At 38.6% G+C, this 72089-nt stretch overlaps 2 protein-coding genes across 2 annotated transcripts in view; both read left to right on the top strand.

Moving 5' to 3' along the window:
• Positions 1 to 4521, top strand: part of LOC136836428 (uncharacterized) — a 68964-nt gene extending 64443 nt beyond the window's left edge. Inside the window, exons 2-4 of the mRNA XM_067100657.1 lie at positions 1104 to 1294; positions 1677 to 1858; positions 2389 to 4521. Coding sequence (XP_066956758.1) covers positions 1104 to 1294; positions 1677 to 1858; positions 2389 to 3568 — 1553 coding nt within the window. The 3' untranslated portion in view covers positions 3569 to 4521. The remainder of the gene's footprint in view (positions 1 to 1103; positions 1295 to 1676; positions 1859 to 2388) is intronic.
• A 25271-nt stretch (positions 4522 to 29792) lies between these two features.
• LOC136836195 (protein GVQW3-like) lies at positions 29793 to 30260 on the top strand. Its single transcript, XM_067100196.1, has one exon. It carries the CDS (start codon positions 29793 to 29795, stop codon positions 30258 to 30260), a length of 468 nt encoding a protein of 155 aa, XP_066956297.1.
• Positions 30261 to 72089: the final 41829 nt, after the last annotated feature.

Raw genomic sequence — 72089 nt, 5'->3', positions numbered from 1 at the left:
AGGATCCCAGCATACTTCTCTATCTTGCCCTACTGGAATGAAAACGCTCTTACTTAGGTTAACAGAATGGTAAAGGAAGCTACCCAACAGAGCCCACATTCCTTATCATTAAAATCTTCTTTCTTTATCATTTCATTAGAGAAGCAGAGGACACTACCCCCAAAAAACCCTCACCACTAGATGAAGCTAACCCAATAAATCCCGTTTCCTCGTAGTCCCAGAAAATGGCAGGGAAAGGCAGCCCAAAAAATCACCTTTTCCGTATAACTCTAGAGAGTGGCAGAAGAAATCACTAAATACTCTCGCCTTTTTGTTTCAAAAAGCAGAAGCAGCTACACCAATAAAAACCACCGGTCCACTTCATCCTGGAGGGTGGCATAAGAAATGACTCCAGCAAAATCCCCTTTCCTTGTCATTCTGGAGAGCTCTGGGGGAAGCAACTTGGATAAAACACACTTTCTCAATAGCTCCAGTAACTGGAGCAGAAAGCTATCACAGTTCAACTAGCTTTTCTTGATTTAGAAAGCCACAGAGCAAATTACATCGAGAAATTCCCCCCTTTTGTTCATAATCTAGAGGGATAAATGAAGCCTTCCTAATGTAACTCCATTACCTTATTGTTCCTATTAATGGCAGGTGATACTAACCCGATGAAATTTCCTTTCCTTGTCATTCTGGAGAGCAGCAGCAGTGGAAGAATGCTAATATAATCCAATTCCTTTATCATTCCAGTAAAACCACAGTTTCTTTTCATTCTATTGATAGGCAGTAGAAGCTAATCCCTCTTTTCCTTTTCCTTCCAAAAACTTATGGAGAAAGCTACCCCAGTAAAACCCACTTATGTTATAATTCCTTAGTGAAGGAGGCTGGTACCCCAGTAAACCCAGCTTTCCTTGCTCTTCTAAAGAACAGAAGGATAAACACCAACAAAACCCCTTTCCATTAATATTCTAGAATGGCAGAGGAAGCTTTTCTAATGTATCCCCCTTTCCTGATGTTCCAGAGTATCAGATAAAACTACCCCAATAAAATCCCTTTCTTTGCCATTCCACAGAAGGGTAGAGAAAGCCTCTCAATAAAAACCCAATGTCTTGTCATTCCAGAGAGTGGTGGAGGACTCCTGAGGGGTCCACGCAGAGTCATACGCCTGTGCATGTTTGGACTTATTCTCCCGACTCTTCTCATCATAATCCCGTTATATGTAAGACTAGTTCTCTACCCGCCTGGGCACTATCCCATGATGCCAACGGATCAACGAATTCTGTCCAACCATGTCTCAAGTGTTTGGTGTAAGGTAGGTCTTTATGTAGTTCATGCGGGAGGTCACAATAAAGTCTGGAATTTGGAATGTATTAGAATTGTCTACTTCTTAATATTATTCTTCGGATAATTTTATTATAATGTTAAGAAACACTGTAATTACCAGTTTTTGGGCTTAATGATATGTTGCAAAACTCAAGATTAGAAATGATTAGCTTCTAGAATAACATTCATGTGTTAAAGCCTACATACTTAATGCTTTTTAGGAATATTATTTCTTCGCAACAGTTTATAATGTTGAACCTATAAATCAGACATGGTCGTTAAATGTGAGCGTATTCAAGACATTAATTACATAAAGATCCTATACCCTGATATCAAAAGTGATCAAACTGATTATTCATGCACTATTCCAGGCTCAATACGCGCAAATGAATGGCAGCTTCACTACATACCGATCGGCTGACATCCCAGCCCTGAAGGATGAACGTAGGAGACATGTCATGTTGCATAACACAATCCTGAAGGACGACATAAAGGAATATTGGGGGTTCCACTTACTTAAAGGATCCAGAGTGACAATATCCACTTGTTCCAGGTAAGGTCAAATGCAAATGTCAACAGATAAAATGACCTACTGCAGAATCTTGTCATCTTGATCTAACTTTAGAATTCCACTGTCAAACTCATAATAAAAAGCATTTAGTCACAACCAACATTCCACTTGTTATAAATTTTACCATCAACAGAATAAAATTTGTTCCTATGAAGACCTCATTTCTTGATCACTGATAATATTTAAACATTTGGATAAACAAGTAACCTTGCTGAATTAATCAATGACTTTAAACGTATCAAAATAAGACAGTAATTATTATTTATAGAAATTTAGATTTTAAAGCTACTATACAGTATTTATACATTTTGCTGAAATCTGCAAGCGATCATCAAGTTTCACGCTACTGTTAGCAAGTAACTTCTAAAGCTGATACATTGTAAAACATTGATTATTACACAACTAGAGCTATTTTTTTTTATTGTGCCACTGTATATGACAGACCTTTAATATTTCTGAACTTTCTCAGTATAGTGTTATAGAACTCTTGAATTTTTCTTTGCTGTCCACAGTCGAGTTGGGGCCCAGCTGATGATCTTACGAGGCACAGAAAACCTGAAGCGGTGCGCCTGGATTGGGGAGGGAGATTCTATGGAGGAGGACGAGAGGGCTGAATCAGCTCTTGTCCCCGATGTTGACAAATCAGAGGCCCTGATGGAGGTTGTGACCTCAGCTCATGCTCCAGATACCCTCAAGAAGAAACACACTGACGACAAAGACAAGATACAGCAGATACTGGAGGTTGCAGATGAAATTCAAAGCAAAAACATTTCAGACTTGATCTCATTAGAGGACGAGTCTGAGGAAAGGCGTCAAAATCTGCAAGATCTTTTGCAGAAGGCGATGCAGATGAGCAAAAGCAAGAAGGAAATATTAAGAATTTTACATTCGGTAGGGAGAGGGGGCCGGAAACCCCTCCCGAAAAATATCAAGCAGATGATGGGCATCACTTCAGACGAAATGAACGCCAGCGAGGAGGCCACTGTTCAGCAGCCGAAAAGGAGAAGAGGGAAAAATGGCAAAAATGCTGAAAAGAAATCACCGTCGGGAGCTGCCGAGTCGAGACTAACGAGATCCATCAGTGAAGATGTCGATGAAAATGAAGATGGCGCCTTTGAAAGGTTTGACGACGGTGAGGATGACGATCACCGAAAGAACATCGTGCGGCACGTCTTCTACCCCGAAGGGTTGAAGTTCGAGAGAGGGAAGTTCAATCAAACCAACTACGGGGACAAATCCGACGAGGAGGATCAGTCGTCCTACTCGAGCAGTGAGGAAGCCCTTGCGAAGTGCGCAGGCGTCATCTTGACCTTGCCTTTGGTTTCGTACAGAAGTTGCAGCTACCGCTCGACGGAAATTAACAAGATCACTTACGATATTCCGATCACGGGTACTTACTATTTCGTCTACTCCAGTGAAAACGAAATTGATATGAACACCATCTACCTAAATATGACTTTTGAGAAGGTAGTCTATGATACTGAAGGATCTCAAGTTATTTGTTCGAACTCGACGAACTGTTCCGTTCCCTTGACCTTCTGGTCGCACGAGGAGATCGTGGTTGAGGTGCCACAGCAAGACGCCTGGAACAACAGTTATTTTCTAGACACATTCTGTGAGCCACGCGTCGCTGTCTACCTGACTTTCTTGCTTCTGGTTCCGGTTCTGATCCTCTTCTGTGCTTTCCAGTAGTTATAAGAGTTTCTAGCTTTTGTTCGTGTTTTCTTTAAGGTTTCCAGTGATTGGAACCGTTTTTAAATAGCGTACATATTTACAATTTTCAATATCTAAAAATGTTTTGAGTTCTAGTTCTGAATTTTCTGTGATTGATTTCCAGCGACAGAAATCGTCTCTGCTTATCTTGAAACATCTCTTTTAAGCCTTTCAATTATTGGAAACATTAATTTTTTCTTTATAGGTGTATTGTGCTTCCTAATATATGGAAGCGTTTCTGACATTTCCACTGGGACTGTCACTATGCTTCTTTGTGAGCTTCTCAGTGAATGGAAGCCTTGTCATTTTCCGTGCTGACTCTTAATTGAAGAAGTTACTAGGATTTCCATTAAACTTCCTAAGTATTTTACAATCACTGGATGAGAAACTGTAAAAGACCCGTAACGACAATCAAAATGTTTAATTTCCTTTGGCTACAGGAGTTCGCAAAATATTTGTAGACATGTGCCTTAGAACCCTCGACCGAGCCAGTAAACAAAGCAAGAGGGATGATGAAACGAGGATCAGCTCTGGCTGCTTGTTTGCAGAGGACGGCAGAACCTCTTGTGATGTCTCAGAGATAACAAAACTCGACCAGAGACTGAGTAGTTAGTGCCAGAGCATTTGCTTGCATAAGGCAACACTTAATTGAGGTTAATCGTTCTTCGTTTCCTAACGTGGTCTCACTGACATTGAAGGCAGCCAGTAATTCATATTTTTAAGACTCATCCATATTGAGAGTAAGTAAGTGTGCGTGTTTGTTAAGAAGTTATATTTTTATATATATCTTATAGATATTATGTATAAATGTATATGTGGTAATAGTTATCGTGTCAAAGCTAAGATAATCAAACAGAAATTACATGTACCTCTCCCGTACCTATTCCTTTGTGATGACGAAACTATTAGTAATAAAATCCATTAAAACTAAAGTGCGATTTTCTTTACGACGAACCAATGGCCAGGTTAATTGTGAATTGCAATGTTTATAGTCCAAGGTAAAAACTCAGCTTGGCAGGATTACTAACTTGATGCTCATGAACTTAAGAAACAGTGTTGCTTATTCAAGGAGATGGGCACCTTTGATTTACGTCTTTTTTAGAGGATTCAAGCTAAATTAACTAGAGTACACAACAAGAATCTAACTTAAAGGTCACGGAAGCTATTTACTGTCTATAGGTGTAGAGGATATTTTGATCACCTTGGAAACGACGAGGATTTTTAGGACATAAAATTTCGTGATCCAAATTCACTTGCTGTCTTGTCCACCATATATCTACACACACACACACACACATATATATACTGTGTATATATATATATATATATATATATATATATATATATATATATATATATATATATATATATATATATATATATATATATATATATACACACACATATATATGACTATTTATCACATCACCGTGATTCATATACAATCAGAAAGCTGCAAACGTCCTTTAATATCCAATTTGCTCTACCTCGGAAATAATATAATTTCATATATCTTACCGAAGGGGAATTTTTTAGTTGACAATAAGTCCACCGTCCCGTGGGGTCGAACCAGCGACGGACGAGGACTCAGGACTACAGGGACGCACTAACCCATTCGGCCACAAGAGAGGTTATAAGTGAATATCGCCTCCCATCAACTCACCCGTCGAACTCGGGTGTTTTGCATTCGGTAACATATATGAAAATATATGAAAATATATTATTTCCGAGGTAGAGCAAATTGGATATTAAAGGACGTTTGTAGCTTTCTGATTGTATATGAACCACAGTGATGTGATAAATAGTCATAATATGGCTACGTGCGACAAACGCACTACACGGTCAACATGGCAGAGGTGGGTGGATATCGTCTCCAAATGCAAAACACCTGAGTTCGACGGGTGAGTTGATGGGAGGCGATATTCACTTGTACCCTCTCTTGTGGCCGAATGGGTTAGTGCGTCCCTGTAGTCCTGAGTCCTCGTCTGTCGCTGGTTCGACCCCACGGGACGGTGGACTTATTATCAACTAAAAAATTCCCCTTCGGTAACATATATGAAAATATATTATTTCCGAGGTAGAGCAAATTGGATATTAAAGGACGTTTGTAGCTTTCTGATTGTATATGAATCACGGTGATGTGATAAATATTCATAATATGGCTACGTGCGACAAACGCACTACACAGTTAACATGGCAGAGGTGGGTGGATATCGTCTCCAAATGCAAAACACCTGAGTTCGACGGGTGAGTTGATGGGAGGCGATATTCACTTATATCCTCTCTTGTGGCTGAATGGGTTAGTGCGTCCCTGTAGTCCTGAGTCCTCGTCCGTCGCTGGTTCGACCCCACGGGACGGTGGACTTATTATCAACTAAAAAATTCCCCTTCGGTAACATATATGAAAATATATTATTTCCGAGGTAGAGCGAGTGGATATTAAAGGACGTTTGTAGCTTTCTGATTGTATATGAATCACGGTGATGTGATAAATAGTCATAATATGGCTACGTGCGACAAACGCACTACATGGTCAACATGGCAGAGGTGGTGGATATCGTCTCCAAATGCAAAACACCTGAGTTCGACGGGTGAGTTGATGGGAGGCGATATTCACTTATAACCTCTCTTGTGGCCGAATGGGTTAGTGCGTCCCTGTAGTCCTGAGTCCTCATCCGTCGCTGGTTTGACCCCACGGGACGGTGGACTTATTATCAACTAAAAATTCCCCTTCAGTAACATATATGAAAATATATTATTTCCGTTTTAGAGCGAATTGGATATTAAAGGACGTTTGTAGCTTTCTGATTGTATATGAATCACGGTGATGTGATAAATAGTCATAATATGGCTACGTCGACAAACGCACTACACGGTCAACATGGCAGAGGTGGAGTGGATATCGTCTCCAAATGCAAAACACCTGAGTTCGACGGGTGAGTTGATGGGAGGCGATATTCACTTATAACCTCTCTTGTGGCCGAATGGGTTAGTGCGTCCCTGTAGTCCTGAGTCCTCGTCCGTCGCTGGTTCGACCCCATGGGACGGTGGACTTATTATCAACTAAAAAATTCCCCTTCGGTAACATATATGAAAATATATTATTTCCGAGGTAGAGAGAATTGGATATTAAAGGACGTTTGTAGAACACATATATATGTATATATACATAATATACATATTTGTATAATATATATATGTGCGTGTGTGTGTGTATGTATAGATAGATAAATAGATAGATTATATCTCTACATTTTAAAAAAATCATTATTCTCCTAAGAATAGATAGAGATACGCCACATTATACTGCTCCTCAGTGTATAGGGTCATCCTTCGTCCTGTTATAATATAAACACACATGCACACAAATATATTATATATATATATATATATATATATATATATATATATATATATATATATATATATATATATATATATATATATGTATATATATATGCATGTGTGTGTTTATATTATAACAGGACGAAGAATGACCCTATACACAGAGGCGCAGTATAATGTGGCGTTCTCTATTTATTCTTAGGAGAATAATGATTCTTTTTAAATGTAGAGATATACTCTATCTATTTATCTGTCAATACATACATACATATATGTATATAATATATATATATATATATATATATATATATATATATATATATATATATATATATATATATATATATATATATATATATATATATATATATATATATATATATATATATATACTCTGTATATATATGCATCTTTTCCCGCTTCTATGTGGGGTCGATGTTCCTGACAGCTTTCCTCCACTTAGCTCGGTCGTACACATCGTCCTCTAACAATTATTTGTCTCAGGTCTTCTCTAACTACTGTACATCCATCCACCTTCGCTTCGGTTTTCCTCTTGTTCTCCCACCAGGCACCCCCATCTTCATCACTCTCCTCCCTACACTTGTCTCATCCCTTCTCATCACATGGCCATACCACTGCAGTCTTCTTTCCTAGGCCTTCTTTGATAGTTCTACGACTTCAGTGGTTTCTCTTATTCTTTCATTTTTGATCCTGTCCATTTCTGTTACTCCACACATCCACCTAAGCATTTTCATTTCTACTGCATCCAATTTCTTCTCTTGCACTCTCTTTACCGGCCAAGTTTCTGCTCCATACATCAAAGCTGGTTTCACTATTGTCTTATACACTCTTCCTTTAACCTTTATGTTGATTCTGCGGTCGCACAAGACGCCTGACACCTTTCTCCAATTTTTCCATCCAGCCTGCCCTGCACTCTGTGCTATCTCTACATCCAAATTTCCATCATCAGCCACTGTTGAACCAAGATACCTAAATTTTTCTACTCGGTTCAACCTTGTCCCTTCCATACTAATCTCTAAGTCTTGATCTTCATTAAAACTTAGGTAGTCAGTCTTCTTCCTACTAATCTTTAATTCTCTGTTTTCCAGTACCTTCCTCCATTGCTCTAGTTTTGACTCCACTACCCCTCTGTTGGTGCTGCATAATACGATGTCATCAGCAAAAACGCACACCAGAGGGATTGCTCTCTTATTCCTTGAGATAGCACATCCATTGTCAGGTCAAAAAGATATGGACTTAGAGCAGATCCCTGACGTAAACCAACTCTTACTTGTATCCATTCAGTTAACCCAACATTGCTTCTAACTTGCGTTTTTGCTCCTTCATATATATCTTGGACCAACCTCACACTTCTCCGGTGTTCCCTTTACTCACATACATCTCCAAACCTCTTGGCGTGGGACTCTATCATTTGGCTTTTCCAGGTCTATGTGTATTATGTTCAGTCCTCTCCGCTTTTCCCGGTGTTTTTCCATCATCTATCGGAGGACAAACACTGCATCTGTCGCTCCTCTTCCTGGCATGAAACCAAACTCTTCTTCACCTACAGATGTTTCTTTTCTAATTCTTTGGTCCACTATTCTTTCCCAGATTTTCATGGTGTGAGACATTAATTAACTTTGTTCCTCTGTAGTTTGCAAAATCCTGGATGTCACCCTTCTCTTTATAGATAGGCACAATGAAGCTTTCCCTCCATTCTTTTGGTATCTTTTCCTGACTGTATATTTTCTTTGCTAGGTCCCACAACATGTCTATTCCTTCTTCTCCCAGGCTCTTCCACACCTCTGCAGGAATTCCATCTGGTCCTATTGCTTTACCATTGCTTTACTTCGTTCCTCTTAATAGTATGTGTCATACCAAGGTTCTGGAATCCATCTTCAAAGAATTTTCTAGGATTATATATATATATATATATATATATATATATATATATATATATATATATATATATATATATTGCATATATATATATGCATATGCATATATACACAAATATACTGTTTGCATATTTACAAACAAATTTATTTATTGCCTTATTGAAAAACTGAAAATCTATAAATCTATACCTCACAAATTGTACATTACCTTTCAGTTAAAGATATTCTGGTCAGTATTGCTGTAAAGTCTTATGATATACTTGTATTCTCAACTGTAGGTTTCACTTCCAAGCACCTGCAAACGATGATGAAAAGAAGCCTCTGAATCAGAGGCTTCTTTTCATCATAGTTTCTGTGATACAATTAAAGCTACAAATTATTTCATTAAATGTTTAACTAACCATAATATTTTCTCTTAAGAGGTGTCACTGGAATAGCTCTGCGTATAATATCTCAACCTCCAGTTTGAACATCATAGCCTTTATTTGCTTAACATGGTATGTTTTCATATGTACATGTTTTTAGTGTTTAATAAAATCATAAAAATCTAACAACTTTTACAGATATTTTCCTGGATTGTTTTTAACCAAACATCATCTCCAAGGAATTTGCGTTGTTAATTTTACCTAGCTCATCTATTCAGGAGTATATGGGCTAATGTATGTCTTCATATCAATCCATCAGAGTTTTTAAGATGTAACCCTGGGGAAAGGTTTTTAGGGCCTGATATACTCTCTCCAAGGGAAGCCTGAGCAGTGACAATGTTAACTGATATACTCTTTCCAAGGCAAGCCTGAGCTGTGACAAAATCAGCTGATGTACTCTCCCTAAGGCAAGCTTAGGCAGTGACAGTGTTAACTGATATACTCTCTCCAAGGTAATCATAGGCAGTAACAATGTTAAAATGATACACTCTCTCCAAGGCAAGCCTGAGCACTGACAATGTTAATTGGTATACTCTCTTCAAGGCAAGCCTAGGCAGTGACAGTGTTAATTGGTATACTCTCTCCAAAGCAAGCCTAGACAGTAACAAGGTTAACTAATATTCTTTCTCCAAGGCAAGCCTAGACAGTGACAAGGTTAACTGATATTCTCTCTCCAAGGCAAACTCAGGCAGTGACAAAGTTAACTGATATTCTCTCTCCAAGGCAAGCCTAAGCAGTGACAGGGTTAACTGATATACTTTCTCCAAAGCAAGCCTAGGGAGTGACAAGGTTAACTGATATTCTCTCTCCAAGGCAAGCCTAGGCAGTGTCAATGTTAACTGATATTCTCTCTTGGAGAGAGAAGAGAGAGAATATCAATTGACATTGTCACAATGTATACTGATATTCTCTCTCTAAGGCAAGCCTAGGGAGTGACAAGTTTAACTGATATTCTCTCTCCAAGGCAAACCTAGGCAGTGACAATGTTAAATGATATACTCTCTCCAAGGCAAGCTTAAGCTGTGATAATGTAACTGATATACTCTCTCCCAGGCAAGCCTGAGCAGTACAATGTTAATCGATATACTCTCTCCAAGGCAAGCCTAAACCGTGTCAATGTAAATTGATATGCTCTCTCTATTGCAAGCCTAAGCAGTGACAATGTTAATTAATACACTCTCTCCAAGGCAAGCCTAGGCACGGTGGCGTCGCTATGGGGGCCAGGGGGCGCATGAACCCCCACAGTCAGATGCTTGGCCCCCCCACTGGCACCCACAGTTGAAATTCCCTTTGTAGCTAACTTTAACCCTTACAGTATTAAATCCATTTGCATATAGTAAGAGTTGAAAATTACTTCGAAAATGGAGCCCTACATAGTGGAGCAGGATAATGGGAAAAAAGTGCAAGTGGTGATACAAGCAACAGATTTGGCATGAGAACTCTTGTTATCCCCATAAATCAAAATCAACCTCCGGCCACTTTTCCAAAATGGCGGCAAATTTGCTGTATTTTTCAAATATTTTCATTTCATAAGCCTATAAAAGTTGCATACTGTCCATATAATGATTGAGAATTTGTATTTTGGCATTCTTACTGTCATGAAGAGATAAAGTGAACCCATCTTTCCAATATGGCCACCATATGAACAACATACTCCCAAAATGGCCGCCAAAGATAAAAAAGTATGTATCTCCTGAGAGAAACCAATATGTTTTGTGTATCAATTAGTTTTAGCAAGTGCAGGTGCAGAGAGCTGTGCAGCTAAGTCCAGATTTGTAGCACTTGAACCTGCCATGGCATTCCTTTTTGCAGCCACACTTTGGTGTCCTGCACTTCCACTGGATGAAGGGAGGGGATTCTCATGTTTAAAGTGAGCAGGAGGTACATTTGTGTAATATTCAGGAAGAGAAGGTACTTTTTTTTACTTTGTTCCACTTTGGATGATTTGGGCCAAGTTTCTGTCCTCACCCTTTTCATCAGTGCTCGGATGCTGAAACAAAGATATGCCTGTCCCATGGAAGGATGTTCGTGCAGTTGTGGCACTTGGATTATGGTCCAGATTGTCAACAGCACAAGTTATAAAGGGCCCTTTTCTTAGTGTAGTGGGACAAACTACTTCTTCCTCCACAGCCCTTGTTACAACTGCTTCTCCTAACCCTTTAGTCAGTTCCAGAACTCTATCATAGCTGATGCTGATTCCATGGTGATGGAATGTATCAATTAATTGACACTTCTTGGTTTTTGCAAAGACCAGGAGACCAATTTATATTGGAAACGGAGGTTCTCTTGATTTTGAATGTCTGGGGAATGTTGAAGATCCTGGATTCTTTCGACAGTTGAAGTGCAAAAGTTGTGCTAAAGCTAGATCAGTAGATGATGTTCCATATTTAAGTTGGGATTTTATATCGCCACCGTTTTGTAGCACACTTACAAATTCCAACAAACTTGGTGGCACAGATTCTCTTCTAGTGTCTGCTGTTAAGGTTCCATCAAATTCTATCTCATGTTCAAGCATCTGTTCCCTCAATATCCTAGCTGCTTTGGCCTCGATTAGTGCATCATTGTAGTCACATGCTGTGGCTAGGGCTTCTCCCATTTCCCTTTCGTAGGCAAACCAAATTTCTCTTCCCTTTTTAAAGTCTTCCAGTTCTGGGATGCAGGCAAGTATCTGTTCTTTCAACCGTGTTCAGTGCACAAAGGAAGCATCAACATTTAGCTGTTCCAGTCTTTGTTTGTACAAATCATAAAGTTCTACCATTGTAAAATAGCAGCTCCCATCTGTAGTCAACTGCTTGTCTCTTATGTACATCTCAAGCTCAGCAAAAGCATGGGCACATGCCTCTTGTCTGTACTGCACATAATCATCTCCAATTTTCTGGGAATTTAGCCAGGTCCTTTCCCTGTTGTACACACCTGTCAGACAAGATGGGTGATGTATATGGTCCTGAGAAACAATATCTCCAGCACTAAGCTTGGCCAGAAGTTCTCATCTAGTAAGTTGGTGGCACATCGTTGCAGCTTTTCATGTAAAGGCAATGTCATGGCCAATCGTAAATCTTTGATTGGTGCTGGCTGGTCACAAATAAAGCATATTCCTCCTTTCTCAGTCTTAGATTCCTCTGCATCCTCTTCATCTGCCTTCTGGCTACTACGTGTGAACTTTGCTGATGGGGTATCGTCTTCTTCTTTTGTCTTACACAATGACTTCCTTTTCCTTTCTAGTTTTGTTGTTTTGAACGTCAGCATACATGACTCATGATATGTTGCTTCATTATTTTCAAAGGTCTGCAGAATTCCCATCACCTTCATCAAGCCTTTTAGGATGAAATGGTATAGGCATTGCATTTAACTTATAGAATTCAGGAATGTTTGTAGCAAGGGTAACATAGCCAGCACCAGATGCATCAACTAGTCTTTCACGTGTGTCTTCTTGGCACAAGCAACAAAGCTTCCAGTTAGTTGTACTATCTCCCTTCAGGAAAGATGTTGACTTCCAAGATTGTCCTGCCATTGCCTTTGTTCTATAGGTTGAGGGTTTATCCTTTTACCACCTATATAACATATATGCACTTTCAGGTATAGGATACAACTAGGCTCAGATATGTCATAATCCCATCCCTAGCCCGATCATTTATCCAATGCTATTTAATTCCCGTGTGATCTGTACACCATCTAGAAGACTAAAGCCCCATCTTCCTAGGCTCGGCTCTCCTGCGCTGGCACATCCTGTCAATTCAGGTGCAGCTGTTTAACTTTGAAGTGGGCCTAGCTAAACAGCATTTGGGAAACTAATAACAAATCTCTGCCATTAGCTAGCACTGAACCCCATGCTGAGTTTCACAGCTACAGTGTCAACCAGTGTGCCCTGGTAGTACACTGACACTACACTGTTACACTTTTACATTAAGCTTATTACCCTTTTTTTCTAAATGAGGATGAAAATTAAATAACTGGGGATTGATTGGTTTCTAATCTACAAAAAATTAACTGATCAGGCTGAAGTTACCCCAAATCCATGTATTTCCCGACCTTTAGCCTCATATATGAGCTTAAGTACCAATTTTTGGTATTTTGGCAGACATTTTTGATATAGTGACAGCCATCTTGGATATTTCTATGCAGAGAAATGATGTATCTACATATATAAAGGCTTGTTTTTAATATTTTAATATAAATTGGGAGTGACTTAGGGATTTGAATGTGATTAATCAATTAAATACCCATATTCAAATATCCACAGGACGCCATTTTGAAAACCTGTCGGCCATCTTGGAAAATGGCAAAATTTTGTGTGGCCGGAGGTTGATAATGAGACCAAGGGACAAGAAGAATAGTTGAGCCAAATTTCATGCTTGTATCACCATTTGCACTTTTCCCCTATTTTTTTGTAGTTATCCGCCCACTATATAATTTCAAATACTAACTACTAATACTATTACTGTACGTTCTTTCATTCCCATGGATATATGCATTCGAGAATAGTAAACTTTACTTATTACAGAACTGGAACATCAGTCTTGTGTAATTTTCTTTTGCCCCAAAAAATATCTTGGCCCCACCTAGGCACCCCCACTGATGGAATGCCAGCTATGCCACTGCCTAAGCAGTGACAAATTAACTGATATATTCTCCAAGGCAAGCCTAAGCTGTGACATTGTTAACTGATATACTTTCTCAAAGGCAAGCCTGAACAGTGACAATGTTAACTAATACACCCTCTCCTAGGCAAGCCTAAGCAGTGACAATGTTAACTGATATACTCTCAATGCAAGATTAAGTTGTGACAATGTTAAATGATATACCCTCTCTGAGGTAAGCCTAAGCCATGACAATGTTAACTGATATACTCAGTCCAAGGCAAGTCTAGGCAGTGACAATGTTAGCTTATCTACTCTCTCTAAGGCAAGCCTAAGCAGTGACAATATCAACTGATATACTCTCTCCAAGGAAAGCTTGGGCAGTGACAATGTTAACTAACATAATGTTTAAATTGCAAGCCTAAGAAGTGACAATGTTAACTGACATACTTTCTCTCTAATGCAAGCCTAAGCAGTGACAATGTAAACTGATAAACTCTCTCTAAGGCAAGCCTAAGCAGTGACAATGTTAAATGATACTCTCTCTCCAAGAGAACCTGAGCAATGACAGCGTTAACTGATATACTCTCTCCAAGGCAAGCCTTAGCACTGACAATGTTAACTGATATTCTCTCTCTAAGGCAAGCCTGAGCAGTGACAATGTTAACTGATACACTCTCTCCAAGGCAAGCCTGAGTACTGACAATATTAACTGATATACTCTCTCCAAGGCAAGCCTGAGCAGTGACAATGTTAACTAATACTCTCTGCAAGGCAAGCCTAAGCTGTGACAATGTTACCTGTATATTTTTCCAAAGCAATGCTAAGCCGTGACAATGTTAACTGATATGATCTCTCCAAGGCAAGCCTAAGCAGTGACAATGTTAATCGATATATTCTCTCCAAAGTAAGTGTAAGCCGTGGCAATTTTAACTGATACACTCTCTCCAAGGGAATCCTAAGCAGTGACAATTTTAACTGAAACATTCTCTCAAAGGCGATCCTAAGCAGTGGCAATGTTAATTGTTGTACTTTCTCCAAGGCAAGCCAAAGTAATGACAATGTTAATGCTTTGTGGCACGAAAATTAATTAGAAATATGATGGAAGGACAAAATGCTTATTGTATCAGATTTCAGGTAGACGAAAATGTCAGGCATGCTGACTTTTTCCATGAATCGCTGCAGGGTTCGTTATGTTTACCTGTGACCTTGCAAGCACAACAAAAGGAGAGATCCTTTTCCTTCTTAGCCAACAGAAGTACTCCAGGCACCGTTTGCAGGCCTTTGAAAAGTCTGGTGCCTTTCATGTATTGACAAGGTATCAACAGGTGTTCCGTAATACTTATCAGGCAAACACATTGATTATCTTCTTCCAAGGCATGAATGCCATTAGCTTAGGCGACTTATAAGTGCATAAAAATCTTATACAATTAAAAGCTCAGCAACTTATCAGGATCTTGACTTTTTTGCAGCCCCAAAAAGTTACCTCGCTTCATTTCTATCAAGTTTGTCGTAAAATCTATTGTTTAATTTAGTTCCTTCATTATTCGTCTCCGTTGGCTCACCAGGTCCAACACCTTATCATAACTTAATGCCTATCACTGTTCAAGGGCCCGTGCTGGCATTAGGCTGACTTAACGTAAATCAACTCCTATCGTCTTCATTACTAATAGAAACACTAGAGCTTGTTACAAGAAACACCAGGTACTTTGGGAACGCTACTTTCTATCGGTCCTGTCTCCTGTTTCAAGATCTTCAACACTCTCAGGCTAAGAAACGATGAGATTAGAAGGGCTAAATCACTTAGGTCAGATCATTACGTAACAAGACATCAATATTTCTACGAGGCAGTTCTTCACTTAATAGTGCAACCTCAGTTTCATCATATAGTGGCTGTCTGCGCCAATCCTTATTGCTAGTAAAACTAATATCCAAATAATAACAACATATGTGTTTTTTGGTTTAGCAACAGACTTATTTCCAGGTAATCACTGTCTGTAAGGAACTCACTGTCAGCGTTTGATTATATTAACGATCTCCGTGTATGTACAGTGTATAAGAAAATCCAAAATGAAGTGCTTGCTTGATGTTGGTCAGATTAATTTTCAAAGGGTCGAGATTTTCTTACCTAAGCAGCTGCTGATGCAGCAGTGTCACTGCCGTACTGCAATGAGGCTGGGACTCTGAGAGAATTTATAAACAAGCAATACTGGACATGACTTCAATTATAGGAGGAGGGTATCTTACCTCCACGCATTAAAGGTAGTGTATGAGCCAGGATAGAATGAATTCTCCGTAAATATGCGATAATGCAATTATTATCCTATTACACGTCTACATGACTCCTCAAAGACTATTGGATTTTTATAGTCCTTTAAATGTGGGCATAATCTTTTTATGCGAACCGAGTACTAACTCGAGCATGTGAGATTGCTTTCTTTAGAACCCCGTGATCACGCCCCTTAGTCATTTGTGCAGCAATAAATGTTGCCTTATTCCTTGATGCATTACGAATTAGATAACAGCATTTAACTACTGGTTAGCTGAATGTAATGGCGGTGTTTTCAAATGGTAAGAAAAACCTAGGACAAGACTAGCGTTCTTGCTTTCACTGGGTCGAATCGTTGGGGACAGACGTCTCATCCCCTTCCTTTTCCTCCCGCCTTGATGCATCTCATCCTTTTTCTTCAGTCATCATTATTTATACTTTTAATTCGAACTATACTAATAAAAGATAAAAAAAAAAATTCGAACCATAAACGCACTTTTAATACTTTAAGATCCTCACCACTTTTAGTCTTGAATGGCTGAAACGGCAGAACAATATTTTCCTTCATTTTTTAGCCAAAAGGATAAAATCTTGGATCTTTCCTATCGACGATTATTGCACATCGACACAAGATACATTCATGGCTCCCTTAGAACGAAGCACAAGCATCTTTGTAGCCTCTTGGAATGATGGTAAATACTGTCCAAGGGCGTTTAATGATGAGTTCAATTATGCATGAACGGTAGCTATAGCAAAACAGAAAGGATGATGGAATTTCAGTGGAATCATTTAATTTGTTCTTAGTTTCAGCTTTCTAAATGCATAAAAAATGCAATTATTTTCCATGGTATCAGTTCAGTCAAACGACCAAAATCTACAAAAAACCATTACTTCTACTGTATAAACACTTCGGTACAGAGAGAGAGAGAGAGAGAGAGAGAGAGAGAGAGAGAGAGAGAGAGAGAGAGAGAGAGAGAGAGAGAGAGAGAGAGTGAGCGTCACTGGGTTTTCTTTTCTTTCTGCTTAATTCTAATTTCATGAGTTACACACTCTTACATATCTACTGATGTCTTACCCTATAACTCATCATTCAAATGCTTCCATTCAAGAAACCAAACACCTGCAGCAGATGCACAAAATACAAACAATAAACAATGAATCAGAGCTTTTTTTAAGTCAATTAAGAGTGAAGACTAAACTTTCCTCTGCTCCTTCTTATTCACAGGCAATAAATTGAGGGAAATGCATAAATAAACAAGCCAAGCACTGAAGTTCTGACTGCTTCTGAAGACTCAAAATAGCCTCCCGTAAAAATTCAAACGAGACAAGCAAAACTCATGCGTGACTTCTAAGAATGATGGGGGACAAACAAGCTTCTGAAAAAAAAAATAAATTTACGGTCAAATAAACCTTCTGAATGCACCTTCTGACCGTGTTTGTGTGTATGTATGTATGTATGTATGTATGTATGCGTGTGCTTTCAGTTCAATAGTTCAGCAGTTAGAATGTTTCCTTTAACAGCGACCGGGACCAGGTTCAGCCCCAACACAGAAAACAACAAAAGTTACGAGAAACGACGAGAGCCTAAACAGGACTTGAAAAGTTCATATCGACCATTTAGCAGGTCATACTTTGCAAGATCTGGGTAACCATTCCGGCTGCTAATAACACACCATAATTCAAGTTTTATTCTTGATAAACAACACTCCATTAACAAAAACAATATAATTTTCAAGCTTTCTGTTATAATCAAAATGCTACAAGAGGTAATACTAGAAGAAGCGAAACCTTACAAGAAAAATGCTCAAATCGAAGTAATGAGGAAGCTGAAAGCATTCTAAGAATAGTCTCAAATTTGTCTCTACAAAAAAATAACTTACTCCGACAACAAAATGCGATGTAGTCGGGAAAAATATGCTTCGGTTACAAATCACAGATAAAGTCAAGATTATTTCAGTTGTCCGCACAATCAAAATGTGACCAAACTCTCCGGAATAACCCTTAAAACAGAGATACTACAATACTGTATAAAGTTAAATAAACTCTTTGTCGTCTCTAAGACTCTTGGAAGATGAAGCCTAACTGTCGTGTATCAGGAAATTCTACGATTACCATAAATGATGAAGAAACTCCTTCCGACGATCGGAACAAGTACAAGAGAACAGATACCAACAGCAATTACAGCAGCAACCTGTCCTGAAACGGTCGGACAGGTTACTGTTCTTCCTCTAGACTTGGCAAGTGGAAGATAATTATATGGAAATCCATTGTCGAGCAACTAATTAACCTGAAATATTCGCCCAAAGTCAGTAGGCTAATTAAAACGAACATAACAAGAAAGATTATAGGTGCTTGCACAGATGGAGAGACATGCAATAAAGAGAGAGAGAAATTTCAAGGACATGAAAACAGCACACTCCAAAAACGAAGGCAATAACCACCAGCAAGTGTTTAGGATGATAGAAAATGGGAGACCTATGTTTCAGCTATCGGACAACCGGCTGACTTATAAGAGACGAGCCCTTCCGTATTTAGACATGATTAATTCAGCAGATTATCATCATTCATCTCACCCGGAAATACTATGAGGTCAGGTAACCATAAATAACTCGACTCTCTAGGAAATCAACATTACTTCAAAATCAGCCGTAACTCGTTTAATCACGATAATAGCTCAAGCAAGCATGCTAACACACATTTATTATATATATGTATATATAATATAGGTTATGTCTGTTTATTTATTTATATATACATATATAAATATATATATATATATATATGTGTCTATGTATTCACACACACACACACACATATATATATATATATATATATATATATATATATATATATATATATATATATATATATATATATATATATATATATATATATATATATATATATATATATATATATATATATATATATATATACTGTTATGTTAAACAAATTCAATATGGGAGTATTTGTAACATACCAATGCTTGCCGTATTCACAGATCTCGCAGGTGGAGGATGTGTCTCAAGTGTCTATTCAGCACCTAGCATTCAGTGACTTCTGAGATTTAGCTGTGTCGGTCTTTCTGAAGGCGCTTGGAAACCATGGAGATTCCGTCCACATGAGATCGCAAATAAATTCAACAATTGATCTATCGATGACCTGAACATGTTTCGAAGGGGGCTCAGATACAGTCATGTGTCAAAGATGGAAATTTCCATCATTATAGCATGGAACGTTTTGGTCTGGTTATAATCGGATTCAAGGGTGTGTAAAACAGAAATATATGTCCATACGTTTGTTGCAAAATCACTAAGTGAGAAGGGGCTTGTGATAGCTTACTTACTCCTTGGTGTTAACCCAAACTAAGATGACATGTTGGACATAGATTCCCATTCACTTAAAAGTAAGTAGAGACTTAGAAAAATTACTAACCTTTTTATGTAACTGTTTATTTATCTCATGTGTTTTGGTGTATTTGTTATGTCTTCTAAAAGACGTACTTGCCTATTTTTATTCATCTGAGGTCTCTGCTGGTACACCTGCTTGGCTGAGGAAGAAAACTTTAGTCCCTCTTTCTAACATAACTCAAAAAAAACTAAGGCCACTGAATTAAATTCCGAGTTACAAAAATAGACTTTATTCGAAAATCTAATAAGGCACTAACTGGTTAAAGGAATGCATCATATACTCTGGTTCTAAAATCAAAAATAAAAGTCAACCCAGAGCCAAACATAGAAAATGGGATTTCAAATACAGAGCGGGGACTAAACAAAAATTGTAAGACCAAATCCCCCAACACCACATTACCACTAAACAAGTCATATAAACTAATACCAGTCAAGACACAGTTAAAACAGTCTTTTTGGTCAGTTCAGCAACATGACCACCACTTCTCATTAAATGCTCACTAACCCAGAGCAGTGAGTCCATTGACATGAGTTCACAGATGTGTCACTGTGAAAGAAGAAACAACTCACATAAATAAACAGAAAAGTTAATCGAAATGACATGAGTAAACTGGCAAAAAAAGAATCACATGAAAAATAAACGAGCACAAAAAAACATGGAATCAGATAGCAAAAGGAAACACAATTTCACTCGCACCTGTAAAGATACAGTGTACAAAAATAATAACTAGTTTTGTTGAGTTCGGTACTCACTTTCAGCAAACAGGAGAATCCATTTCCAAAAAGGTAGGTTTCACAGCTCAATCGAGTGCTAACAAAGATTGTGCCAGTGTGAACAATTTTACACCATTTTCTTTCCAGCAAAACACTGTGACCAACTAATGATCGCTCGTTTCCGAGTCGCGCCCATAAAATGTGATCCTAACCAGATTAGAATGTCTCATCACCTGACAACTGGAACTTTCCTATCACACAAAGAAATACTGTCTCTATGCCCTGATCACGTCTTGTGATACTGTTCATACAAGGTGAACGTCCATGAGATGATGCATCTGAATTATGGTATGCGAATCCGCTTAGTCTCCAGGCGAACAAACAGCTGATACAATCACAAAAGCCATTTGCTAAGTACACATCAGATGCATTAGTAAGACTGCTGAATAAACTATTCAAAACAACGTTCACATTCCTATCTATATCCGTAATAGGAGCTTGGCCCACCTACTATCTGGGCAACCCCGCCAAGGCACAATTAAACATAAAATAAGTTCACTCTGCCACAGAATGTGTCATCGACACATTCACACTCGGGCCAGCACATAAACCAGTAGCCATATACAACCATGAAGGCTGCTTTTTCCGGCAGCCACACAATTTCTGCATTTAAAATCAACATCCACCATCATCACAGCTGTAAATAAAGACCTGGCAACACATACCAACACTGATATATGCTCCAGGAATAGTTCAGCATAGATCGTACCTCCTCTCATATTGTGTCCTTGATGATGGTGTAATTTTCAGTACGGCCCACAAAAGAACAGGCCTGTGCTGATTATGCACATACTACAAAAAGGTCCTCAGCGATGAACTGACACCCCCTTGCACATGATGATGACTGGCGAAACCATGCCCATCACCACCCATAAAGGCTGTGGACCCGTCCAAAAGTTGAAGGCGTGAAGGTGTATGGAGGTAACTCAGTCTGCATTCTTTCTCAGCTGCTGAAGACGTTTTCTTGTGACACCCCCATGTAGAGTGTTGGAAGTGGTACATCTAGGTGGTTCGTCAGTCATGTCATGGGTCAATTATAACCAGTTATTAACCCTAGAAATATTTTCAATAAAATGAACGCATTGTCATTGCAAAATATACCTGTCATGGACTTGCAAACAATTGTCTCCAGATCCAACAGCTACCGATTGAAAATTGTCCATCTAACACAAAACTGTACATGCTAGAAAACTAAATGCTTTACGCAACTACGAAACAAACCACTACCTAAAAAAAAACTGAATTCACCAAATCGACTCTAGCATTTCAACAGAAAAACAGATTCAAAACACACTCATGAGATATAATCTTATACAACACCAGGAAAATTAATCACCAATTTAACCTGTAAAACTGTAGTGCATATTATAAAAAAAAAAAAAAAAAATCCCCTGTAAGTCATAACAAAGACCCCCAACGGGTGATCCTAAATATATTATAAACCTTCCTCAAAACTTCAAAAATTCCCATAGAACTCTACGGTACTTCTACGTCACTTTTAACAGCATTGCCTCAATCCCAAAAATAACACAGAAAACCCCAAAGTCACGTGGAAGACCCAAACGATAAACAGCTTCATTATTAACAAAAATAAAAAGACAAAATTACGCTTAATCACCGCATTTGCACAGGAACAAAAAAAAACATAAACAGCTGCTGAACTCAGTTTGAACATAAAGCTGAGGAAAAAGAGAGGAATGAAAAACAAACCCCCAAAGAACAAGCAAACAAGCTCCCATCTACAATTTAAGTTGTTCTCTTGATGATCTATATGTGTTAACTTAGTCAACTCAGTTCTTTCATCAAGAACAACAAAACTATTTCCCCTTTTTACTTCAACCACCCGAAATGGGCCTTCGAACTTATGCCCCAATTTGTAATTTAATTGATTCCTGATATTAATTTTCAAGAATACGTTTCCTCAACTGCAACTTGAATGGTGTCTGATTTTGCATTACTTCTCTCAAACTTTTCTTGAGTCTTCGCCTCGAGATTACTACTAAGACGTGCATGGCCCTCTTTAGCCATAGCTACTAACGACTTGACTGTATCATCACAACGAGAAGATATGGACAACAAATCATATGCACCCTGAGCTGGATAACCAAATAATGCCTCATTGGGTAAAACACCAGTCGTGTCACTAACCATCGTATTTATGCTATGTCAAATGACATCTACTGTAAGTACCCATCCCAGTTCTTATCATTGCCACCTTCCTATTGACTCGTTCACACGGTCCATTAGCTTTTGGCCTATACGGAATAATATTTACTTTCTGGATCCTCTTAACTTCCACAAGACACTCTAATGTCTTATTCACAAATTCTCTCCCATTATCTGTAATAAGCACCTCAGGAACCCTGTAATAGAAAATATACCCACTGAAAAACGCTATAGCCACTTCCTCTGCCATCTTATTCTTTAATGGAAAAGTTTCTACGAACCTGGTAAATTTATCTACAATCATTAACAAATGTCTGTGGCCATAACTAAACTCACAGAAATTCGATAAGATATCCATATGCACCCTCTGAAAAGGCCTACTAGGCATAGGAAGAGAACCCAGTTTACAAGAATTAGCCTGACCTTCGCTGGCTTGCATGCATTACAAACTGAACATCCCTTCACAAAGGTCTCCACTGATGAGAACATGTTTTTCCAAAATAACTTACCCCGTATGTTCTGATACGTCTTCTCAATCCCCAAATGTGGACTACCAAATTTACAATGAACAATTTCCAGAACTACAGGAATTAACTCCTTAGACACCATGACCTGTGTCATATACCCTTTATCTTCACTACTACTCAACTTATATATAATTTTCCTAACTGATAAATTACCCTCTAACTCCAGACCCTCAAAAGGCAACTTATAATCCTTTCTTACTAATTCACCCCTAAGAAATGCCTTTACATCTGCTAACACTTCATCCTCATCTTGTTTAGACTCTACTAAGCTAATATCCGAGTATTCACCAGTTACAGTATACACATGGTGACCCTTCATGTCAACAAAATTCCTACTAAGAGCATCTGCTACCACATTATGTTTGCCTTCAATATACTTCAACTTAGAGTTAAAACTTCTAATTGTCAAAAACCACCTAGCTCTCTTAGGGGAAAGATCAGGTTTATTAAAAGGATCCAACAATGGCTTGTGATCTGTAAAAACTTGCACTTTATTCCCCATTGACAACATCTTAAAATGAACCAAACTAAACACTACAGCAAAGGCCTCCCTGTCAATAGTGACCATCAACCTTTCATTACTCTCCCATGTCTTCAACTTTCAGCTATAGAAAACAATTGGGTGCAATTTACCCTCAGATTTCTGCATAAGGTAGGCACTTATTCCCTCCTGACTGGCATCTGTCACTAACGTGAATGGCAAATCGAAGTTTGGAAACTTCAAAACTGGAGGACTCATTAATGCATGTTTGACTTTCTGAAGGGCTATCTGCTGTGACTTGCTCCATGAAAATTGTACATCATCCCTTAAAACGTCTGTCAAGGGTGCTGACAATGTAGAAAATATTTTCACAAACCTCCTAAAAAACACCGCCATCCCCATAAGTGACCTAACCTGTTTCTTGGTTTTGGGGACAGGAAAATCTACGATGGCCCTAACTTTGTCATCGTTTACTCGAACACCCTCCTTAGAGATGACATGACCTAAATAGTTAATCTGCTTCTTCAAGGAATCACATTTGGCTAGTTTAACTTTCAAAATCGCTAACCTAAGTCTCCCAAGAACCTCCCTAAGCACCTCTAAATGTTCTTCTATACAGTCTGCAGAAATCAAGATATCATCCATATAAATGAAGACATTCTTCCCTAACATTCCATGTAAGACAGTATTCACTAACCTTGTAAAAGTCATAGGACTACCTGACAACCCAAAAGGCATTTGTGCAAACTCAAAATGTCCTTCTGGGATGAAAAAGCAGATAATTTCCGACTCTCCTCGCTAAAAGGGACTTGCAAAAACCCTTGCATAAGATCAGTTGATGAGTAAATGTTTTTACCCCCAATATCCACAAACAAATTTGGCAGGCACATTACTGTATACCTATCAGGAATGGTCTTCTCATTTAACTTATGGAAATCCACGCATACGTGGATTGAGCCATCCTTCTTAGGCACTGACGACGATATAAAATTAAAAGGTGAGGAACCAGGCCTAATTATATCTTCCTCTTCCCACTTATTAACCTCTTGCTCAACCTGCTCTCCAATCTTAAATCGTATCCTATATGACGGGACATAAATAGATACTGTAGCATCCTCCAAATGTACCTTGTGTTCTAACACATTAGTTAATCCTAACGTATCTCCTTCAAGTGCGACTATATCTGCAAAGTCAGCCAGATTATCACCTAACCCCTCTGTATATTCTTTACAATCAGCATCACCTAAATGGCCCCTAAAAATCTTTCTCCTAACTTGCATTTCTGCCTCAGAAAACTCATTTTGCTCACCTACGATAGCCACTGAATTAATAACATCACCCCAATCTTTGAGATCAACAACGTAATGTATTCCTTTGATACATCCTAACTGAATCATTATAGTTCAACAATTCCACCCATGTGAATCCTTTATTAGACAGCTTATTTATGGAAACAGTACTCATGACACCTTTAAGCTTCTCGCTACCTTCAACTACACATACCTGTTGAGACATTTTTATGTCTTTCACCTGAACTTTCACCAAACCAGCCATACCTGGTTCTAATATCACCTCATCTAATAAAACACCATTATAGACCTTCTTCCCCTCAACAATAGGCTCAATATCACCCTGTAAATGGTTATCTACAACAGGTTACATATTATCATCACTGACAGAAGTAATCCCTTCCATTTCATCAATGCCCACATAGGGGACAAAAACTCCTGGTACCCCAAATGTTATACCTCCTCCACCTACACCTGGGTGTATAGAAATGTTCATCCTTCAACTTGCTGGATGACCCAGTAAAATTCTGTTCACCAAAGCAACGCCCTTTATCACCAAAACTGGTTCCTTAATTAACTGGTTACCTAGGGAGAAGTAAATGGTCACCAAACCTAAAACATGCAAATTATGACCCTGAACATCACATACCTTCTCTTCTGAAGGTTTCAACTGGTACTGGGAAAACATCGACTGATAAAAATCATAGTCTGATAAACTGAGGCGCCCATATCTATAAAAATCAAAACCTCAGAACTAGACATGGTCCTTTTCACCACAGGCTTTGTCTCTGGAGCATCTTCCAAAAGTGCTATGTGACAAGAACAATTCATTATCCCTTTCCCTTTTGTTGATCGGTCTTCCAAAAATTTTGCCGATCCCTAGATCCCCTTGATAACCCAGCTGAAGAGCTATCTTATTAGTACTACCCATATTCTGAAGTGCAGGTCTAACACTACCCTGTTTAAGAGATGGGCAAGACCGCCAAATGTGGTCAGAACTCTTGCACCCTGCACAATGTCTAACTTGGCAAAACTTCTTAGTATGCCCCTGCCTATTACAGTTAAAACACTGAAACTGTGGAATTTGATCAATAGGTTTCCTATCACTGTCTACTCTGGCACCAAGACCACTGGAAGCTAAATTGGGTTTTCGATCAATTTCTACCTTGCCAAAAAACTGCCAGAGGCAAAGCCGAATCCCCCTGAGACAGGTTCTGCCCGCAGAAGCTTTCGGCATCCATTGAAAAAGGTACTATCAACAGCAGGACATTTCGACGTGAGCTTGCAAACCTGAGAAAATATTAGTGCCTCATCAGGCGTGTTCTCTATATTCTTATCAAAACTATCCACTATAGCATCTGGGACCTCATGTAAGAGCCAGGAAAAATGCAACAACTTCCCAAAGTTGTCCAAAGAGATATTGTCATTACGTACCCATCCAGATCTTTTCAATTTCTTCGCTAAGTCCCCTGCATGATCCTACAACTGAGAACTAAAACTAACCATGGAATCCTGACCCTTCCTAATCTTAAAGAATGACCTCATATCACGGACTACATCTCCTTATTCTGTGGCCCCCATATGCTATTCTAAGAAAACCTTGGAGGTCCTTCCATGTACACTTGCTATATGGATGGCTACGACAGTGATGACCAATATCACCTCTATCAAGGGCTAAGAAGCCCTTTGAATGGTTAAATGCATCCTCGCCATCTGTGATTTTCTTAGCAGTCAGGTAATTATCCACTCCCTCATTAAAAATCTCCACCAGTTGAGGGAGAACATTATTAACTAAGCCTGGGAAAGGTTGGATTCCCGAATTAGCCATCGTGACTTTATGAATCAAAGTCTTTTTAGTTTCTTCATCACCACTTTCAACAAACATGAGAATCCACCTCCAAAAAGGTAAGTTTCACTGCTCAATCAAGCTCTAACAAAGATCGTACCAGAGTGAACAATTTTACACCATTTTCTTTCCAGCATAACAGACTGTGAACATTCGCAAGATGATGAATCTGAATTATGGTATGCGAAATAATTACCGCTCAGTCTCCAGGCAAACAAACAGCTGATAAAACACAAAAGCCATTTGCTAAGTATACATCAGATGCATTAGAAAGACTGCTGAAACAACTATTCAAAACAACATTCACATTCCTATCTATATCCGTAATATATTTATGAACTGAATTTTAATAAGAGATGGTTCCGTTCTTTGCCAGGAATGTTTCAATGGACCCATGATTAACTGGGGAGGATATGCTCCTGGATAAGTGGACATTTAAAATGGCTGTTGTAGTCATGGAGCCTGGTAGGGTCCCTTATGCACTAAGATGTACCCTAAATTTGACTTCAGATCTTGTTTAAGGGTTGTTGGGACATAAAAAAAAAACTTGGTCACATATTCCACAAATGGCCTGCTTTCCACCTTTTTGAAATCCAAGATGGCCGCCGGACAAAAATGATAAAAGTCAATAAGTGACCAGAATATACTCAATATGCATATTATTTCAAAGGTCTTGAATAGGAGAATACATAAAAGGATTGTTTGACATGAATTTTCATCAGATAATGGTATAAATAAAAAAAATTAAAATTAAAAGAAATTTATTCATACATAATTGTTTATCTATGTCTCCCAATACTGTGCGGTACTGAAATTAAGCAAATAAGCATACACTTGTGTAACGAACTATTAATTGTTTTAAAAAAAAAATCACACTCTCAACCTTCATTTCACATTCCACCATTAAGTCATCTTCACTGTCTTTAGAATCATTATGACTTTCTTATAGTATTATTTGGACTGCTACACTGCCCACTTACATCACACTTACAGAATTCACAGCAAGTAATGTCTGCTACACGGCAAGGACATGCATTTGACCTAAAGCATTTTTTACAGGTGCATGGAAATGGAAAATCGGGGGGTTGATTAGGTTCAGAAACAATAAGTGGTACCAGGAAGTCATCTTTCAAAATGTAACCATAATCTACTGGATTCAGTATATCTATGGTAGCTTTTGTGGCATTTGTCCAGTGATAACATTGCAAAAAAGCTCACTTAATATGAAGCTGTATGCTATTTGAAGTTGGAACAAATCTTTCAAAATTGTTTTTAATGCTTTTATGATGGTACAGGAAATATCACAGCTCACTGAATGTATCTATGGAGTCAACATAGATACATTCAGTGAGCTGTGATATTTCCTGTACCATCATAAAAGCATTAAAAACAATTTTGAAAGATTTGTTCCAACTTCAAATAGCATACAGCTTCATATTAAGTGAGCTTTTTTGCAATGTTATCACTGGACAACAATGGCTCGGGCAAGAAACTGCTCTGCTTTGATTTCCACATCACGAGAAAGTTCTTTATTTTTTCCGAAATCCTTGATTAACTCTATTCCACCTTGCTCTGCTGCCTTGAATACAGCAAGTTTCGTTGAAACCTTGCTGGTCGTGTCACAACCATTAAGTGCATGGACAGCTGGAAACACAGAAACTAGTGCTCTTGACATTGTCAGTGCTAAATCATGGACTGGCAATGCCCTTTTGGTGTTGGCTTGTCCACAAAGGACCCATAGCTCTTCTAGTCCACTGAATTTCCAAGTTTCACTGAAGTGGTACAGTAGACATACTAAAACATCTTTATCTGGTGAAGCCACTATGACTCTCTCTAATAAGTCAGTGCAAGTGGCATGGTTGATATGTAACAACATTCTATCATCAGCCTCTTTGTGTTGACAATGAAGTGTTGGTACATCCACAACAGTTTGGGAACTGATTCTCAGGCACTTATACAAGTCATCTTCATGAGAACCTCCAAGGTATATAGGTATGGACATACTTTCTGTACCTTGAGTCACTTTCTCAATTAACCACTTGATGAAAAATTCTTGCAGCCTTACCTTGTTTTTGACTGATGACCAGAACCTTTCCATATCTACAGACCAGTTGTGGAACATGTGACCAAGTTTTTTTTTATGTCCAAACAACCCTTAAACAAAATCTGAAGTCAAATTTAGGGTACATCTTAGTGTATACGGGACCCTACCAGGCTCCATGACTATTGTGGGAAGTGGTCATTTAAAGTGGAACCAGTGACAGAAATGACTGAAAGTTATGTGTATCTGACTTCACTGAAATGGCGCTTGGTTTAGAGACTAGGTGAGGGGGGGCCAGGAAATAATCCTTACATATCATATCTGACATACAATTATTTACTTTGCTTCGGGTGTGATGCTTAATGGATTTAATATCTAATTCCATAATTTTATTTTACATGATTTGTTGTTAAACTTGCTTAATAATTTTAGTTTTGTAATTTTAGGACTTGATTAACTCACCTTAGACAAGTTAAGTATACCTGATTAACAGCTCTCCTAGGGCTGGCCCGAAGGATTAAATTTATTTTACGTGGCTAAGAACCAATTTGTTACCTAGCAACAGGGCCTACAGCTTATTGTGGAATCCGAACCACATTATAGTGAGAAATGAACTTCTATCACCAGAAATAGATTCCTCTTATTCTTCATTAGCCAGTCGGAGATTCGAACTCGTGGCCAGCAGAGTGCTAGCTAAGAACGGAACCCACTCGCCCAACGAAGAACTACACAGAATAGGTAAATGAGAGAGAGAGAGAGAGAGAAGGAATTTCTCAGCTGCCAGCTACAGGATACCAACTGAACTCAGGTAAGGCCCAAAAGCCCTGTTAACATATATATACGAGGTATGTTCAATTAGTAATGAGAAAATGTCAGGCGAAACACTAAATATGATTTGATCAAAATACTACTTCATGGTGAAGTACACATACATATATTTTATAAAATGACAAACTGGCAACTTTCTATATTTGTAAGTCTGAGTGCAGCGGTGAACGTGGTGGAACCAGTCTGATCCGGTTTGCCGATCTGTGAACACTTGTCAAAATGCAGGGAAACATGGAGCAATGTTACGCCATCAAATTTTGTGTTAAACTTAAGAAAACCAAACAAGAAGCTTATGGAATGTTAAAGGAGGCCTATGGGGGTGAACAGATGAGCCAAACAAGTTTCTATCGGTGGCTTAGCAGATTTTCTGATGGAAATGAACAGGTTGAGGATGAACCCAGATCTGGAGCACTGAAAAGTGCACGCAAGGAGGAAAACATTGAGGAAGTGCAAAGGTTAGTGATGCAAAACCGTCGAATATCTGTGAGGATGCTATCTGAAGCTGTTGGTATTAGTATTGGCACAGTAGAGACAGTTCTGACTGAAGATCTGAAGCTCCACAAAGTCTGTGCCAAGTTCGTGCCAAAGATCCTCTCCGACGACCAGAGGCAGTTTCGTGTGGAATGTTGCACTAACATTCTCAAAATGATAGAGGCTGATTCAGGTTTCCTGAATAAAGTAGTGACTTGCGATGAGAGTTGGGTGTTCACCTACGACCCTGAGAGCAAACGTCAAAGTGCTCAGTGGAAGCACGCGACCTCCCCCAGACCCAAAAAGGCAAAGATGAGCAGGTAGCAAAGGCAATGGTTGTTCTTTTCTTTGACTCTCAGGGGCTCATTCACATTGAATAGGTTCCTCACAGTCAGACCATCAATAAGGAATATTACCTTACTGTTCTGAAAAGGTTCAGGGAGAAGATGAGGAAGAAGGGGCCTCAGCAGTGGAGGAGTGGTCAGTGGTGGTTCCACCAGGACAATGCCCAATGCCACAAGTCAACACTGGTGACCACCTGGATGTCCAACAGGGGAATGAAAGTAGTACAACACCCACCCTACAGCCCTGACCTAGCCCCTTGCAACTTCTTCCTGTTCCCACGCATGAAAGACAGCCTCAGAGGAACCAGATTCCAGTCAACAGAGGAGCTGAAAGAAGCATTGGAAAGTTACCTGAAGGGACTACTGAAAAAGGACTTTGAGGAGGTCTTCCAGGATTGGGAGAGATGCATGCAGAAGTGTGTAGCTGCGAGAGGCAATTATTTTGAAGGAGACAAAGTTGTGTAAGCTTATGAAAATAAACAGTGTCTCTCCTGACATTTTCTCATTACTTATTGAACGCACCTCGTTACTTATTGAACATGCGTCTCTCCCAATCCTGGAAGACCTCCTCAAAGTCCTTTTTTAGTAGTCCCTTCAGGTAACTTTCCAATGCTTCTTTCAGCTCCTCTGTTGACTGGAATCTGGTTCCCCTGAGGCTGTCTTTCATGTGGGAACAGGAAGAAGTCGCAAGGGGCTAGGTCAGGGCTGTAGGGTGGGTGTTGTACCACTTTCATTCACCTGTTGGCCATCCAGGTGGTCACCAGTGCTGACTTGTGGCATGGAGCATTGTCCTGGTGGAACCACCACTGACCACTCCTCCACTGCTGAGGCCTCTTCTGCCTCATCTTCTCCCTGACCATTTTCAGAACAGTAAGGTAATATTCCTTATTGACGGTTTGACCGTGAGGAACCCATTCAATGTGAATGAACCCCTGAGAATCAAAGAAAGGAATAACCATGGCCTTCTCTTGCTACCTGCTCATCTTTGCCTTTTTGGGTCTGGGGGAGGTCGCGTGCTTCCACTGAGCACTTTGACGTTTGTTCTCAGGGTCGTAGGTGAACACCCAACTCTCGTCGCAAGTCACTACTTTATTCAGGAAACCTGAATCAGCCTCTATCATTTCGAGAATGTCAGTGCAACATTCCACATGAAACTGTCTCTGGTTGTCGGAGAGGATCTTTGGCACGAACTTGGCACAGACTTTGTGGAGCTTCAGATCTTCGATCAGAACTGTCTCTACTGTGCCAATACTAATACCAACAGCTTCAGATAGCATCCTCACAGATATGTATGTATGTATGCATGTATACAAATACATATATACATATGTATTTGTATATACATATGTATATACAGTATATGTATGTATAAATATAGATAGATAAATAAATAAATGTATGTATATATATATATATATATATATATATATATATATATATATATATATATATATATATATAATAATATATATATAATAATAATAATAATAATACGACTGATTTTGAAGTCAATCAAATCAGTGTTGAAAATATTCCCTGAAAATATGATCTTTTCATATAATAACACTAGAAAAATAAATGAACTTGCTTATTAGAAGTTGTCGTCTCCAGAAAAGGAACGTTTATAAAATCCCATTTGTAGACTGTGGTTCACTTTATTTGGGCCAGACTGGCAAGGGGTCAAATGTTAGGATAAATCATCATAAATATTTCATTTTACATAGCTTGCTTGAAAGTGCCCTAGAGTAAGGGCGAAAACTCTTGCACTTCGTTGTTTCACATTCCTCGTGGCTAAATACTGTTTATATATTATATTGCTTTTTTTCCATAATAGAAGTTACAATTATAATATATATTGACACGTTTTCTACTGGGGGGTCTAGTGTACTAATGAGTTACACTAGGGATATACGAAACTTACCTTGGATAACGTAAAAATCTGGACTCTGGCCTTGAGGTAAGATAGAAAACATGTACATCAAAATATGGCTGAAAGCCTATCTCCAAAAGGGTATTGATTAGGTAAACTCTGGGGTTTGACATAATTAATTATATATACAAAAGTAACACGTCAGAAGAAAGGTAGCGTAATTTGGGACAGGCAAACGAGGACTCGCAATGCAAGATGAAGGAACAAATGACTGGGAATTGCCCGAAGAAACGCAATGGGAGCCTGCTTCAAGGGCATTGCAAATGATGTAGTGGGATTACTACGCACGCAAGGTGATACACAGGTCCACAGCTGACTACTCCTAATCTTATGTAGGAGGTGATGTTCCTTGTCCTTTGGGGAAGCCAGCGATAGGAAGGGCATGTGAATAATTTCACAACAAAAGGTTACTGTGCCAGGACTACCACATGTCGTGACCAGCAGGGTAATAGAGCAAGGGGCAGGACCTAAGTCCTGGATGAGCTGTTGACAGAGTCTGACGAGAGTCTAAGATCGAGTGGGTCCTTCTGAGATCCTTTATAGCCTTGCTGGGATTACGCTGGCGTCAGTCACCTGGCAGCATGGCTGGCGGTTCAAGATGGCAGCAAACACATGTTCAATTTAGGCAAAGATTTACCCCTACCGGAATAGCACCTGAAATTTAAAGGAGTCTTGGTAGTCACTCGAACAAGAGAAGAGATTAAAGGTTCCCCCACAAAAAGGCAGTGGTGAGAGAGGGTTTATAGAGGTGAATTTTGCCTACAGAGGGTCCTACTAAAAATGAATGAAGTAATTAAATAATATCTACTTTATTTCTTTTGCCAGATGAGATGGCGTGAGAGAGAGCGTGATACTTTGACAATATATATATATAGTATATATATATATATATATATATATATATATATATATATATATATATATATATATATATATATATGTTTATATATATATGCTTTGTTTTATTATAAATTTTATATTTCATATTATTTATTTTTATATATGATATATATATATATATATACACATATATATATATATATATATATATATATATATATATATATATATATATATATATATATATATATATGTATGTATGTATGTATGTATTATTAGGTTCTCACCTGGCTTCCTTACTGTACTCCTTGTTCAGGGGTCCAATCTGGGGTCTAGCTCGTGAACATGGGCTTACTAATACACCTTGAGATTCTGGCTGCAATTTCTAGGTCAGGTAGGAAACTATATAGAAAAACAGTTGGGCATACTTCAACAAGGGGCTGTTGCAGATAAACACTTAGGTTTACTTAAATGGAATATATTTACAATTAAACACGTCAGTCAGAAGACTGGGGAATGATAGGCAGATACAACAGGTGGCTGCCACGTGGTTAGTTATGCTATCACTGGTTCAGTAATTGAAGAGTCTATGATTAATCCTCTTGAAGGGTTACCGAAGAATTGATTGCAGTGGCCTTTTCACTGCAAGAAGCACAAGACAAGTAGATGTTTCCACAGCTGGCGATATACTGTCTGCAATTTGAATAATGCTACAGTTACACAAGGATAATTATAATGATTTCAGACGAATCGAGGGTTGCGCAGAGGGTGCCAAGAAAACTCGATTCTGTTATGACATGCTTGCATTAAAATTCACACTGAACTAAGTGAGTCAGGTCTTTGTGATAACTCACATTTCAGAAAAGAAAATGAGGGTGCAGTGGAAGATTAAAGATACGTGACTGTTGAAAGAATCCTGAATCAGGACATTACCTTATAATAGAGCGATGGAGGGGCCTCGTTTAATTTCACCAGGTCTGGAGGGAAGATTTTAATGGGAGTGCATAGGTAATGTTGCTGGGTGATCAAAAGGTGACCACGTGGAGGGGTCAGCTCAATAAGGAGCATGCAAGGGGATGTGCATCAGTCTGCTACCTGCAGGTTTCTGAGGCAGAGATGCGCTGTCTCTCGCCTTATATAACCTTGGGGGTTTATTTCCATGCTCCTTCCAGAGTTCACTTGGATCGCAAGATGGTGGCTCAGTCACCTCGTTTTCTATGTTGGAATCTTCCAAATCCTGGTGACTTCTGGCAACCCATGCTCGCCAGTTTTATTGGGGGACTCAACATTTCTGGTGGATTTTTGGCAGGCTTCGTCTCCATTTGCCTTTTATCTGAAAAGAGGTAACTCCAGCAGTCACCAGGTCTTTAGGAAAGATAAACAGATGCTGCAAAAAGGGGAGCATGGAGAGAAATGACATAGGGGCTGAATTTCTTGCGCCCTTCCTCAGTTAGGTATCACTATGAAACTTTCTTTATTTGGACTAAAAGGCATTTTGGAGGTTTGGGTTTGCTTAGGAAGGGGTTTCCCATGTCAATATATATATATATATATATATATATATATATATATATATATATATATATATATATATATATATATATATATATATATATATAGATAAATTATGGCATTTAATCCTATACTAGTTTGGCCCAAACAAACGAATCACATTCATAAATGAGATTTTATAAACGTTCCTTTTCTGGAGGACAACTTCTAATAAGTAAGTTTATTTATTTCTGCAGTGTTATTATATGAGAAGATTACTCTTTCAGGGAATATTTGCAACAATGATTTGACTGACTCAGAATTGCCAATATGCGGTTATATTGTTTCTGATGTAGGTCATTTGTTGGCAATTCTGAGTCAGTCAAACCATTGTTGCAAATATTCCCTGAAAGAGTAATCTTTTCATATAATAACAATCTGTTAATGGAAGGTTTCTCTCTCTTTCTCTCTTTCATTATGTTAATTAACATTTAGAATATTCAGAATTGCTAGTTATCACTACATCAGTCTTTCTACCATATTTGGTCTTATGTCTGGAAAGGCTACCTATCAAGAGGCCTAACAGAAAAATCAGAATTTTGGGGCTAAATTTTGAAGTCTTTAGACTTCCTTAAAGGCCATGAGGCTTTGGAGTTATGCGACAGTTTCTGAATTCTCCAGAAGCCATCAGGAGGCACAGTTTCTGAATTTTCCATAAGCCATCAGGGGGGTTCATTGGTTTTTAGGAGATAGCAACAGTCTTCTTGCAGCAAGACTTAGTGCCATCTTTTCTTCAGAAAGAACAGCAATATTGGTACTCTCTAGAAGATGCTAATCTATCTAAAGCTGTCATGGAATCAGCAGAAGCTGGCTCTGCCTCCAAAGATATCGATGCACCAACTGACAGTGGTTCATGACCAGTGTCCACTGATCTCACATTCAAGGAGGCAGATATATCAGCTGTCAGAGGACTGAGATCTACACCTGCTAATGAAGCCTTTGTTGAGAAAAGGCCACCAGCCACCGCTGGTGCCCACCATTCCGTTCAAAGTCCATTGATGATGTGCTCATCTTAATAAAAGGGACTGCCTTGAGGTACCTCTTTATTTGTATCCATTCTATCTGCCAAAAAATTAAATTCACTAGTCATCTTCATTTTTGGTGTCTGATCTTTATATCAACTAATATATATTTCCCTAGATATGGTAAATTCCTACCTGTTTCTTTTTATGGCTTTTACAGGGTTTGTCATGAATGCTGTTTGCTTTGTAACAAGACTGAGACAAGTAATGTCAGAACAAACATATAGGGAGCTGATTCAAATGTTGTTTTGCTTTAAGTGTCTGACCTTTCCTCTTTATCCCAATCTGATCCATAATTTGTGAGAGGCAATTTATGCAATGAGGTGTATTATGGCATACTCCATGGGCATCTTGCCCACAGTTGTTACACACAACTTTTTTTACTTTTAATCCTACCTCTACGTGCGTTACTCACATGACTATAATTCTGGCAGCAGAAACATTTTTGACACAGCTGACCAAAGGTTTTTACTTGTAACTTACACCAGTTAGGATTTTTTCCTTGTGGAAGTCTCAGGATTACAGATAAGCATGTTAGGGTCTTCCTCATATGCCTCACTTCAATTACCATACTTCTTGAATAATTTATCAACCTCCTTAATCTTATAACTGCTTTAACAGAATTTAGAGCTCAATGAGGCAAAACTTCTACTTCATTGCCTATAATGCTGAAACTGATGCAATTCTGCTTTTTTCCTTGTATGACACTTCTATCAAGTGTGAGCCACCACCAAGAACTGACATCTTAGTGTTCTTTCCCAACTGTTTTACAATCTCCCTGTGAACATCAAACATGTCTACTTCTCGAATCCTAATTCTTTAGAGAAACCATGAACAAATTCTATCTTTGAGTTAACTTTATTATTGCCAAATTTCCTAAATTTGATACTTCTCTATAAAGGACTGGAGCATGGATAGTAAAGCTGATGAGTTTGTATTACAACACATTTCAAGGGCTAATCCAAATTCAAGGCAGTAGTGTTAACTGTGTTGGGTTATCAGTAAGCCCAGGAGTACTGTCTATTTTAATGGACCTATCCATAAAAATATATTAAAAAATGAGTAAACAACCACTTTATAATGGTAAAAAGACACCTTATACTTTTAATAAGGTTCAGCTCTCCACCAATGACACTAGTAGGAACTAACTGCCAAATATCCATGGCCTAGCTACCCCATTAAGATGGCACAGCATAACTACAGAACAGAATGCCTGGAGTCCTATCCCAACTATCAGCCACCACTGGGCTCCAAAGGCTGATCTTTGAGACTGTTCAGATCTTGAGGACCTGATATGAAGAATCATACCAGTATCTTTTGAATTTAAACATTACTAGGTGTGATGAGACCATCATGGCTCCCACTCTTGGCTTCGAAAGTGAACCCCAATCCAAGGAATGGTATTCCATCTTCAAAATCAAGACAGTGAAAGTAGCCAGTTAAGGCACATCAACACAGTTCACAGATAAGTTACAGCATTCTTGTATTTGCTGTCATCGAAAAGTTGGCAATACCTTGACAACAATGATTACAATGCTCTTAATATGAAGAACACTGCAAACATTGCTGTCAATTTATTTCCAGCTTATCAAGAACTGTGAATACAACCATGTTTTCAAATTATCTGCTGACGGTATGAGAGATTGAAAAGCAAGATGAAAAAAGGCAAAGTAAATTAGGCTGAGTAAAAGCATTCGCTGATGGAATAGAAGAAAAACCTGCAGTTGCTCTATGTAGTAATGGTTAGAGAGACTGGACAGCAAGATGGAAGAAAGCTGATGAAGCTGAGATTGAAATTTCAATGAGAAAAAAAGAAAAAGCATGGAGAGACAAGTGGATCCGAACCGGGGAAAGAGATTCCTTCTCTTCAATAAGAACCCTCTCACCCATCACAAGGCTTCATCACAGAATATAAATCTTTTATGGTAATGTCATGTGACTTCATCAAAGCATTCTCTCATTAAGAAGGAACTCTTGAGCCTCTCTACAGACTTGTTCAGAAGGAATTTTTCTCTGAACTGGACACCCACAACTTTGGCAAAACTAAACAAACCCTCAAAGTTTTGATGCTGATAATATAAAAAAAATTGCTGATAGAATTTAGGGTTTGCACAAGTGAAGAAATGTGTCCTTGCACTATATTTAACAACAATATTATTTCAAACAGAAAAAATACATATTGCATGAACAATAGAGTAGAAATACTAAACAACAGACTTGAAATACTACAAGCCAATAGAGAACATCCTAGTGGCAACAATTGTGGCATAGCATGTATTCTGAGAATACATTTCTCAGTGAAACGCTGAATAAAAATCGTCCGCCTCATACATTCAAAATAACACTGATTCTTTGAATTCCACTAAATAAATATATGCGGCCTACTCTAAAACTTGGGAGGTGAAATGATATGCAAGAAGTCCGTAGTGAGTAGAATAAGCAAAACACATTCACAATGTGGCTAGCGTGTTTTGTTAAGTACGAGTAATATGGAGAAAAATTGATCTTTAGATTTAAAAATTTATATAAATAAATCAGATATATATCGGGACGGCATAATCCTTGTTGAATTTGAAAACTATTACTTTTGAATATCATAATTTGGGTAAAAGAGCTAAGTCATGGAATGGATAAACGCATCCCTGCTGTTTGAACCAAACTCACTATAATCATTTTGACAAACAAACTGATTAAAAAAATTAGGGATGGTAGTCTAAAAACCTCACCAGGAGGAAGTGAGTCCCAGGCTTGTCCATGGTCTAAAATAAAAGTAATTTTATAGTCAGTAGTATATATATATTGCTATGGATGTCCGAGGGATACTTACTTGATTCTGGGTGGCAACGGATGAACGTAGGGAGTTCCTTTTATTTATTATACATCTGACTCAATATTAGGACAATTCATAGCAAACAAGGGAAATCTATGGCTTAAGGCCTTCCTCACTTGAGGGAAAATTACGTAAACTCAAGGGTTCTCTTAACTAATTATATTTACATAACAGACACAGACCAGAAGAATGACGAATTATTGGGCAGGTAATAATAAGGGCCTGCTAAAATAATGAATTCTACACAGAATAAATATTCTACTCCAATGATGTCTTCATAGCGGGAAACATCGCAGTGGGCAATAGAAGGGGGACTGCACATGAATGGAGCAGAGAGATTCCACAGTCAAGGCCTATCTGCAAAATATGCAAGACAGTTACTTGCAATAATAATAAGATGCTCAAAGGGAAACTGAGGAATGCACAGATGGTGCCAAGTAACTCAGTTCAACACTAATGCATAATTACGTTAACACCGAATGCTCTAACACAGATTACTGAAAGTGATCGCGCAATGGAGAATAAATGAAAAGCAGGCAGAGAAATAATAGGAATCATGACTGACTAAGAGCCTTATTCCGGCACATTACCTTCGTCAAGATGATGGTGTCCTCGATCAATGGGGCACTGGTGATGGAGGAGGGAGTTATAATGCCACTACAAAGTATAATGGTTTGAGCCCCGGTGTCAAACACGTGGGAGGTTCAGAGGGACAGGCAAGGTAAGGACATCTGTCTTCGGGTCATGTTCTGAGCATTCTCTCTCTCGATTTCTGTTGCATCGCTTATAAATAACCTTCAGGGATTATGCTGTGGCTTCCGACTAGGTGGCACAAAGGTTAATCTTCATCACGTTTTCTATAATGACGACCACATGGCATCAGTTAACACTCATGGAGGGTTCAGAACGAGGGGGGGGACCCACTTTCTCTTTTTGGCTCCTCCCTTGCCTTGCTTGACACCGGGAAGGTATCTGGAATTAGGCCTAAAGGCAATCACTCTGAACAGAGAGAGGGGTTAGGCTTAACCATTATGGGGAATGAAGGAGAGAGTTTGTGAAGGGGCAAGTGGAAACCCACAGTTCTAGTAATTAATTATTGAAATTAATTTTTATTTCTTTCTCAATTACATTACTGATGTAAAAACGGGTGAAGTTGCGAGGAAAAGAAGTCTCATCCTTTGAAATATATATGTATAAATAAATATATGTATATATATGTGTGTGTGTGTGTGTGTATAAAGCTGTACACAAGTGTGTATATATATGTATATATATAATATATATATATATATATATATATATATATATATATATATATATATATATATATATATATATATATATATATATGTATGTATATATATATATATATATATATATATATATATATATATATATATATATATATAATATATATATATATATATATATATGTGTGTGTATGTATATAACTACAGTAACCAATCTCAGTTCTCCCTGTGCTTTCCAAAGTTGCTGAAAACTTATTTTTAAACCATTATATAAGTATGTGGAATCTAAAGGGTTGTTAGTTGACAGTCAATATGCATACAGGAAACAGTTAGGTGCCTGTGATGCGCTTTTAGACCTGACATACATTTTGCAAGGGAACCTTGATAAGGGTTTTGAGTGCAGAGCAATTCAAATAGATTTTAGTGCTGCTTTCGATTTAGTAAATCACAAGGTACTTATTTATAAACTTCAGAATCTCGGAGTGGGTGGATATGTTTTAGGATTACTTCAAAATTTCCTTACAGGTAGGTAGTAGCGAGTTGCTGTGGACCGGATCTTGAGTGAACCAAGACCTATTGTGTCTGGAGTTCCACAGGGTAGTGCTCTTGGTCCACTGTTATTTTTAATGTGTGCATGTGATATGGATGTTGGTCTGGAAAACAAGATTATTCAGTACGCCGGTGATGCAACACTTGTGGGTGTAGTAAAGTCTCCACTTATAAGAAATGAAGCTGCCCTCAGCCTCAAACAGGATATAGACCTGATCAGGGAATGGCGTAGTCGGTAGGGTATGAGGCTGAACTCCACTAAAACGAAGACACTGTCGATTAGCAGATCTCAGACACATTTCCCACTCCATCCTCCCCTTCACGTGGATGGACCTTTGCTGAATGAATCTGAAGCTTTAACTATTCTAGGTGTAACTTTTGACTCACATCTAACTTTTGAGGAACATCTAATGAAAGTTTCAGCGAATGCCGCACGAAAGTATGGTATTGTTTGGAAGACTTCATATATTCATAATAGTGATAAAATCAATGCCAGAGATTTATCTCTTTTAGATAGAATGGTTCGTGGTGGTAAGTTTCTGTTTCCTAATATTAGCAGTTATGACTTGGACCATTGACGGATGGTCTCTTGTTTGTCACTTTTTCATAAGCTGTACTTCAACAGAGATCTTTCACATTCACAATTGACCTCTGATCCCCTTTATCTGCCGAGAGCAACCAGATTCGTTGAAGAGCAGCACCAATATGCAGTAAATGTGACTCGCTGTCGAACTTGTCAGTTCCAGAGGTCCTTCATTCCTCACACCGTGGGACTGTGGAACAGCCTCCCAGAGGATGTCGTGCAGTTGGAACTTCAGAAGTTCACGCGAAAATGAAAAGCATTACTACCCTAATACTATTCTTCTTATATTTTAATACATTTTTATCTATTTCCTTATTTATTAATTTATATATATATATTTTCTTTTCTGGTAAGCGGGCTCCCTTCTTTCTGTATTTCCCTTTACTTCCTCTTGCTTCTTCCTAAAGCACCATATTCTTTGAAAGCTTGAATTTCAAGTCAATGGCCCCTTTGGTGGGCTTGTTCCATATGAATAGGTTTCATCTACTGAATAATAATAATAATAATAATAATAATAATAATAATAATAATAATAATAATAATAATAATAATAATAATAATAATAATAATAATAATATATATGTTGTGCAACTGGAACTTCAAAAGTTCAAGGGAAGAAGCAACGCATTACTACCCTAAAACAATGTTCCTTGAGTTTTAATAATTTACGTACATTTTATCTATTTTTTTTTAATTAACTTGTTAATTCATTTTCCATTTTCTAATAATTGATGTTTTCTTTCTATATTTCTTATTACCTTCTGTTATTTCTTTCAAACGAACACCATATTCTTTGGAAGCTTGAATTTCAAGTCACTGGCCCTTGTAGAGTTGTTCCATATGAATAGGGTTCATGTATAATATATATATATATATATATATATATATATATATATATATATATATATATATATATATATATATATATATATATATATATTATATATATATTATGTATATGTATATATATATGTATTTTTTTCTGGCATTTTCTTCAAATGCTACACATTTGGTTTGGCTTCCACAGTTCACTGGTGAAACTTCCGATTCCTCATGTGCTTTTTAAGTTTTCAAGGAGGGATAAGAAAAACTACCACAATACGATTTTATTTATACATTCAAAAGCTGACATGAGTTTCAGCCATGCATAGTCTTCTACAGGGATATTGTAGGCTCCCAGTGGAACTCCATTCTAATATATGGCAGGTTACAGCCAATATTACATCTGTAAAATAATCTGGTCCCTGACTCCCTGTGTTCCTACAATGGAGAACAATGTTTCCCATCACAAGGGCAGCTATTATTGCCCAATAAAGATCATAATGGGCGGCTTTCCATCTACCTACTGTACGAGGTCCAACCTTCCTCGAATCTTCCAGTAGTAATGATATTTCCCAAAATAAGGATGGAAGTCATGTTTGAGTGGTTGAAGACATCGATTAACAACCCCTTATAGTCGTGGTGTTCTTCATTCCATGATGAAGCAGCCTTTCTACATCCAGGAAGTTTGGGACCAGCTTACTCTACAGATGTAAAATCAGAGGAGGGGTGGAATCCTTCCAGCCTGAGCTGTACTGGATGTAGGTTGGCTGAAGACTTTTCCAGCTTTCTCTAGAGCAGGGGTATTCATGGAGTCATCTTGGCCAGAGAAATTTGTAATCATTTTTCAAAACTGTGAACTTTGTATTAAAATTCTTAAATTTTGAAGTTTTCGTTTTGGCTTCCCTTTGTTTATATTTTGACTGAACTCCGCTTTATATTAGAAAGTACTTCCATTGCGAATGTAGATTAGACTTGAAGTGGGCATGGATGATTGTACTCAGGTATATATTAGTAAAATGTAGTTACGTTGTGAATCCAGAAGAGTAGCTCTAAAGAAGACCATGGATGGTTGGAGGAACTGTCGACTTGTAGCAGTTTTGTTTATCCCTCCTTGAAGACGGGAAAACCATTTGAGTGATTTGATTTTTGGCCGGTGAACTGAGGAGGCCACATGTGCATTAACTCTTGAATACATATAATATATATATACATATATAATATATATATGTATTTATATATATATATATATATATATATATATATATATATATATATATATATATATATATATATATATATATATATATATAGACACAAGACACAATGAGGGAGACATTAGTATGTCACTATAATACAGAGGACGAAACGCAAGCCAGTCTACCAATGGGTGTTGAATAATTTCAGAGAATCGAGAAATCCATCCGACTCCTTGTCAAGGCTGTATCTCGCACCTCACCTGTTATATAATGACGTCTGAAATATCTCAAGGATAACTAAAAACCGGATCCGTCGATCTAGTATTCTTAGCAGATATACATTCATATGGGTGGAGTTTTCAAGGTACTCGCTACTGTCGCTAGCAGTCTAAATGCTAATGTAAGTAGGGATAGAAATTCCTGTATCTTTTTATGTTTACCTGTATATAAAGTGCACTGCAAACTTGCTCCAAGTTATATACAACATACACGTGAAATTAAGTGTATTAATTTTGTGGTGAAAATAAGTGAAGAAAATTTCATATAGTATGAATTTTGTAAAACAGTTACAAGAGAGAGAGAGAGAGAGAGAGAGAGAGAGAGAGAGAGAGAGAGAGAGAGAGAGAGAGAGAGGGGGGAGGGGGGGAAAGTCTCAGTTATCAGAAAAATTCTTATATAAACACAACAGTTAAAGAGGCTAGGTGGGGCATTGAAATGAATCTAGTTAAACGATAACCGCACTTTGAGGTGGGTTACTCTTCCTAGGCCATGATCTCCAGACGACTGATACAAAGTGGGAGAAATTCATAATGTATACAGTTAGCTGACAGGACGGTACATACGAACACACAAATGGTTGGAAACGAAATTTCTGCACCTGACGGGTTTGCTGGCAGTGTCCTTCCCTAATTAGAGACAGTTCAAATTTTACAAATCATCACAACGTGAAGGGATTGACAACACATCAAATGCACCCCGAACTGGATAAGTAAACAAAGCCTCCACAGGTGACACACCAATGGTGTCACTAACCACTGTATATATGCTATGTCTCACCGCATCCAAATATCTATCGCAATTAATTTAATTTCCACCCACTGTTACTCTAAAGAGCCTCGTGCGCTCTCCTATTAGCTGGCTACACAACCCACTCGCTTGCGGCCTATAAGGAAGTGTATTTACTTTCTGTATTCCAATAACTTATGCCAGACACTCTAACGTTCTATACCCATGAAAAAATGTCACCACAACCTCATCCAGTCTTATTCCTTAACCCTTTAACCGTTTAGTACATATAAATACGTAACGCGCCAACGCTGCCTGAGCCATTTAATACGCATATAGGCTATACGGAGAGCAGATGTTTTGACCGTGGCGTTCAGTACGTATATATACAATCGATTTTTCCTACCTTCCTTTCAAGATTAATCCACTAAAATATGTTTTCTCTGGGTCCGAGGAAGTCTTGTTGACCATATCCAAACAAAAGCACTTCCTCCCGAACCCCTTTTATCATAATTTTCCTGATTTTCTAGATCTAATGCAGGAATTCGCCATTCACTTGGCGACGTCGCTATGTAGCGAGACAACGCTTTGCTGATCTGGTTCGTTCTCTTACACGGAATTTTGGTCTTTCGACGCATGGGGTAGAAGGGCTACAATCCTATCTAATCCAACTTTGTATCTGAGTTACTTTCGTCTCTGTTTTTCTTTTCTTTTTCTTTTCCAGCTCTAGCGCAAATGAAAAACGTTAAGTAACTGTGGTTTATTGACATTATTCCAACTGAAATATGGAAAATGTACTCACTTGACTTTTATTATTTTACGATAGGTTCAGTGCATGTGACTGAACTCCAGATGCGCTTCATTCTGAATAACGACCGAAAATGCTTTGTTTACTTATTCTAAATTGCTAATTTATTTCATCAATTTAACTTTAGCATTTCATAAAAGTTACTTCAGAATGTCATATATATATTTATATATATATATATATATATATATATATATATATATATATATATATATATATATATATATATATATATATATATATATATATATATATATATATATATATATATATATATATATATATATATATATATATATATATATATATATATATATATATATATATATATATATATATAAATATATATATGCTTGGATATTATTTATATCGATATAATATATATATATATATATATATATATATATATATACATATATATATATATATATATATATATATATATATATATATATATATATATATATATATATATATATATATATATATATATATATATATATATACATATATATATTTATATATATATATATATATATATATATATATATATATATATATATATATATATATATAACATTCGAATAACTGATTGTCGTTACTTATGAATAAACTCTGGAACGTCATAGATCATGCAGGGTTAGATCTAGAACGAACAAACATTCACTAATTTATTTCATCAATTTAACTTTAGCATTTCATAAAAATTACTTCAGAAGCTGTGGATATTATTTTATGTCGCATTCATATATACAAAACGCATATATATATATATATATATATATATATATATATATATATATATATATATAACATTCGAATAACTGATTGTCGTTACTTATGAATAAACTCTGGAACGTCATAGATCACAGGGTTAGATCTAGAACGAACAAACATTCACTAACATGAAACAATACACAAAGACCATAATCGAAATGAAAGTTACGTACAAAATTCTTGCACAAGAGACAATGCTGAAATTCATCCGACAGTGAGAATGATGAAAACGACAACAGGGGCTAACAAAGTAAAGACAGGAAAATGAGGTCTGTATTTGATGATTGTGAACGGGTTGCCATCGATAAAGGAAATTCTTTAAAAACAGATGATGAAATTTATTTTAGTTGTAGAGAGAGAGAGAGAGAGAGAGAGAGAGAGAGAGAGAGAGAGAGAGAGAGAGAGAGAGAGAGAGATAACTGTTTTCTTTGTATTGTTCTTTACCCTTCTTTGAACACTGGATGTCATATACAGTAATTCAAACCTAACAGTTTTGGCATTGACAATTCATAACGTTCGAGAATTCTGACAACTATAAAAAAGAACAATTAGCATACGGATCAATGAACAGAGACATGATGTTATATATATATATATATATATATATATATATATATATATATATATATACATACATACATACATATACATGTATAACTGTTTCCTTTCCTTCGTGGATTTTATCTTTATTTATACATATATATTCATATATATATATATATATATATATATATATATATATATATATATATATATATATGTATATGTATATGTATATGTATGTATATGTGTGTGTGTGTAGATTTACAGTATAGTGCACATAGAAACTCTGTACACACAATATGGGTGTCATTAGCCACATTTCCAAACTTCCTGGCTTATAATCCGACTACAGTTAATCTGCATTCCTCAATTCCGGGTTCTTTAATCCGGTCATAAAACCTAATTATCCCTCCCCCAGGCTGTCCAGAATAAAGAGGCCGTTCCGGAACAAGGCCGAGTTAATTTACAAATCTGCCATCACTTGAGGAGTCAATAGTAGTATTTTTTTTTTTTTTTGCACGGTATCATTTATTTTCATCAGTGAGTCTGGGCTAGATATTGGACATTAGTATAATTCATTTAGGTGATTAGAAAGTAGATCATCCTCACCCTACCTTTTGATCATAGCAATATGACTTCAATTCTTCAGATTTCAGTTCATTTTATGTCTTCACGGTTAGATACGCAGAACAAGTGTCTGCCATATTTACACGATATCCAAACTTAGGTCAAGGTTTTATTAATCAAATCTAGGAAAAGTGGCAACGTCTAAAACGTACTACATGTTCGTGGTCATTTGGGTTTGAGTATCATATTGATAACTGGCGAATATAGACATTTGTAAGGTAGCGACGTAGGTGGTATTGACTGAAATGACCGGTTGTTGTTTACAGCTCTAGTTACCTCCCACCCGCGGCGAATTTCATGGGCTTGATATTAGGGCCTGGAATTATAAAGAGTCCTTTTGAAAGATTCCTGTTCCTTCTTTCATTGATGATGGTCACTTCGGAATTCCCTTGTCGACGGTCAAAATTTATGGGGTAAGTAAAAGTCGTTTAACTTGCCTGTACAAAAGAGAGATCACTAAACCGCCATTGTCCATGAAACACGGAATCGGAATCGGTTAAAAGGACTAGGGATAATCTGAGGCATCATTCTCAAACTAATGTTCTAGTGGTTCCACCCACCAAACTCGATGCAGGTGGAAGGAAGGAAAGGAGATATGAAAACAAAAAACAACTGATCATTACCTTCCAAGGAGACCTGAATGTGCCTTTTGATATTGATATATATATATATATATATATATATATATATATATATATATATATATATATGACTTAGAAATTCCATACAATTTACTTTTATTTAATATTTTTCTTCATTTAGAAAACAGACATGCATCGTGGATGATGTACAGTTCATAACAGGAACCTAGGTTTAGCTCAAAGATTGGATTATACAGACTACCAAATGCAAGATCTTTTGGAAACAGCTCGAATATATACCATTATATGGCCTGTCAAATAAAAATCTGATGATTGGTAACAACTATAATTCGAATGACTAACTGTTATAACCTATTATATTTATAAATTCTAGAACGTCAAAAAGAAAGAGTCTCATATATACAACAAATAAACTTCCATACATGAAACAATGCACGTGTGTCGGTTCTACGAGAATGTTATTTTCTAAATGTCGCCTCGCTGATAATCCTATAGCCAAGGGATAAATTGCTGTTATTATCATGGCTGGAAAGAGCAGACGCATAAATACGTGACAGTGGTGAAAGGGAAACCGCAGTATATATGTTAATAGTCTTATATGGGTTAAAAGTTATGGAATAAGATACAGAAACTGATAAAAAAAAAGAGCAAACGTAGCCCCCAGCCCTCAAAAGATAGCGCGGCCGGGAGAGTAGTTGCCATGTTGTGTTTTTTACGTTTTGCTGACAATCTGGGTGGCGTAAATTTTTGCTGACCGCACTCTTGGCTGACAACTGGGGCACCAAAGCTGCTTCCCATAGAAAACGGTTATTGGGTTAATGGAAAAATCTCCATGAACCGTGTTAATTCATCAATGACCACCAACAAATGCTTATGACCATATCCCGACTCACAAAAGTTTGTTAATAAATCCATATGAACCCTCTGAAAAGGCCTACTAGGGATAGGAAAAGACCCCAATTTACACAACGTAACCCTCACCAGTTTACACGAATTACACACCGAGCATCCTTTCACAAATGTTTCCACCGAAGAAAACATATTTTTCCAGAAAAACTTATTACGTACCTTCTGATAGGTCCTCTCAGTCCCCAAATGTGGACTACCAAAATTTACAATGTATAATCTCCAAAACCAATGTAATCACTCTTTTGTGCCACACCCTGTGTTGTATCACCCTTGGCCTCACTACTCCTCAACTTATATTTTATTCTCCTCAACAAAAAATTACCCTCTAACTACAAACCTGAATAAGGCAATCTATAACCCATTCTCACTAAATCACCTCTAAGAAATGCCCTTGCATCTGCTAAAACTTCATCATCATCTTGTTTCTTCTCCACCAAACTAATATCCCAATCCATATACTCACCAGGTGCATTACACACATGCTAATTCTCCATATCCACAAAATTCCTACTAAGAGCATTTGCTACTACATTATGTTTACCCTCAATGTACCTAAGTTTAGCATCAAAATCCCTTACTGTCAAAAACCACCTAGCCCTCCTAGGAGAAAGACCAGGCTTATTAAAAAGATCCAACAACAGCCTATGATTCGTAAGAACTTCCACCTTATTCCCCATTAGCAGCATCTTAAAATGAACCAAACTAGACACTGCTGCAAAAGCCTCCTTATCCACCGTCACCATTAACCTTTCATTACTCCCTCGTGTTTTGAACTTCCTACTGTAAAATGCAATTGGATGTAATTTACCCTCAAATTTCTGTATTAAACAAGCACCTACCCGCTCTTTGACTGGCATCTGTCACTAACACTAAAAGTAAAGAAAAATCAGGAATCTGGAGGACTCATGAAAGCATCGACCTTCTGAAAAGCTACCAGCTGAGCTTCACGGCATGAGAATTGTACATCATCTCTCAATACATCTGTCAAAGTTGCCAACAATGTAGAAAAACCTTTCATGAATCTACAGAAAAACCCCACCATGCCCATGAACGAGTGGACGTTTTTCTTAGTCTTGCATGTAGGAAAATTTGCAGTCGCTTTGACCTTCTCGTTATTCACTTGTGCACCATCTTTCAAAATGTGTACACGTCTCTTCAAAAAATCACACTTGGCTAGTTTAACCTTCAGACCTGCCATTCTGAGCCTCCTGAGAATTTCCCTAAGCACTTCTAAATGTTCCTCTATAAAATCTGTAGCAATTAATATATCATCCATATAAACAAACATATTTTTCCCCAACATCCCGTGCAAGACTGTATTCACTAGCCTTGTAAATGCAATAGGACCACCTGACAAACCAAAAGGCATTCTTGTAAATTCATAGTGCCCTTTTGGGATGAATGCTGCTAAATTTCTACTCTCTTCACTCAATGGCTCTTGTAAAAACCCTTGCACGAAGTCAATTGGTGATTAAATACTCCTACCTCCAGTCTCCACAAACAAATCTGGCAAACACACCACCGGATACCTGTCTGGAATGGTCTTCTCATTTAATTTTCTAAAATCCACACACCCAGACTGAACCATCCTTCTTTAGGTACTGCCAACAACGGTAAATTAAATTGTGACAAGCTAGGCCTAATTATACCTTCCTCCTCCCACTTGTTAACCTGCTCCCTGATCTTGAAAGGTATCCTATATGATGGGACATAGATAGGCTTCGTCCCCCTCTCCAAGTGAAACTGATGCTCCAACACATCAGTCAACTCCAATTTATCTCCCTTCAAAGCAATAGCATCTCCATATTCAGCTAAAACCTCACCTAACCCCTCTATGTATTCACTATAGTCTGCCTCACTCAAGTGATTCCTAAAAATCTCCCTTCTAACCTCCATTTCAGCCTCCAAAAACCCATTCTGCTCCCTTATTAATGCCACTGACTCAGCGTCCTCTCTCCATTCCTCCAAATCTACAACATAAGTATTTCTCTGATACCTCCTAACTGAATTATTACTTTAACAATTCCACCCAAGTAACCCCTCTATTTGATACCTTATTTATTGAAACTGTACTCACCACTCCTATATGTTTCTCATTGCCTTCCACCACACACAAACCTTTTTATCCACTTTTATATCTCTCACCTTAACTTTCACCATCCGAACCATTCCTGCTAAAATTATATCCTCCATTAAAACACTTTAATATATCCTCTTCTCCTCACCATTAGGCTCAATTTCTCCCTGTGATTGATTATTTCCCACAATTTCCTCATTATCCCCCATAACAGATATATTCCCCTCCATTCCCTCAACACTCATATACGGGATAAAACCTCCAGTTTCACCAACCGTTATACCTCCTTTACTAGGGTATATAGAAATACCGATCCTATTGCATGCTGGATGCCCCAGTAAAACCTTATTATCCAAGTTAACTCCTCTCACCGCCAAAACTGGTTCCCTTATTAACTGGTTCCCAGCAAAAAACAGATATCTGCCGTACCTACGACATCCAATTTTATGAGCTTGGACATTGCACACTTTCTCCTCTTAACGCCTTAGCCAATACTGGGAAAACATCGATTGATAAAAATCATAGTCCAATACACTGACTGATGCACCCGTATCCAAAAAAAATTATGAGACTAGACCCAGTTACTGCTCCCTTCACCACCGGCTTCGGTTCTCCTAAATCTCTCAAAAACCCCATAAATTTGTCCTTTCCCTTTTGGTTGATCTGCCATCCAAAAATTCTGTTTACTTTTAGATTTCTTTGGATATCATTCCTGAGGAGCTTCCTCACTGCTACTTGCAAAGTTCTGGGTTGCTGGTCTATCATTACTCTTTTTGAGTGATGGACAGAACCACCAAAATTGTGAAGAACTCTTACGCCTGCTGCAGTATTTAAGTCGGCAAAACTTCTTCATATGCCATGAATTATTGCAATTAAAGCAACGAATTTGTGGTGTATGATCTGTAAACCTTATCACTCTCTACTTTATTGCAAAACCCACTAGAAGCAAGACCTGAATCTCCCTGCAGAAAGTTCCTTTGAGCCCCCATCATGGTTTTTGGCATCCCATTAAAAAATGTGCTATTTACTGTCGGGCATTTCGACATGTGCTTTCTGATTTGGGCAAAAATAAATGATTCCTCAGACATAGACTCGATCCACTTATCAAAACTACTTACTGCTGCGTCAGACACATCATTCAGGAACCAGGAAAACTGCAACAACTTCTGAAAATTCTCTAACGATATAGAATCGCCCCATACCCAACCCAAGCCTTTCAGTTTCTCCACTAAGTCCACAGCTGCATCAAACAATCAGGAGCTATAATCCACCATAGAACTCTGACACTTTCTGATCTTATAGAATGCTTTTATATCCCAAACCAAATCACCACATTCATCTGCCTCATACGCAGTTCTTATAAAAACTTTCAGGCCATCCCAAGTCCAGCATTTCTTAAATCCAAAACTACAACAGTGTTTTCCAATGTCTTCCACGTCTAGAGCAAGAAATCATTTTGCCTCATTAAAGGCATCTGTCTGATCTGCGATTTTCTTCCGTGTTCAAATGATTTTGAATGCTTGCAATGAAAATTTTGACAGGCTGCCTCAAAACCCTATTCACCAAGCACAAAAGGCTGAGTTGGTGAGGCAAAAGTGGTTACCCTATGAACCAAAGTCATCTTATCTTCTGACTCATCATCTGACATTTTTGTGGCTTCATTTTGTCTCTTCCTAGCAAAAGCAGATCTCTTATGAATCCTCGGCAAAATTTTACCTGACCTCAAAAACATTTAATGATAAAATCCTGAACCACACCCTCTAAAAAAAAACAAAAGTACTAAAACCTGAGCGAAAGAAGACTCCTCGGGAGCACATCCCTTCTTACGCCGCACGCAAACAGCTGAGCACTACGTCACATAAAATTTCAAGGTTAACCCCCCAAGTCATCCCCCAAGAAAAGAAAGAGGAAAGAAGAATAAGAATCTCAGAAGCAAAACTCGCCCTCCAATACCCCACTGCTTGTCTAATGGAAAAATCTGCAAGCACCACAATACATACCTCTCCCTGAACCGAAGCAGCACTCAAGCAGCCCACTTAAAAACAAACACACATGATTGTGTATTCATACACACACTGTACCACACATCCCACACAAGAAAAAAGAAAAAGAAGAAAAATCCCAGCAGGAAAAATCCCCATTCGATATCATCCCTGCTTATTGTCTCTGTAATAAATTTGCTAAGTAGGCAAACTGCCTACATTACATCCTACACCCCGCACCACTAAGAATAACTTGATAAGGGAGAAACAAAGAAAATCCCTGAACAAAGTCAGCCTGTATAAATAACCTATTCCACTCCCACAATAATTCCATAAGAGATAAACGAAAGACAGAGGAGAGAAAATAAAACTTTTAAACAAACCAAAATGAAAACTCAAGAAAATAAAAAAACTAACTTTTTTTCCTTTGCCTCGAATCCCAGCAACCGCTGACTCGGAACACTAAGCACACTTCAGCTAAAAACACACAATTACATCGAAGACTGCAGTAAAACATTCAACACAATAATCGCCCTTCGCTAGGTCCTACCTGTGAACAACCAACCATGCTTCGCCATGTAAAGTTGCCTCTCGGGACAAGAAAATGCAAAGGCTATGAATTCCCTTTTATCTGATGGAGTACCAACTGCTCCCCATTTCACCCCAGATAATGCCCTATTTACTACGTATCCCTATTCGTAGACCTGTCTCTACAATCTACATCATTCGCACTCTCTCTTCGGCGTGGATTCAAACACAAAAGCTGCAACCACTGTTACTCCCCCACAAACCTTGGACAGGAGACTTACCTGGTCACCCAGGGTAGCAATGGCCCGAGGATTCCTCCCTCTCTTTCTCTCACACACACAGCCCTGTTTATAACCACTTAAAAACAGTGGTTCCCGACCCCAAGGTTGCGACCCAAATGAGGGTCGCAAGGCTTTCTGAAGGTTGCCGGAGGATCTTAAAAAATGATAATAATAATTCACAGCTGGTCACAATTTGATTTTTAGTAATGTTGCTGATTTACTTCAGTAGGACAGCATGAAGATTCTCCTGGACACATACTTTCAAAAGAAGTGTGCTAATAAAGCAACCATATTCATGGAGTTTCAAGGTAGCCACTGAGAAAACTTTTTGAGTTTTTATAATTTGTTGTAGTCTTTCTTTCAGTGTGGTTATTCCCAAGGTATACTATTTGGTTCTTACACTAGCCATTTTTTATGTATAATGCTTTGTATTAATTTTATGAATCCCTGAAATTTATCAGCAAAATATAAAAAGTTGTATTTAGGGTCACCACCAAAATAGGTTGGGGAACATTGCGCTAAAACATGGGTGTAAAACAAAAGAAAACCATCTTACAAAAATAGAGTTTATTGTGCAAGTCTAACAACAAGACAGGTAAATGAAATTATGTATGATAAATAATTAATCCCATTAAGCTATACCGCACAAAGTAAACTAAATCATTGCAAGAAAAACATAATGTGCGGGAATTAACCCCCGCCTCTCACAAGGTCATCAAATCAGACCACATTATTTATAAGCCCGTTATTAATAACTTCAAGTGTCACTTCAGTCACCAGTTCCATTTCCATAGGGGCTATATGCCATGACTATCTATGGTTTCTACCTTAATCGAAACATCTTCAAGGAATAGAACATCTCCATTAAAAATCAAGAGTTCACCCAGTTCATAACACACAGAAATACATGACATAAATGTAAAATAATGATAAAGAAATAATCACTAAAATAATCATGTTGTATTAAGCACTTATAAAGGTTAGTAATTTTCTACGTTCCTACTCACTCTTTCAGGACAGGGAATCCCGATTCCCAGGAGTTCCAACACGTCCTTCTACTCTGGTCTTTCACAAAGGAATGAATAATCTTTCATAAGAACTCTTTGCACATAGCAATTTTCACAACGCACACATGGACACACTATTTCCGTGGCGCACCCAAAAATCCGGTTCTCTAACCAGACAAAATCTTCTAGAAGCTTCCATGCTGACGCTAACCTCTCTCTCCACGTGATGCTGTATCCAAGGGCCTCCAGAAAAATGTTCATGTCATAGGTGGTCAATGCTGAATAGCACAGAATTTGCCCAGCAATGCTGCGACAGGGGCCAACTTATCAAACGCCCAAGCACTTCCACCTGCGAAACAGCTGAATATTGCAAATACCTCCACACCCATTTGACATATGGGATAGAAGATAAGTTGCTAAAAAGTGGATAAGTTGAAAATGAATCAAGCAAAGTAAGACAGACTATGCAGATGGGAGGGTGAATAGTTTGGTTTAAAGGCAGCACTGAGACTATGGCATGTTATAATTCTGTGACTGCTTAATATATCTATGGATGGAATGATACAGGAAGTCATAACAAAGAAATCAAACATAGGTGTAAGATTGCGGGATAAGAAATATAGTAGTGAATGGAGTTTGGAGTGCTTGGGTTTCCAAGATGTACGCATCACTGACTGGAGATAATGAAGAGTAAATGCAAAGCCTAATGAAACAGTTTAAGAGTGCAGAAAGATGAATTAATGATATTAATATGGACTGCAGGGGAAATGGAAGCAGCTGATTTGCACAATAACAACCCCATAACATAATTCTGATACATCTCTTGGTTGATAATGGTGATGACACTTTGAAGTGCCACTTATCTAAAAAGTTCATGCAATATTTACCATTATCATATGAGTTTCTAGAGGTTAAATACCTAGTGTAAATGAAATGGTAAACAAGCAATTAACGATACATATAAATCATCATATTATCCTTTGACATAAATGTTCGGTGTTAACCCAACTTAAAAAACTAGACAGATTCCTTAGTACATAAGCAGCCTGCAGAAAAAAAAAATCATTTGTTTGCCAACTTTGTGTAGGGGTTCTTAGTGTACGAGCTGTCTCTTGGCAATTACGATATTACTGCCTCGACGCTCTCTCTCTCTCTCTCTGTACCTTACACTCATCTAGAGATCATGTCCTGATTTTGTTAGAGATTAGAGAATAAAGGCATTTAACCCAAAATGACACAGTGACTTCCTCAAGAGCCATGGATCTTCAACAATGACCCCACCTTGCAGGAATACACTTGGGACCCCATGGGCTAGAAGGACACCTGTAGCCACCCACAGAACCCCAGTGATCCCCAGAAATATTGTTCCGTCCATGCTAATGGCTCAGGCAGTCCTATCAGCACAGAAACAGGCAATTCAGGTGCTTCCGGCTGACCTTGCTTGTGCCTCCTTGAATACAGGAATGGGCTCCCTTCCGAGGATTCCACAGTCTTCAGCCCCAGAAAAATGTGAGATCGAGATGTCTTCAGTGGAATTCCGGTCCAGGAGGCACTCCAGCTACACTGCATCTCTACTCTTCAACAGGCCTTTGTCTCCGGGTTTACTGTTGCCCAGTGGCAAGGAAGCTCTTGATGCTATGGAAAAAATAGCGCTTGTATCATCAAATCAGGCAGTGCACTGGCCTGATTTTTCTAGTATTGTGCAAGGGACAGATCAGCCTGTAAGTGACTATTGCATTACGTGCACACAGAAAGCTGCCAATTGTGATTTTGACCTGTCAGAATACATGTTATTGCATAAACTTATGGTAGGCCTTAGTAACCAGGAATTAAAAAGGCAAGTTTTTGAGACATGTAATATCTTCAATAATATTGATACCTCACAGCCCATTTGCTGTACTTCTGAAGTGGCCAACAAGCATGCAAACGGTGGGAAATCTTGGAGCTATTTTCCAAATACAGCTGGCACCAACACCACCTTGGATACTGCACCGGAAGTTGCAGAGACCCAGAATTCCAGGGGCAATGTGACCCCTGCACACTGTAACTGTAGCAGTTGCAGAGGGTGACAGAGCTGTAACAGGGTCTCTTGCCCAGCCAAATCCCTCACATGCCACGGTTGTCAGGAGGTAGGTCATCTGAAGAAATATGTAGAAGCAGTAAGAGGAGTAAGGAGGGGCCTGCAGCCTCTGTAAACATTTCAGGAGCCACTGCAGTGGCTGAATATCCCTCAACCCATGATCAGGGTGAAAGTAAAATGTGATCATGGGAGTAAAATGTGATCATGGGAGGGGTAGTAAGTTTGCCCCTGCTGTGGTGGACAAGGGCACCAGGTATGTGTAGCGGGACCCTCCCTACTTTTATTAATTAATGTGTGACCTGCACTGCTGCTATACCTGGTTGGCCTGAGGGACATTGCTGATACACCCCTGAAATGCATGGGGTTGGCTACCTGCCAATTCAAGCATGAAGGGTGCCCCACTTTACAAGACATTTTTTTCATGAAGACAGCTTAACACTTCTACTTTTCATTAACAGCCTGTAAGGAACTAGGCTTAATACCAGAGAAATTCCTTCATCATCATCCTTCTGTGGCCTCAGTGGACTTAAATAGGCCTAGAGCCTTCGGTGACACAAATCCAGTTGCAACAGCCACCATGCCTCCAAAACCAACGACCCTGCCTCTTCCACCATTAAAGGCAAATGTTTCAAGATTTGAGAAATGGTTATTACAGCATTTTTCATCCTCAACGTTCAACACCTCAAGGGAACCTGTCATGGCAGGTAAGACTCACCACATCCATCTCAACCCCAGAGCAGTAGCCTACTGCACACCTCCCATGTGCCTGCATTGACTCCTAAGCACTGGGAAGATGAGGTTAAAGCCCAACTCAACGCAGATGTAAATAGTGAGATTCTGCAACCCATTCCTCCTGGAGAGGCCACAGAATGGTGTGCTCATATAGTGGTAGTGGCCAAGAAATCAGGCCAGCCTTGACACACCATTGACTACCAATGACTTAACGCATGCTACATAAGAGAGATGCGCCATTCACCTGAGCCCTTCGGCATGGTATCAGGAGTTCCATCAAATTCTGTCAAGAATGTCGCTGACACTTATGGGGATTTCATTAAGTAGAACTGGACAAGAAAAGTTGCAAGCACACTACCTTAATCATGCCTTGGGGGCAGTACCAGTATTGCAGGACACCCATGGGCCACTGTTCTGCCTCGGACACCTACACACATCAATTTTATGATGCCATTCACAGGGTACCTCAGAAATACAAGTGTGTTGACAACACCCTTCTCTATAATGCAAGCGTAGAGGTGGCATTTTGGCACTCCTACAACTTCCTGGTGACATGTGCATGAAAAGGTATCATGCTCAAGCCAGAAAAATTTCAGTTTTGCCAAAGAATAGATTTCATGGGCTTTGATTTGGGATCGGACTACTATAAACCTGCAAAGCCAATTATCAATGACATCAGGTCATGGCTCAGTTTCATGAATTCTCAAAGCAGCACCCATCATGGCCCCTTTCAGAGAACTCCTGAAGAAACCTACAGCAAAACATGTCTACTGGGATGGTCAGCTGCACAAAAGATTTAAATAAGCATAAGATGCCATATGCCAGCTGCCCAAAGAATGGCTTGCATACTATGATGAAGCCCACCCTATGGTAGCAATTACAAACTAGAGTAAGGAAAGGATAAGTTTCATCGTCCTCCAGCAATATTGCTTGTGTACCTCAGCCAGGTACCCCTTCTGCTGCAAGGGGTGATGGACGACTGCTTATGTGGTAGCCATTTTCTTACACCTGCCGAGGAGGGATATGCAGTCGTGGAAGGGCAGGTTCTAATGGTAGTTTGGTGCCTTAAGAAGAGGAGACTCTTCCTATTGTGATAACCAAACCTCACTATCGTCACAGACCATCACCCACTTGTCAAGTTTCTGGGTAATAAGGCTCTGGTACAGGTAACTAACCCTAGGTTATTTACGCTGAAGGAAAAAACCTTACAGCTCAAATTCAGTGTCTAGTATTTGCCAGGAAAAGGGAACTGTGCCGCCGACTTCCTGTCACATTTCCCTGCCCTTAGGATAACACCTGATGCAGATGATGCCGAGCTGGATGAAGACCTAACAATAGTGGAAGTTTCCGCGGACAATGAAGCCCTAGACCATGACGAACACATCATGGATGATGAGACCATCAAGAGGGAGTCAATTAATGATCTAGTATATCAGTTATTAATGGCTCAGATATTAGCTGGAGACTGGCACCTGCAGAAGTCGCAAGAAATAGTATGTCCACGCCCATTCTACAATGTCAGATGGGCTGTTGCCAGAGATTTAATTAAATACATGTATGATCAGGGATGTGCCCATTTACTTAACCCTGAAAGTCTTCAGAAGCAAGTAGCAAGTAACTTACATGCTGGTTATCAAAGCCTCTACTTGATGTTGTGAAGGGCCTGGCATCCTGTTTCCTGGTCAGGTATAGAAGGAGATTTACAACATCGCAGATCAACCTGTACTTCATGCGACATAGATGCACCATCACTACCTACACAAGAGAAGAGCCTCACACCACCCATGGACTACCCCTTTCAGTGCACAGTAGTGGACTTGTTTTAGATGGAGGGCCATATGTACATGGCCTGAGCAGACAGGTTAACTGGATGGCTAGAAATGGCCCATCTCCCAAACAGTATGACTTCTTCCAAGCTGATGGCGCAACTAAGAAAATATTTCACGCGTTGGGGGCACCTGAGCAGATCTCCACAGATGGCTGTACGAACTTAGTGATAAAATGCTCACATTCTTCAGGAGGTGGGGCACCTCAGTCTGCCTTTCTTCTGCCCACTACCCACAGTAAAATGGTAGGGCAGAGGCAGCTGTCAAGACTGAGAAGCGAATCATTAGAGCCAATAATGGAGGAGGAGGGAGCCTCAATAATGATAAAAGTGCCACTCACCAACCACCAGTACCTTAACACTCCCCTACGTGGAGTGGATAAGTCCCCAGCATAACTTGCTATGGGTAGACAATTATGCATTGGCATGCCCACAGCTAGACAACTTTAATAAGTAACTAGGCATTGGCATTGGACACTTAGAAAACAGGAACTGGAATCCAAAACCAAGCCTCCAACAGGTGGGACAGAACAGGTGTTGTGGCAGAAACTCTCCCACTGTCAGTACACAATAAGATAAGATGGCAGCTGCTGATCCGTATGCAACTGAAGACACCTGGGGAAAATCAATGGGCCGCCCATTGTAAGTGACTCACCGCTCACACCCACTGTGCCGCCCACACTCACCGTACCACACACACACACCCACTTTGCCATTGTGCCCTGTAAGAAATAAATCCAAACCTGCATGGATAACAGATTTTGTATGTTAAACTCATGGAATAATTGATAATTTTGTGCATTAAAGAGAAGATTTTCTTGTTTAAACAATTAGTCATGAGTTATTGTTACTATGTTTGTCTCAGTACGTGTTTGTACTAGCTAACATTCACAATTATTACGATCTTTTATTGTTTTGTTTTGTGTCACTGTATCTCTTGTCTTAAGATGTCTGTTCAGCAAATTCTTTTAATTTTTTATTTACCAGTGAATTTTGTGCAACATAAAATGAGTTTAAACGAATATTGTCACTGCCAAATTCTTGGAGGGGAGATGCATGGGTTTTTAGTGCACGAGCTGTGGCTGTCTCTTGGCAGCTACAATGTTACCGCCTCGACTTTTTTCTCTCTCTCTCTCTCTCTCTCTCTCTCTGTACCTTGCCCTCATCCAGAGAGCATGTCCTGGTCTTTGTTAGAGCTTAGAGAACAAAGGCATTCAACTCAACAGTTTGGAAACAATCAAGTGCATATGTCGAATAAAAGTTTTTCACCCTTCCTGAAAACCATTAGATGCACTCGAAGAGCAGTGACAATGGAAACAACAACAAACCTTAGCGTCTTTCACTGACTGAAGAGATAACAGCACAGCGTAGAAGCGCCATGACAACTTGTTAGGCCTAAAAACTGACTGGAGAGATAATAGCACATCGTAGAAGCGCCATGACAACTTGTTAGGTCTAAAACAGAAGTATACCAGGGCTGAAGAATTAGGGTTTGGACAAAATACCAGACTTGAACAGCAGTTTCGCCAAAGCCTCTCCCTCGCTAGTAGTAGATTAGGTACAGAAAGTGAGGGAAATGTTGTTTCACTCTCATTTTTTATGCTCAAGTGGCCGTTATACCATTCGATGTTTTTCGAGTCAGGGTGCGCTTCTCTCTTTATATTACCGGATGCATGTCGCCAAATTATCTAGAACTGAATGTTTTTTAAACCCGCAGTTTACTGTCTAAGGGTATCTGAGGATTGACCTGTCTGTCTGTCGGCCCCTCTATGTGTCCGTCCCTCCTCTGTAGAGACAGACAGACACACACACACACACACACACACACACACACATACATATATATATATATATATATATATATATATATATATATATATATATATATATATATATATATATATATATATATATATATATAGATAGAGAGAGAGAGAGAGAGAGAGAGGAATCTTAAATGTGAAATTTTTGATAAGATTGATTATCCATGGACACAGACCATTCTTCGAGAGGCAAAATGGCTGCAGGTTATTGACACCATATCTACTGTACCTTTCAGCAGCGGACGGTATCCAGTAAGCACCAACAGACTGACACATCAAGACAGCTTGGTAACAGCGATTTCAGACAAGACACGGCTCATAAAGAGCTGCCCCAGACTACCGCTATTCATAATTCATGTTCGACTCTTAATTAACCAATTAGTACCTGTCGTGTAAGCCATTGTTAACTGGTTAGTAGAGGCGTTGTAAAGTCGTTTATAGAGTTTTTACAAAAGCAACGGGAAGTTGGCAGGTATGAAAGGAGTGTAATGAAGGCAATTAAATGGTCAAATTCTTTAAGGTTATAGAAAGGTTCGTTGTTGGAGGAACAGAGAATGCCTACCTGCACGCGGGACATGTGGTTAATGACCTTCGGTTGATTAGATTACAAGCCAGGAAGGTCTGCCAAGGCTGCGTCTACTGATATTCAGACAAGCATCTTTTACACATATCGCCATTCTATATACAGTAGGTGAACCCGAGGAGCATCCTGGAAGGGGGCCATAGTTAAGGTAAGGTCCGGTTTGAGTTATATAAAGAATTTCCAATTTTTCTGTTCCCATCTGTCTTATCAACGAACATTCATTTAGTTTACTGAACAGGTGTTTTTTTTATTCACGGCATTTACCTAGAAGATCAAAGACTTCAACGTGTATAAAGCATCGCCGGAGGAATTCGAGTTCAACATTACATAAGTTCAAGATGTAAGCGACTTGAACACCACGTTCGCTAAAATGAGAGACGCGCCATCTGTTACGACTTTAGATGATATTGAATCTTCCAACCCTTTCCTCAATATCCGGTTGGACGCTTCGTAATATTGCCTTCAACCAAAGCCCAATCAGCATTTGGTTGCGATGTTTGAAATTATTACTGCTTTCATTTACTTTCAGAGTTTATTTAAAAGCATAGGAGAGGTTCAGTAACTGTCAGTGTGTTACTGAACTTCCTATTGTTTATAGTTCCTCGTTGGGGAAGTCGGTAGAGTTGTGGGCTAGCACTCACTAGGCCTGAGTTCGAGTCTCCGGGCGGCTAATGAAGAATTAGAGGAATTTATTTCTGGTGATGGAAATTCATTTCTCGCTATAATGTGGTTCGGATTCCATAAGCTGTAGGTCCCGTTGCTAAGTAACCAATTGGTTCTTAGCCAAGTAAAATAAGGCCAGCCCTGGGAGAGCTGTTAATCAGCTCAATGGTCTGGTAAAACTTGTTTCTCAGCTGGTTATATTAAATTGCTATCTTCCACAATCTTTAGTTTCTTCTTAATCAGTCAAAACTGTTTCATGCCTCTACATCCGAAACTCTTTACAACGTTAAAAGTGAAATGCAAAATTCAAGTGCTCAAACTTAACAAATACTTCGACTTTTGACGACCACTACGCTCATAACAAGTCAGGGAACATAACGATTGTCCTATTACCCGTTACTGCGTAAAACTGTGCGTCGATGAAACAGTTTTATGCAAACTCTCGTCATAAAAAAATAATACGATATTAACATTTTAAAATTGTGAAGAAATTTGTTATTAAGACAAAAGCAACTGACATATGCAACTGATGCTCAAGCATAAAATAAACACCAAGCATTACAATTCTGCATGCAGTCTTTATATGAGGTAGAATTTACGGAAATGAGACTGGAGGCCGGATTGTAAACCCTATTCTTATAAATGCCACTTTGCCCAGCGCTAAGAAAAGCAACAACATCGTCTAAGCATTTGAATCAAAGCAACTCTCCTGCTTCCGGCAACGAATGGGTCTAGTGGGCGGTCCATCAGGATGCAAGGATCTCTCGACTGGTGTTACGTTTCTAGCCGATCGAATCCTGCACCTTTCATAGTTCCCTAACTCACCACAGGATGAGGTTGGCAGAGCGATGCGTTCCTTCGATAACCTAATAGCGTTGGCCCCCGTTTCTTCCATAGACCATAGACTACTGACTGAATGTCCTAACTGCGATCATAACCGGTAAGGGTGCCAATTCACAACCGCAATACGCTTCCTGTGGCATAACTGTCAGGACAGCTGAATATTTCTACTTAATGTGCTGCAGGGAATATTCCTTTTCACAGCATGTGAGCGGAGCCACAGAAAATCAACAGCTTATCAGCGTCAGCTACATACTTGAAATCATACGGCATGTGGTTGTAATGTATCGATGTAATGTATCGAAGTGTACTTACAACAGCTGCTTTCTATATTTTTCTGAAGCTTGAGTAAACGGAAAATGATTAATGAATCCTACGCTTATTCAGAATCACTGAAAATTATAAAGATTATATTGGTATCTAAAAATAATTTCAGTGTCAATCAAATTAACGCATTAAAATGAAAATTCATGTGCTGCTAAATGAATCATCAACTTATAACAGCGTGCAACATGAGTTTACTTCCTTTCACGGTCATTTCAAAAGACACTCGCTGGTCTCCTCATCCCAAATAAGAAAAAATATACCGCGAGTAGAAACTTGCCCTATCTTCGGTAACCCGGCTATGAGCTAGGTATGCAAGCACAGTCTTCTAGACAATGAATAATCCTTCCATATTACTTTGAAAAGTATGAGCTATTAAACGGAATTAACAGAATGAAGACGTATGGGCCTTCCCTGTTATGACCTAAACAAAGAAAATCTGAAAATTTTGAAGAAATATATATATATATATATATATATATATATATATATATATATATATATATATATATATATATATATATATATATATATATATATAATATTATATACGTTTGTAATCAGACAATTGGATGTGCACTCGGGGGCCCGTAAGAAAAAAATAAAACAACTGAAGTAAGAAACAGTGTATTTCAGCTTGAAATGTGGCTGTAGAAGAGATTGGCTACAGGTGGGAAGCAACGACTTCAGGAAGATGACGGACGGTAATTACCTCGTGAAATGAAGACAAGACGCGCGCCGGCCGATTTAACCCTCATTTCTGTGCAGATGGAATGTATGTGGCTGTATTCACTAAAAATCAAAAGATGTATTGTTACTGAAATTCCAAATTCCCAGACAGCTATGAAGCAATAAAAAAGTGCAGACTGCTCACTGAACGATCCTCGCTTCTTCTCTCGGTGCTGACCTTTGGCTTTGGAGTCACTAGGGTTCATCTCTTACTTGGTGATAAGATACTTAATTAAAGCTTCAAAATTCCTACGGAGCAGAGATACCAATGACATATCAGCCAAGGTTGCTCAGTGCACTTCTTTACTACAAATTAAATAACGTCATGACTGATGACTGAAAGTGTGTAATTTAAGCGGAGTTCACACGATCATTCTTGAGTGTCATTCACAGGACTGATTTGAAGACCGTCATTCCTGAGAACCGATCATCGTGGAAAGTCATTCCTATCATCAGTCAACTCTAGTGGTGACAGCACACGGTTGTCTTGCATGAACTCGGAATGAACAACAGGGAGAAAGCTACTGTAATGTTGTCGTAGCGCTGGCATTTTCTTTAAAAACAAGTCGTAACCGCAAACGATGGTTGAATGACTAAATAAACGTAATGCCTTCACTCATTTAAACATCTTGAATGAAATAAGATTAACTGATATGAAGGAAAAGAGAGGGTAGTTGAAAGAAAGGATGACTCTGGACACAATGAATCACCAAAACTCTAAGAATATTGCGGGAACATGAAGTACTACGTAAAAGTACCTCCGCCGTTATTGTCCTCTGTACTTCCGCTCTTTAAATTCTAGACCGAGCCCCTCAATGGGATGGTCGGTTTTGCACATAATTAGCATTCATGGATCGTAGGTTCGACCTCATGCAATGCTGTTAAGTTGGTGACATAAATTTAATCTCGGGCAGTAGCTGTAGGGCGCTGAATGACTGAAGATTCATTGCTTGTCCTGATGGCCTCAATTCCATAACAGCGAAAAAAAATCTAGACCTACTGAATTGCTCGTGTATTTTTTTCTTAAATCTATTTGCCTATTTATTGAGTTTTATCCCATCATATTCTGTGAACCTACTACTATATTTAGCTAATGAACTTTAGGTATATTTAGCTAATGATTTTTTATGCAGTATACGTGATGAATTACAAGGACAAGTCCTACCTCTGGTGTAGCCTCCATTGGGCTTCGGCTTTTCTGTGTCCTTTACAAAAACCAGTTCATAAAAACCCCATGAAGAAGGTTCACAGATTTCCTCAGTACTAGCGCCACTTCTTTTAGTCATGTATTTTCTTTAGTTCCCTTCTGCAGTTACTTCTGAAAGTGTTCCATTTCCTTTTAACATCGTCGATAGCAGCATCTTTTTTCATTAAACTGAAAATTTCTAAAAGTTTCTCATACGCAACATTTCTTTTATCTTTCCTCATGTAATTTACGTTTTGTATGTCCCAAAGTTCGGGCGTTTCTTTATACATATCAATGAAATCCTGCAGCAAAGCTTGCTGTTGCTATTTTCAGAAAGCGTTGCCATCTCGGCGCTGAAGTACGCTTCACAGAGAACTTGAGAACACTGACTGACACGAATGACATTCAGGACAACAGACGATCATCAGTCTTTCACTCATCCCATAAGTTCCGCCCACAAGAATGATGCCCGTGAATGACTGATTTAAAATATATTGAAATCCATCATTCACGGTTTTCGTGACTGACATTCCATCATTCTACAGTTCACACGGTCAGTCAGAATGACATTCACGGAAATACCGAATGATCGTGTGAACTCGGCTTTTGACTGGAACAGGGTTGAGTCTTATGCCAAATCCTGACTGTCAAAGTTCTTGTAGATGGCTGTACTTGTCTCCTTGTCTTGGTACACAGATTTTTTTTTCTTATTTTAATTGCAATTAACAGATCTATAGCTGGCCTTTTCCCTTTTCCAGAGGTATTCCTTGGTTATCCACTGTCTCCCCTTCTTGCGGCCCCTCTCTTTGTCAACAATGGATTTCAGCAGTCTCGAACTAACCCACACATATACAGTATACATGGGTGATTCCACTACTTTAGTTTCGTCCTTTCTTTCTCAGCTTTTCTCTGACGCTTGTCTCATTTAATGCTGCATGTGATTCATGGAAGAAAAAAAAAACTTTATTATTGATTCTTATTCAAAACTTACCAATTTCGTCAAGTGCTCTGAGAATGATTAATGTTCCGAGTTTGTCCGTGCAAGGAGTAATGGTCCCTGGGGAGGGTTTCCACAGTTCCTTAAAGCAGTGAATGAAAAGCCTCGGGACTTCATAAGTATGTGGTTCATCGAGGCTTGACAATAATTGTTTTCTGTTGTAAGGTAACCTCTTCTGAACATTCCTGCACGCGCTATATCAGACATCACTTGTTCTGGACATCGTCATGTCATAAGGCCTTGATTCAGCCGATCCGAGTTCTTTTTCCACTTTCCTCTGATTAACCAAGGTCGCTCAGGATTAACTTTCTTCATTACTGTTTTGCACAGACCCTTGAGGTATGCATTTATGTCAGTATATACTGTATAGTGGAGGCCGTGTCACCTCAATTACCATAAGTAGCAATTTTACACCAGCGGTTGACCATACAACCAATATTCTTGAATCTTGGTTTGCACAGTATCTATGCAGTGTTCTGTTTGAATATCCTTGCATGAGGGTGCATCAACTCACAATTTACTTCTTAAGCTACGATTGACTCGCCGTTTACAGCTAATTCTATCTATATTTAATCTTACTCCTTTTTTTTTACTTTTGCTCTGTTATTATCTTTACCAGTTATGAGCACTCTATTCTGCGAAAGCATGTTAGTCAGGAGAATGACCAACAAACATCCCTTCACTCTGCCACAATGTCCAGAGCGTTGCAGCATGCTTTACTTGATTTGATGTCTTGCTTCTCAAGCAACACATCAAATAAAGCATGGAAGAACTGGGTCTCCTCACAACTAAGCAGCCGTCATTTGAGGAAGCCAGCAACTGTCTCATGGGTGTCCAGTATATCAACAATCGCCAGAGCGCCTTCCATACAAAATGAAGGCTCTGTCTCAAAACAACCATCAGAGTCTGAGGCAGGGTGTCCAAACAGGGACCTCAGGCTCTAATGACTGTCCTCATAATCCGTCCATAAGGGCTTTCTTATACAACATATACAATATCGAGAGAAAACTAAAGGTGAAGTTGGTGCGCATGAAAGCATTACGTCTTTTATTATTGTTGGCTTTTAAAAACTTATTTGAAGCTATGAAAGTTTATACATATAATCACACACACACAAAAACACACATATATATATATATATATATATATATATATATATATATATATACATATATATATATATATATATATATATATATATATATATATATATATATATATATATATATATATATATATACATACTATATATATATGATTATAACCACTTTATCACGTGTATGATTATAACCACTTTATCACGTGATTCGTTTATTACGTATTACCACAGGCGAAAAAATGAGACGGGGTGTAGGTCCTGACTGGTTTCGACTTTATTTACAAGCCATTAGAAATAAAGTCGAAACCGGTCAGACTTACACCCCATCTCTTATTTTTTCACCTGTAATGTTTTATATATATATATATATATATATATATATATATATATATATATATATATATATATATATATATATATATATATATTAAAAGAGAAGCATAGTTGCAATTTCTGTGGAAGGTATTTAAGTACAGTAAATGATCCTACGACCTTCCCTGATCTTCCACTGAAGAACACTAAATTTGATATAAGAGCGAAACTCTCACAAATTCCGTTGTGGAAGAAACGCCTGATAACCAGTTAAGGTGATAAATATCATTTGCTGCTTTTCCTTTAATACCGCAGGTAGCTTTTTATCTTCTGAAGACATTTCAGGCTCTCTGTGGCACTTCTATGGCTTATTGTTTTCAGATGGTAAATTCCAAATCACTCGTGTGTATCTAGTCCGAAAAATCATTCCGGCAACGTGCATGCAATATTAACAGTGGAAGCTCAATTACGATTAACTCAAATTTTTGTTTGTTTTTTTTTTTTTGAGTGCACAAATAAACCGACCACCTACACTCATAACATCTTTATCGCCATCCCCAAAAGACTCTTCTGACGGGATCTCAAGATTACGTTCGGCCTTAACCGAGAGCGGTGCAGAGCACCAGGTAGAAAACAAACATCGTTTTATCTAGATTAACAATACTGATTACGTATCTAAATACTGAATGCGACATGACTAGGCTTGGTCTCCTGAGGTCTTCTCAGCGAGGATTCGGAAAAAATAATAAGAATTAAGACATAGCTCACAAGGTGGAATTATCAGGTACACTGACTTAAAATAGAGTGAGTGGTCCTGATATGTTCGATGGACTGCATCTACGTAAAACTGCTAATAGTTTAAGAATGAACAGGTTCCTTGCACAAAGTTAAGTGTACCTCAGTTTAACCAGACCACTGAGCTGATTAACAGCTCTCCTAGGGCTGGCCCGAAGGATTACACTTATTTTACGTGGCTAAGAACCAATTGGTTGCCTAGCAACAGGGACCTACAGCTTACTGTGGAATGCAAACCACATTATAGCGAGAAATGAATTTCTATCACCAGAAATAATTTCCTCTAACTCTTTCGTCAGCGGTGGGGAATTGAACTCCAGCCCATCGAGTGACAGTCTGAAGCTCAACCGACTCAGCCAACGAAGGGCTGTCTGAGGTGGAGCAGGCGATGAATGAGGACTAGTTTAACTCTGAGGTGGAGCAGACGATGAATGAGGACTAGTTTAACTCCAGGAATGCACATAAGTCTGCTGTAAAAGAATTCTAAGACATGGGATAGCAAAACCGAAACCTTGGTTATCGGATGGGAACTGGAATACAATAAAAAACAGACCGAAGTCAGTAGTAGATGTAGACAAATTTCAGGGAGGCGATGCTGAGCGCAAAGCAGATCATGCTCAGCACTCAAGGCTAAACAGTGTAAATTACGACCCAGAGGAGACAGAAAGCCTACTCGGACAAACAGGCTGACGATGTTAACAAAGCATGCATGCAGGGAGTGGCATTAGTGTTAGGGTAGCCCACAGAATTATTAATGAAAAGTATCCAAGGGTGAAAAGTGAAAAAGAAAAACGAAGGGAAATGCTTGTCAAAAGGAGAGATGGGCTAATAATAACATCAGTAATGAGGGGATCATTTGATTTATATACCAGAAGCTAAAAGTTAAAGTTAAGTATACCTTAATTTTACCAGACCATGAGCTGATTAACAGCTCTCCTAAGGCTGGCCCGAAGGATTAGACTTATTTTACGTGGCTAAGAACGAATTGGTCACCTAGCAACGGGACCTACAGCTTATTGTGGAATCCGAACCACATTATAGCGAGAAATGAATTTGTATCACCAGAAATTAATTCCTCATTAGCCGGCTGGAGAATCGAACTTGGGGCCTAACGAGTGCTAGCCGACAACTCTACCGACTCTCCCAACGAGGAACTTACCAGAAGCTAAAGAAGACCAGCGCGTGCGTATGGATGAATGTGCTTTTTTGTGGTGGTGTCAGTAATGAAGAAACTTATGATGAGATGGAGAACATCAGATGAAGTCTGAAATGATGCCATGTAACGAACTATATCGTTTTACAGAATATGAAATGAGAAAACAGAGCCTGATGTTAGGAACTGGACCTGACTGAGAGTGGTAGCTACAGCGGCTTTGCAATTACATTAGTTGCAATGAAAGACTCTAAAGGGCTTACTCTCAATAGGCTTGAGGAAGAAACTGATAAAAAGCCTGGAAATAAACAAGTTGGTTTCAGAAGAGGCAGGAGCTGCACAGATCAAATATGTATTATGTAGGACATGGAATTTCAACATTCCCTTCAAATGGCCTTTATTGATTATAAAAAGGCATCTGACAACGTCCAAAATCAGTATTGTGGAAAGTCTTAGGTCACTATGGCATTCCTGTGGAATATCTAAAGCTAAATGAAATTAACCTTGAATGAAGTAGATGCAAAGTGAATGTTTAAGGGGTCTTTCCAAGCAAATTTTCAGTAAGCAGTTGGATGCTACAAGAGAATGTTATTTCGCCTTCTGTTTGCCACATACATTAACAATTACTAATATCACCATTCGCAGTGTACAACGAGCAACCAGTCCATACTACTACAGCAAGCACAGGTTAGAAAAACACTAGGTAACTTCTCTACCTTCAGCATCGAAGGCGTTCATGCTCAGATCCTATATACCATTTCACTGAGCGAGAGAAGAGAAGGCGTTGAAGGAACTAGCAAAAGCAGGCCGGACCTGGTGGGGAGGAGGGTCGACGTCACTCGTGCAAAGGAACGGGTAGAAGGGATCTTCATTTACGCGCAATGGCGCACAGACTCCCTTCACCGGACAGCGTCCCGTCCTTGTACCAGCACCAGTCTCTCACCTCCATCGGATTTGACAAAGGTGAGTGGAGACTGTTTATATTTCATGGTTGTTTTTGTTATTGTGGTTATTACAGTAGACTCTTGCTCGTAAAAAGCAGCCTGTAGTTGCCCATATATCTGTAAAATCATGAATCCTGATTGTTAAAAAATAAAAGAAAAAATGGTTTCGTTTCCAACCGTATCAAACCTTTCGGTGTCCGTCAAGTTGTTAGTGGTGAGCCTTAGCCGAGGTAAAGAAGTGTCAGGAAAGAACCGAGAATTCAGTGAGCATTGCTAACTAACAAATAAATAAATTCAGCCAAGTCTCTCTTGATCTTGTTTGGTGTTCTCCGATCGGGACAGTTGTTTTCTTCCTGTTAAACTGAGACGATTTCAGCTTCTGAAGGCCATCCACGCCCTCAAACACGTAACAATAAAACAATCAACAGAGTACGATTCAAATCCTCTTCCCAAATAAGCTCATTCCCGCTTCCTTCTTTCTGGGGGTATATCACAGAGGAGGAGCGCTCTCTCGAGTTCGACTGATAAATACCAGGAAAAGGATCCCTAAGTATTACGTTAGTTTTGTAGCATAAATTTCTTCGTCTACTAACTCCTTTAGACGTCAAAAATAAAAGAAATAATATAATGAAACTACTGTATAATGATACTGAGGACAATGAAAACGCTAAGACCTGTAAAATGTTAACAAGATGAAAATCGAGGTCAAATTTTGAAAATCCTTTCCTTTCTCCACACGAGTCTACAAAGCTTATGCTCCTGCTGTTAAACCTCCAACTGAATTAATGAAATAATGTTCTCTTTAAATTGGCAATAGAGTTAAAATTCTCGCAGAAGCCTGGGTCTTCAAGTTCTGACAAAATCTTGATTACCTCAAGGACAATTCTTTACTCAGAATAAAAAAAAAAAAATCCTGAATGTGATTCCCACAACATAATGTAAGATTAAATTGCCACGTTGGAGAGCGTGCAGGAATTTTGCCAGAAATACCCACACGCCGAAGGTGAGCGGGCATAAGGTTTCAGGGCAAGCCGTCGCTCTCTTCCCAGGAAGTCAACAAACAACGACGTGTTTACTAACATCTTATTTTAATTCTAAAAAGTGCAACTTCAGTTCAGGGGGGACTCTGTCTACTAAGAAGGCTACAGGCACCTGAGGCTTACGTACCAAGGTTTTGTTTTGTTGACAGTAAACAAGTGTATTCAAGGTGGCGGAGCCAACGCTAATAAATCAATTTCACATACTTCTGCAGCAGAAAATTAACTTCCCCTACCAGCTCTAATGTGGCGCAGGAATGCTTTCGCAAAATCGAGACAACAGCACCGCACCACCTCTTACTTCGAGAAAGCCCTTACGGTATGGCACCTAGGATCTTGACAACTATAATTCGGTAACAAAATTTAGTGATGCATAATGAGCTAAAGGAAATTGATGCACCTCATGAAGTGAAGCAGAGACATTACTTTGTCCTTCAAAGATGAGCAGATAAATATGAAAGCGCTTGGTACTGAAGTTTGGTTTTTATTTTATTGCTATTTGCTTACATGCACACACTAATTGACACACACACACAATCACAAATCTACACATGCACAAACACACATTAAAGCTATGTATATAAAAATGAATGTATGTATATATGTATTTATGTGTTGGTGTGTGTGTGTGTTTGTGTGTATGTTCCAGCATAACTCTAAAACGCATTGAGCAATTTCAACCAAACTTGGTATACATATGACTTACTATCTAGAAAAGATAATGAAGTCTAGCAGTATAATCCCCTCTGTCACTCACTTTGGTGACTAACAATAACATCCACTAATCTCCACCTCTCCAAAGGCCTGTTAATAAACTGTAATATTATAATCTCTCTGTTAACCACTTTGGTGACTAATTATAATATTCACTCCTCTACACCTTACCAAAGGCTAATTAATAGGGAATAGCATTATGACCCTCTCCGTTAATCACTTTGGTGGCTAACTGTAAGATTCACTCCAGTATA

The sequence above is a fragment of the Macrobrachium rosenbergii genome, chromosome 56 (genome assembly GCF_040412425.1).
Source record: "Macrobrachium rosenbergii isolate ZJJX-2024 chromosome 56, ASM4041242v1, whole genome shotgun sequence".
NCBI lineage: Eukaryota > Metazoa > Arthropoda > Malacostraca > Decapoda > Palaemonidae > Macrobrachium > Macrobrachium rosenbergii.
The sequence above is the reverse complement of the archived record's forward strand: the minus strand, read 5'-3'. Positions and strand labels throughout refer to the sequence as shown.

Excerpts from the sequence above, each read along its gene's own strand:
- LOC136836195 (XM_067100196.1), top strand. The coding sequence starts at position 29,793 with ATGAGCCAAACAAGTTTCTATCGGTGGCTTAGCAGATTTTCTGATGGA.